Source organism: Oryza sativa, chromosome 1 (genome assembly GCF_034140825.1).
Source record: "Oryza sativa Japonica Group chromosome 1, ASM3414082v1".
Taxonomy (NCBI): Eukaryota; Viridiplantae; Streptophyta; class Magnoliopsida; order Poales; family Poaceae; genus Oryza; species Oryza sativa.
Window position 1 is genome coordinate 41,023,271 of NC_089035.1, and position 69,798 is coordinate 41,093,068.

The 69,798-nt window shown below is 40.1% G+C and overlaps 5 protein-coding genes and 2 long non-coding RNA genes across 12 annotated transcripts; 4 read left to right on the forward strand and 3 right to left on the reverse strand.

Annotated features, from left to right (window-relative positions):
- Positions 1-412: 412 nt before the first annotated feature.
- LOC107280201 (uncharacterized) lies at positions 413-3,385 on the reverse strand. Of its 2 annotated transcripts, XR_010741376.1 has the most exons (3): positions 2,987-3,385; positions 2,625-2,794; positions 413-774 (listed from the first exon to the last, which is right to left on the reverse strand). It is a non-coding gene; the product is annotated as an uncharacterized lncRNA (long non-coding RNA). The 2 variants fall into 2 exon arrangements; XR_010741375.1 differs by lacking the exon at positions 2,625-2,794 and having other exon boundaries at positions 585-774; positions 2,987-3,127.
- A 1,335-nt stretch (positions 3,386-4,720) lies between these two features.
- On the forward strand, positions 4,721-8,608 carry LOC9271250 (CBS domain-containing protein CBSCBSPB1). Its single transcript, XM_015784576.3, has 14 exons — positions 4,721-5,025; positions 5,491-5,659; positions 5,749-5,881; positions 5,964-6,134; positions 6,318-6,396; positions 6,500-6,613; positions 6,687-6,753; positions 6,842-6,947; positions 7,032-7,090; positions 7,281-7,390; positions 7,478-7,611; positions 7,740-7,825; positions 7,953-8,042; positions 8,127-8,608. The coding sequence occupies exons 1-14, from the start codon at positions 4,865-4,867 to the stop codon at positions 8,304-8,306; spliced, it is 1,659 nt and encodes a 552-aa protein (XP_015640062.1). The 5' UTR covers positions 4,721-4,864; the 3' UTR covers positions 8,307-8,608.
- Positions 8,609-10,165: 1,557 nt separating this feature from the next.
- Positions 10,166-12,483, forward strand: LOC9267008 (uncharacterized). 2 transcript variants are annotated; one of them, XR_010741381.1, is made up of 4 exons: positions 10,166-10,315; positions 10,408-10,523; positions 11,181-11,253; positions 12,016-12,483. It is a non-coding gene; the product is annotated as an uncharacterized lncRNA (long non-coding RNA). The 2 variants fall into 2 exon arrangements; XR_001548038.3 differs by lacking the exon at positions 10,166-10,315 and having other exon boundaries at positions 10,360-10,523.
- Positions 12,484-16,696: 4,213 nt separating this feature from the next.
- Positions 16,697-22,632, forward strand: LOC4327253 (calmodulin-binding transcription activator 4). Of its 4 annotated transcripts, none has more exons than XR_010738979.1 (12): positions 16,699-16,919; positions 17,484-17,609; positions 17,716-17,831; positions 18,130-18,218; positions 18,882-18,927; positions 19,271-19,739; positions 19,848-19,975; positions 20,205-20,908; positions 21,028-21,422; positions 21,500-21,568; positions 21,676-21,975; positions 22,143-22,632. XR_010738979.1 is itself a non-coding variant. In NM_001424578.1 (11 exons), the coding sequence occupies exons 1-11, from the start codon at positions 16,904-16,906 to the stop codon at positions 22,289-22,291; spliced, it is 2,637 nt and encodes an 878-aa protein (NP_001411507.1). In that variant the 5' UTR covers positions 16,697-16,903; the 3' UTR covers positions 22,292-22,631. The 4 variants fall into 4 exon arrangements, 2 of the variants coding, with proteins under 2 accessions (NP_001411507.1, NP_001411508.1); XR_010738978.1 differs by having other exon boundaries at positions 22,190-22,632; NM_001424578.1 differs by having other exon boundaries at positions 16,697-16,919; positions 21,028-21,568; positions 22,190-22,631.
- A 464-nt stretch (positions 22,633-23,096) lies between these two features.
- Positions 23,097-28,993, reverse strand: LOC9271913 (probable histidine kinase 3). The gene is made up of 11 exons (NM_001424580.1): positions 28,189-28,993; positions 27,827-28,117; positions 27,306-27,472; positions 27,010-27,216; positions 26,702-26,888; positions 26,557-26,608; positions 26,066-26,295; positions 25,857-25,955; positions 24,660-25,768; positions 24,202-24,557; positions 23,097-23,671 (listed from the first exon to the last, which is right to left on the reverse strand). Exons 1-10 carry the CDS (start codon positions 28,657-28,659, stop codon positions 24,299-24,301), a joined length of 3,072 nt encoding a protein of 1,023 aa, NP_001411509.1. The 5' UTR covers positions 28,660-28,993; the 3' UTR covers positions 23,097-23,671; positions 24,202-24,298.
- Positions 28,994-57,934: 28,941 nt separating this feature from the next.
- On the forward strand, positions 57,935-62,026 carry LOC4327255 (uncharacterized). The gene is made up of 2 exons (XM_015778420.3): positions 57,935-58,134; positions 59,493-62,026. Exon 2 carries the CDS (start codon positions 59,495-59,497, stop codon positions 61,727-61,729), a length of 2,235 nt encoding a protein of 744 aa, XP_015633906.1. The 5' UTR covers positions 57,935-58,134; positions 59,493-59,494; the 3' UTR covers positions 61,730-62,026.
- Positions 62,027-62,624: 598 nt separating this feature from the next.
- Positions 62,625-66,278, reverse strand: LOC4327256 (F-box only protein 6). The gene is made up of 2 exons (XM_015766754.3): positions 65,879-66,278; positions 62,625-64,326 (listed from the first exon to the last, which is right to left on the reverse strand). Exons 1-2 carry the CDS (start codon positions 65,965-65,967, stop codon positions 63,084-63,086), a joined length of 1,332 nt encoding a protein of 443 aa, XP_015622240.1. The 5' UTR covers positions 65,968-66,278; the 3' UTR covers positions 62,625-63,083.
- Between the last annotated feature and the right edge of the window lie 3,520 nt (positions 66,279-69,798).

The window sequence follows — 69,798 nt, forward strand, 5'->3', positions numbered from 1 at the left end:
AAAAAAATGCTTTGTCTAAGAACATATTTTCGCAAGTAGGCAACTAATTCACACCCACCGTCTGGAGAGTCTGGTCATTTCATTTGAACCTTGATTTTTAAAATAATTTTCTAACGTAATTTATAAAATATGTTTGAATGCTTAAAATCCTTAAGGATAGAGGACTTTGATGCTTCTCATTAAATGAGGGCTGTTTAAGGATAAGATGGGGAAAAAAATAAATGAGAGGTGGGGCTTGTGGTTCTCTAGGAATTATTATATTTATCCACAAACTTTAAATGCTTCGAATGCTTATATTTGCAGATTATGGAAGTGATAACGGATTCTCGAGTGTGTATTCTTGATACATGTTCAACACAGAGACCAGAAATTAGTCCACGTAACATCATTGTTTCATGTTGAAGCATAAATATGGATGTATTATTCCAACATTTTAAATTTTGATTAGCACACTTGTGCATGATTCCACAACCGCAATAAATACGTTTCCGTGACAATTTACACTTAATAGCCTAACAACCTACAGTATGCAGGGCCGGTCCTGACTTTTCAGGGTCCCGGTGCAGAGCCCTTAACATACTATATAATAATAATCAATACAAACGTATGCTTTATATATACGAGTAATTTTCATAGAAAATTTAGAAATAATATTTAGGTAGAAAACATTGTACATATTACCTTAAAACTTTCTTCTGCCATTTCTAGATGCGAAGTCATTGATAATAGTATTAATATCAATTTCATCCAACAATTTCTTCTCCACGAAATGGCCTGATAATTGAAAAAATAAAAGGTTTAACTTATGAATTTCACTACAATATTACAAATTTAAATTTAAATTCTTACCAATTAGTTGATCACAAGCATCTAGATGCGTACGGTTGAAGCATCTAGACCCCCGTTGTTAATTTTGGTAATTAAAAAGCGCTAATTGTGGACTAACCGTTGCTATTGAGATAATATTCTAAGTTAGGTCCACGTCATGTGTGCGCATGAATGATTATCGATGGATTAAAATTTGATGGCACGAAGCGAAGAAAAGAAAACGGTAAAACTAGTGTTTTAATTTTAAAATTGATCGAGGTAAAGGGCGATCAAATTTGCTAGTTTATTTGTTAGTTTCGCCGTACTATCAAGGGGGGTAATGACCTAGTAATAGCAAAGAGATGATTAAATTGCCACATTAGGTCATTGCATTTTCACTTGTGCTCACTTTTTCATCACACACACACACAAAATCATTTTGCCTTTCACTGGGCTTGGCCTGACCAGGGGCGGTCAGACCGGTGCCACAGTAGCGGTCTGACCGGCGTGCCCTGGCCGGTCTGACCGGCACCACAACGGTGGTCTGACCGGCGGCACATGCACGGTCAGACCGACCCCCTAGAGGCCGGGATGGTGCTGCTCGGGGTGGCCAATACAGAGCCGACGGAGCCGTATTCGGTCAGACCGAGCTGATGGCGGTCTGACCAAGCCGATGCCAGTCTGACCGCCCACTCAACTCCGGTCTGACCGGCCAGGCCGATGGGGCCCTCTGATAGCACTACAACGGCTAGTTTTCTAGCCGTTGCAGAGTAGCACGGTTTGACCGGCCACAAACCTCCGGTCAGACCGGCAGAGCACAGAGTTGGGGGATTTCGCCCCCAACGGCTAGTTTTGGTTGGTGGGAGTATAAATACTCCCCCTCCAGCAGCAAGGGGGCTCTCTTGGCACCCAATTCAATTGCATACACCCCTTGCACCTCTCTCACACCCACTTGAGTTTTGTGTTCATCCATCTAGTGTGTTAGAGGGTTGATTAGCCAAGAGTCAAGTGCATTGCTTCCATTTGTAGAGCTAGTGTGGCACTTGATTGATCATCTCCACGCCGGGTCATTGCTTGTTACTCTTGGAGGTTGCCGCCTCCTAGACGGCTTGTGGAGGAGTTGCCCGGTGACCTCTCCGAGAAGATTGTGGAGGAGGCCCGGCGCCGGTTTGTGAGTGGTTTGGAGTTTACCACCTTCAGAGTGAAGGAAGAACTACCCTAGTGATCGAGGCTTGGGTAGTCCTCTCCGTGGGCCGGCTCCCACCTTGCCCACCCCTTGACGAAGGGGGCGTGCGGTGGCTTCGTGGTTGAGCGGTGGAGTTGGGCTCGCCTCAACGAGGAGTAGGAAATCGGCGAGTTTCCGAACCTCGGTGAAAAATCTCTTGTCTCCTTGTCTCATTTGATTGTCGCATTTACATTTGTGCAATTTACATTTCTAGAGACAAACTTGAGATCATATCACCCTAGGATTGCTAAATATTGACATAGGAGTGTGATTTACTTTCCTAGAGATATAATGGAGCCACTATCACCCTAGGTTTGCAAAACATAACTTAGTTGCTTAGTTAGAGTTGCCCCTCACCAAGTCTAGCAATTTAGGTTAGTTTTGATTATGTGTCATTTAGTTTTAAATCGCCTATTCACCCCCCTCTAGTCGACATCTCGATCCTACAACGGTAACTGAGTCGAAAACACGTACTAATGCGGCTTCGTCGAAAGCCAACCTATGAGATTACATATGGAGACATACTGTTACAAATTTTCATCTTTTCAAGCAAATTAGCAATGGTGTTGGCATGTTGCACTCACGGACTCACCTGAACGGTGGCAAGCAGAAGCAAGAAGAAAGCAGCGGCTGCAGCCTGCACCTCGTGTGGTCCTGCGGAACAGCGGTTGGCGCCGGAATTGCGTTGACGATGGCATGGCGGCTTGCCGCCAACCAGTGGCGGAACCAGGATCTTCGGACGCCTAGGGCCTAAATTAAAGGCTAAAACTTGCCATGTTTTTGAACCATGCTTTTTGAATGATTTTCTTCGGACGCATAGAATGATTTTTTTGTCCTACTTCTCTTCGTCTACAAATTCAAACCAAATCTAACCGAGTAATGTGATGTACTAAAGCTAGGTTTGAGATTTGAGAAGTGAGAAAGGAAGAAGAAAGACAACAAAAAAATACTGACCTTCCACTCCCTGACTCCCGCACAACCGCAAGCCGACGCCGCACGCCGTTCATCGCCGCCGCACGGCCCGCACGCCTGCCTGCCGCCGCCGCCTCGCGCAGCCGTACCCCTGTGACCCCGCCGCTGCGCTGCACACCCGCAAGCCGTCGCCACCGCCTCGCGCCGCCGCACCGCACGCCGCCTCGCGTAGCCCCGCCGCTGCCGCCTCGCGCCGCTGCGCCCCACCGCCGTACCGCACGCCGCCTCGCGTAGCCCCGCCGCCGCCGCCTCGCGCAGCTGTGCCCCTGCCGCCGCACGCCGCCTCGCGCCGCCCTGCCCCGCGGCCGCCGCCCTATCGAGCGCCCAGCGCCGCCGCGCCCGTGCCGCTTGCAGGGAGTCAGGGAGAGTCGGAGAGAGTCTGAGAGACCGAGAAACGATTCAATGGCTAGGGTTTTCACTGGTTAGTGGGCTAATTGGCTTCGTGGGCTGTTCGGTGGAGAAGAAGAGTGGAGGCACGTCGGCCTTTTTTGGAAGGCCGAGTGTAGGGCCGGCCTACATACGAGTGGGGCTGGGCCAAGAATGTATGGAAAAATCATAAGGTATAGGTACTAATTTTTTTCCACGAGTAGGGCCCGGGCCCAAGTTGCCCTAGGCCCAGTTCCGCCCCTGCTGCCAACGATTCGCCGATGCAGGCTGCCCTAGAATTGCCTATTGATCACGCCCGTGTGAGGAGAGGTTAGAGGAGACGTGGGCGGCGGCGTAATCTCTCTGGCTAGCGACGCGGCGGTTTCTATTTTGTGATCTGTTCACGCTAGACACAGGCCTGCAGGGCAGGGGGCGGGGTGGGGCCCCTCCGAGTTGGGGGCCAGAGCGGCCGCACCGCTCGCCCCCCCCCCCCCCCCTCTCAAGGCCGGCCCTGACTGTACGCAACAAAAGTCTAATTACACGGCACGGTGCCAATATCTTTTGGTAAACATCTATATTTCAAGTGCAACAAATTAAAGCTAGACAAATTTATTCCATATTATGTACTCCGTAGAATTTATTGTCGTCTTATGTTTGAGTTAGACCGGCACCACCTCGAGCATTATACATAGAATAATACATCCTCCATCGATTTCTAAGTTCAAAATTTATTCCAAAATAAATTGATTGTAACCCTCTTACTTATCTGAATAGAGAGGTCGAGTCTCATTAGGCATACGAGAAAAATCGGAAGAATTCTTCAAAAAATTCTAGTACAAAATAAAAACAAAACTCTTGCTTTTTTAACATGTACTATTGCACAATAAATTAACGAGAACTTTGAAAAATTTAGTAAAATTCGTCTAAAAATTTCCAAGGGCTAAAAAACAATCCTAATAAATCTTGCTAAACTGCACGTAAGGGAATATTCTTGCTCAGAGCAATAAAGCAACGGCAACCGCCAAAAGATTCCGACACAAGCAAAGGAACCCAACAGTGTACTAGCAGAGGGGGATACCGTCCAAAACTACCCATCTGCCACGTGGCACCCGCCCATTGCTCGTCCACCTCACATCTCCATCGGGGCCCACCGGCAGAACCCCACGTGTACGTTTCCTCGGGTGCACGTAGCGGATGCCTCCGAATCCGATTCTTTTTTGCGCGCATCGAAACGGAAGCTCCAAATTAATTCATCTTTTTTCATCCAAAAAAGCGAGCTGAAAAAAAAAGAAAAGAAAAAGGGAAATTCCCCATTGGCTAAAAGGAAAAAAAAAATTCAGCCGCGAGCCCGCAGCCTCCGGTCGCCTCCTCCGCCATCTACTCGGAGCTCCCGGATCGAGGGGAGCGCTCGCCGCCGCCGCAGCGACCTCGCCGGATCACGGCGGCGGGGGCCGATCGATCGGAGGTCGGTCGATTGCCTTCGGCGGGTGGGAGATGGATGGCGGCGTGGGAGGCGCGCACAGCTCGCGGAGGAGCGTGTCCTCGTCGACCGGATCCAGGAGGAGGGCCGGGCCCACGGAGAACGGCCACCACGACGCCGCCGCTGCCGCCGCCGGCAGGAGGTCCTCCGCTTCCATCTCCCGCGCCTCGCAGCAGTACGGACTCCCCGCCTCGCCCTTTCTGTTTTTCTTTTTTTTTTTTGGTAGTATTACTTCTCTTGGATTGGGAGATGCTGTAGGTGGCGGAGAAGCGTGGGATTCAGGCGTTGCCTTGGGGTTGATAGTTAGGCCTTTTAGGGGGGATACTTTTATTTGGTGTCGCTTTGTTTGCAACCTAGGCTAGATTTGATCTGATGGAATAACAAAAAAGATTACGACACAGTAGCACTACGAACTAGAAAACTGAAGAATACAAATCCAATTAATCTGTTATAATGATGTATGAATGCTACTAGTAGTTTGTTGAATTTTAATTCGGTAACGCAGATAACTTCATTTACAATTTACAAGCAAGCTTGTCTTCAATATGACATGCATAACCGGTTAATAGTGCATTGATGCGAAGTGAGTAAAACCGAAATGCTAGCGGGCAGCATTGCAACTGAAGAGTATTTGCCTCAGGTCGATGACCGGGGAGAGGACCGTGAAGAGGTTAAGATTGTCCAAGGCACTGACGATTCCGGATCACACAACCGTCTACGAGGCTTGTCGGAGGATGGCTGCACGCAGGGTGGACGCTGTGTTGCTGACCGACTCCAATGCTTTGCTGTGCGGGATCCTTACTGACAAGGTGATGAGGATTTTCTTTGATGTATGTCCTCAATAGGTGTTGAATTGGAAAATTATTCATTTCTCACTCTTTTGCTAACCTCCAATCAGGACATAACCACAAGAGTAATTGCTCGCGAATTGAAGCTAGAAGAGACACCTGTTTCAAAGGTCATGACAAGAAATCCTCTCTTTGTTCTGTCTGACACACTCGCGGTCGAGGCATTGCAGAAGATGGTGCAAGGTGGGTGAAGTCCCAAACACTATCTCTGGTCCCTTGTTTGCACTTCTCTTGATTTTCCTGAGAATGTATCACTTCATTCCAGGTAAGTTCAGACATTTACCTGTCGTGGAGAACGGTGAAGTCATTGCACTGCTCGACATAGCCAAGTGCCTGTATGATGCTATTGCGCGAATGGAAAGGGCAGCCGAGAAAGGAAAAGCCATTGCTGCTGCTGTTGAGGGTGTAGAGAAGCACTGGGGAGCTTCTGTGTCTGGTCTGTACTTGATCACATTGTCCTTTTCCTCCTGATTCTGCCTGTTTTAAAAAGACATTCTGTTATGTTCCACCTGCTTCTTATATTGTCATGTATTGGTTACTTCTATGATAAACTTTACTGCCTGAAGTTTTAGGCTTTTTCTAGCATGCATTATTAACACTTTCTCCATTTACTTTGCAGGTCCTAATACTTTTATTGAGACTCTTCGAGAGCGGATGTTTAGGCCATCACTATCTACCATTATTTCTGAGAATTCAAAGTAGGTAATATCCATTCCTTTTTCAAGTTTTAGGCTTTTCCAGCATTTCAGGAATTTAAGTGCCATTGTTGAACAACTGACTTATTGCTGACAAACTTCTTAGAGTGGTGACTGTTGCACCAACTGACACAGTGTTGACGGCATCAAAAAAGATGCTTGAAGTTAAAGTAAGTTCAGCGGTTGTAGCAATTGAAAACAAGCCTGGGGGGATTCTGACGTGAGTATCTCTTCTCAGTTTAATTATACCATTTTGACTGTTGAACTAACATCTGCTATCTTTCTTACATCAGCTCTAGAGATATTTTGATGCGTGTTATAGCCCAGAATCTCCCACCTGAATCTACTACTGTTGAGAAGGTAAGGAAGTCTTAACATGGAATGTCTGCTATGTTTTTCTTAATCTCTTTAACTATCATGGCATCATGCTTGAAACTCCTTTCTACAGGTCATGACCCAGACTCCTGAATGTGCCACGGTTGACACTCCAATCCTTGATGCCCTCCATACAATGCACGACGGAAAGTTTTTACATTTGCCTGTCTTAGACAAGGGTATGTCCATGTAGTGCAATGGATTATATCTAATTTATTTATTGGAGGTCTACTAAGTTGTTGACATGTGTTGTCTATATCCAGATGGAAATGTTGTAACTGTAGTTGATGTCCTTCACATAACCCATGCTGCAATTGCAACTGTAAGTGAAAAGTTCCAGCTGCTTGATATATTTTCTCTGTGTCCTTGTGCATACAGTCTTACACAATACTCACTTTGTCAGCATGCATTGTAAAATGCTGAGAGAATGCATCACGATGTGGAACCTGTCATTATTACATGTCTTTTGCTTTCATTCTATTAAGATGGATTGAGTATCATGCTGTATGCAGGTTGGAAACAGCGCGGGATCTGGATCTGAGGCGACATCAGCTATGATGCAGAGATTTTGGGATTCAGCAATGTCCATTGGACCTCTTGATGATGATGATGACTCCAGAAGGTTAGTATCTTTGCTTATATCTTATCATTTTGATAATCTGATGGCATGGTTCTGTCATGATTTATAATTCACTTGGCATATTATCAGTGAAGGATCAACTAAAGTGGCGTCTGAGGCAACAGATGTAGGAAGATCAGCTTTTTATCCGGCTTCTGGTTTGTCCAACACATTCGGGTTCAAGATTCAAGACAAACAAGGCAGGATGCACAGATTTAACTGCGGTATGCATCTTAGTTTCATGCCAACAGGGAATTGTGTTATCAATGTTCTTTCTGCCCTTCCTTTTGTTGTATTTCTAATTATTTATATTGTATCCTTGGTTTCATGTGTGATATGCTTCAAACTTCAGAAACGAGCAGCTTGACAGAGTTGATAACCAGCATTCTACAGAGGCTTGGCGATGACATCGATAGAAAAAACCTACCACAAATTTTGGTAAGGACTCAGCTCCCTCCTCAACATGTACCCACACAGGCAGTACCAGTATGATAACTCCCTTCCTCGAAAAGAAAGTATGATAATTCTCTAAGGCTTCCTTTTCTTTCGTTACACCATGTGGCAGTATGAAGATGAGGATCATGATAAGGTCATACTTTCATCGGACAGTGACCTTGTAGCTGCTGTGGACCATGCAAGGCAAATCGGTTGGAAGGTAATTCTCTTTCAGTTTAAGATAGTAGTTCTTTTCCCCTCCCCTGCCAGCCAAACGGTGCTCATCTCTGACCCCATCTTGCAGAGCTTGAAGTTGCACTTGGATTACGCCGGTGTTGGTCGCCGGAAGAGAGGCGGTGGTGGCACTTCAGACTTCGAGTACGCTGGAAAGGATGCGTGGGCTTCAGCCTACAGCGCTGTGGCTGCAGGAGCAGCTCTTGTTGCAGGCCTTGGCGTGATGGCTTACCTGAAGAGAGCAGGCTAGGCTTGCAGCTTTGCAGTTGCAGATGCAGATGCAGATGAGGCTTTCATCTTGTGATGATGATGATACGAAATGTTACAGAATCAAATTTGAGCAGATTGGTGTGTAAATTAATTCTTGTGGGGAAAAAAATCTGTAATAATCTCACGGCAGCGGATGGCTGCCTACATATAATGACGAAATTTTCCGGTGGCTAAAAAAATGTCTGGTATTCAGCTTGTATCGCCACTGTACAATGAAGCAAATGCTCTGTACTATGTGTTGGGACAGTGTGAATTCTTTTGCCGTTTGCTCGTTTGACAACACACCATGTGTCCGTCTGCAAATTCAAAGCCCTTCTGGCAAAAACAATGGAACGAGGCCTATAATAACTGGTGTTGGTAGTAACAATTTGCAGCAGCTATTCAAGTACAGATGTTTCATGTAAATGCACAGAAATGTATATGGTTGATCTGATCGATTCGTTGGAAAGGCGTTATGTCGTGTGACCGGCGCCATTGCCGCCGGTGGCATTCATGATTCATTCATTCATTGGGCGCATCATGCATACGCAGACTGGCTGGTCGTCGTCGTCCGGCGAGTTCGACGCCGGCGCGGCCATGGATCTCGTCGAATAATTGTCGACATGGCAGGATGGAGAGTTTAATGCCGTGCGTAATTAAGGCCTGGTTTACTTCTCTAAATTTTTTTTCCCCAAAAACATCACATCGAATCTTTAAACATATGCATAGAGCATTAAATATAGATTAAAAAAACTAATTGCACAATTAGAGGGAAATTGCGAGACGAATCTTTTAAGCCTAATTAGTCTATGATTAGCCATATGTGCTAATGATAGATTAATTAGGCTTAAAAGATTTGTCTCGCGGTTTACAGGCGAGTTATGAAATTAGTTTTTTATTCGTGTTCGAAAAACTCTTTCGACATCCAGTCAAACATTCAATGTGACACCAAATTTTCTTTTCACAAACGCCCTAAATGCGGGGTCCGATCGAGATCGACCAATCCGAGGTCGTCTCCAGACACACTCTGTACGTGAGTTCTGAATGATGCATTAAGCGTGTGTGCATGGGTGGGTATCGGAGAGATTAAAGAGGATCGCAGAATGCTCGCACCACAGCGATTCTGCGGTTTTTTGGCTGGCGTGTTCGCTTCCTATGATGTCCACGTCGCCCGGCGCTGGAAGTGGCGTTTTTGCAAAAAAGTCCTCCATCGGAGAGATTAAAGTGGACCGCAGAATGCTCGCACCACAGCGATTCTGCGGTTTTTTGGCTGGCGTGTTCGCTTCCTGTGATGTCCACGTCGCCCGGCGCTGGAAGTGGCGTTTTTGCAAAAAAGTCCTCCATTTATTTGGTAATAGCTGTTAGGTCCTCATCGTATGGGCTGTGTGTTGTGTATTTTTATGTAAAGGCCCTCTACGTCCTGCTATATTTATGTGAAGGAGGTGAAATTCTAAATATAGGATCGTGCTTTGAAAAAGAGAAAGTAAGGGGGTTTTATGCAAAAGAAACCACTCCTATCCCCTCCCTTCCCAGAAACCCTAGCCGCCACTGTTCCCCACCGTTCTCTCGCTTTCTCCCCTCCCTTGCGCGACGGCGCCGCATCGTCTTCCCTCCCCCTACTTCTCCTCGCCGCCGACGGCTTCCCCTCGCGCTCTCCCCGTCGTCCCCCATCTCCTGCCCACCCCTATCCCCTTCACCCTCTTCCGAGTCAAGCAGAGGAGAGAGAACCCACGCCTCCTAGACTCACGAACCAGTCGCCGCCTCCGTTCTTATTGTTTTCTCTTTTTCCCCTATTTCTCTCTACCTGGGGAGGTGACTCTACCATTGCGCCGCCGTAGTTGGTGGTGGTAGCCTAGCTGGGGTGGCGATGGAGGCGGGAGACGGTTCATGGACTTGCGGCGGCGACGCCTACGACCGTCGAGCTCGGGTACCCATGGACCGCCGGCGCTTCCATTGGAAGGGCATGAGCCATCAGTGCTAAGCTCCAATGCTGATTAGGAAGAATCCCATGTAAGCCATCAGTTCTTGAGCCCAAGCTGCTAGATCTCCTTTTCCCCTGTATTCCTACACTGTCACGCATGTTCTGCTTGCAATGCGAGGAGGCTTGGGATGACCGCCACAGCGGCTGCGAAGGAGCCACTTCCCGAGCAGTCGTGCCATGATCGATAAGAGTGATCGATGGATGCGAGCATATGGTGTCCATTGTGCAGTCGTGCAGGTATTTACCCTTCCTTCTCTTCGATTTGGTTTTCCCTACTCATATATCTGTCTGTTAATCTTCAAACTTTTCTGACGCAATTTTGGAATAGAAAATTTTACCGCTTATCTAAGCCCATTTTCTGGATGAACCTTTCTAGAATAAATTTTCTTGAATTGATTTGACTAACCTGATAATTCATTCTAATTTGACCAAAGACTGCACCACGGCTGTGCCGCGGGAGGTACACAACTGAATTTATTTTTTGGTACCGACCATTTTCTGATAGGCAACATTTGAAGTTGCAGTATCTGCATTATTAAAGCGATCAACTATGTTTCAGAACTCATTATCTAAAAGCTATCTTTCAGAACTGTTATTAGGACTTCTTGGACCTTACTGGACTGTAAGGTGCTTTGGATTAATCGCCACTTCATTTAGTGGATCATTTCATCCCTGATTTTTGGACACTACTGAACTGCTATCTTGCTAAGTGCTTTGGAATTATGCTGGTCATTTCATTCAATCTCATGAATAAATGGCTGCATTGAGTACTAGGTTGTGCTTTAAAACCCACCTCGCAAGGTGCTAGCCTGGTTGAGCAGCTTTGAGAGTTAGACACTGGTTGTGGCGTGCTAAGTTCTGCATAAGGGAAATTTTGCAACTCTGTTTGTGCAGAGAACAGGAGATATTGGATTTTGGGTTGACGAATTCACTTCGTTGTCCAAGCAACACTATTTGATCTCTTCAGGTTTTCTGTCCTCAATCATTCTACCATTTATTCCTTGCTATTTTGTTTGGTTATCTAGCTAGCAATTAAAATTTGTGCCCTTCTATAATTTTGTCAAATGATGGAAACTCCTATTCTAATTTTCTAGCACTGTTGGATCTGGGTTTGGCAAAGTTCCATTTTCCACTGTTTGTTGGTGATTACTCCAATACTATCTAATCATGTTCTTATTTAGTGAAAAAATGATGCTGCCATCACACCACCTGCAAACTAAATCAGGGTAGCGATTCAGTCTATATAAATATAGGTGTATGTTTCCCAGATTCAAATCTTTGTGACCTAGATAATGGTGAAGTATGCTTATCCAATTGAATCAACCTAAAATGAGATTATGTTTTATGTGTGATGGTTGAAAGAAACTTACTCCTTTCTCCATCTAACTTATTGATATGAAGTGCAATCCTAACAAACACGTCTACAGTAACCTAGCAGAAATTATATGTGATTTTCATATGAACTATTCTAGCAAGAAGGAGAGCATGTAGTTGGTTGATATGAAGTAATGCTTTAGTGTTGTGCGTTGACAAGTGAGGTTAATCAATCTTTGGAAATGTGAGAATTGCCAGTTAGCTTTAAGCTTTCTTTGAATTCCTTGACAAATGCATGTTTTTAAATATAGTGCGGGTATCGCTACATAGTTGCCAACACAATAACAAATCAACTGACATAAGAATTTGGTGCACGAATTAGATTATCTCATCCTTTTATTTTGTTTATTGTCAGGCTTTCCCTATAAATTAATTGACAGGAGGAAGAAATCACAGGTGGTTTACCAATTTCAATGACATTTTATAGTTCATTAAAGAATTGAACTTCTATATGGTAGCCGGGCAAATGGCAGGGATGTTTCTTTCTCTACACCTGTATCTTGGCTGATCATTTAGTTTACTAGGATCATTTAGTTTCTTTCTGTATATATATGCTGTTAAGTGCTCTATGAAGCATAATAAGTTCTCATGGCTTCTGGATTTACACTTAGCTGATTTTATCTCGCAGAATTCAACAATTTTTTTTTATCGTCGCATAGATGTAAGATTTCAGGTTCTGTGATGGTCACAAACTTCAGAATTCAAGTTGTATTAGCCTATGTTGGAACGAAGACCTTCAGAAGAACTATATGTAATATAAACGGTGTAAATGATGTAAATGTTGTGACACTTAGTCTTTCCAACTATATTCTTTCAATGCTTACCGAATATGTGAACAATTGATTAATGTTTCTCTGCCTGTTATAGCTCCAATATGCATTTTATTGTCAACCTGTCTTCTAAAACAAACCCTGCACTATCAGCTCAACTAAAATATGCTCCCACAATTCTCCTTAGTTATTTTCTTCTTTCAAAGCGAACGCTAGGGCGCCACGAGGCGCGCCATAAGTTCTAGTATCATGAATGGATCGAACAGACATGCTTGCTGCCTGTCAGAGATCTAGTGTCCGTAGCGATGGCTGTACTGCCAAGTGTACATATGACTCAGGAGCTGGAGCAGTAGCGGAGCCAGAAAGATTTTTAAGCCCGGAGAAAACTCAACAGCTAAAATTTCTATGGTCAACCTTTCAACAACTACAGGTACAGTGAGAACGTTTGACAATGAGCCCGGGCAGCTGACCGTGGTAGTTGGCGGTGGCTTTATCGCTGTAGGCTTTGCCTCTAAAATCATGTTTAAATTTTGTTAAAACACCATGTAATTTTTATGGAAAACCAACACTCTACTATTTTAACCGTGGGCTTTAGTAATTTTTGGCTCCGACATTGTATATATATACTGATACACTTTACAGGTAGGAGTACTAGGTTTTTAATCTGTCCTCCTACCAACCGTACTACCATTACTATACATATGTGTATCTTGTGGTCTCTCACTGTTTGATTATATATGCATGATTGATCCTAGTCAAGTGTACCAACTTATAGCTGCTGACCTGTAATTGTAAGCAGCGCAGAGGCATGCAAAGTTAATCGGCTTCAGAGGCATGCAAAGTTAATCTGCTTTAGGCCATTCCCAACCCAAGACACTAGAGTAATAGACATAATTTCTATAAACTTCACATCATCAAGAAACTAGTACTAGACAATACTCTTTCAATACAAACACCATTATTCCATACTTAAATTTAATACTACTTATCTCACATGATATCTTGGATATTGTGTAGAAACCATGTCTCATGTAAGACATGGTTTCCTTCTCATTCCTCATTTATTCACTTGCCACATCGTTTTTTATTCTAGGTGGCAGCAGTTTATTTAATGCTATAGACATCATCCTAGTTATTGGGTTGGGAATGGCCTCAGAGGCATGCAAAGTTAATCTGCAAAACGAAGACAAAACAAAGTTAATACCGTACCATACTGGAAGACAAAAACGAAGCTGGTAATTAACAGTAAAATTAATCTGCTTCAGACTTCAGAGGCATGCAAAGTTAATTAGTACTAGGAGTAATGTAACCTGCTTGGTAATTCAGCACCGAGATGGCTGCCTTCTGAAGTTCTGAAAACCAATCGATCGGAGTATTTTTACAGTCCTGAGCGAGCACTGATCATATAAGAACCGTTTGAATTGGAATAGCTCGTGTTCTACTCCGTAGTACGATTCACGGATTCAGACAGAGGCTGTCAAGCATTACTGCTGGTCTGCTTTGAATTTTCATAATTTTTGTTTGTAGCAGAATGAATATGCTGCAAAGCTCCAGTTTTTTTTGGTCATCATGGATTTATTATTGCTGGACCACTGCAACTCTGAAGTTCAGACACTGTGACAACGACAACAACGAGGACGATGATGCATGGTCATTAACTGCCTGATACCAATATTCGCTAGAGACAGATAGAGAGAGAGAGAGAGAGAGATGCCAGTAAAAGCTTATGAAGATTCATTAGCCAGTTTGTTCGAAGAAAAAAAACGCGCGTAGTTGTATAACCAATTGTTTTTCTCGTGGAACATAATCAACATATGTTTTAGTTTCTTAAGAAGTTCTAGAAAATATATCAGTATAAGAAACACGAAAATCCTCTTCTTTTTTTTACGAAGCTTATATGGATAGAGCATAAAAAAAAGATTACAACCCTATGACACTATAACCAGGAAAATGAAAAAAAGTATACCATCACTCACACACCGACAGCGTCAAACAGCACCAAATACAAGTTCAAATTAGATTGTCCCAAAAATATTATGTTTTTTTTGAATGGATATGATTCTAGTGCCCCCTCTTTTTGTCCAAATGAATCCAAAGGATGTGGTAGGTTACACTTAATATACGTAACAAATTAAAGGAGGCAAAAACAAAAGGCTAGTCCTTTTCAAGGGCTAAATTATTGAAAAGAGTGAGTACGGCTAGAAATTCTTCCGATGATGCCTTGTCAGGGAGGGCGCTCACACGTGCATGTGGAACCACAACATCATGACATGTGTGAACTTGTGCTTGCTCGACTATGTTTTCAGGCCTTGTTTAGTTCCCAAAATAAAAACTTTTAACCCATCATATCGAATGTTTAGACATATGTATGGAGTATTAAATATGGAAAAAAAACCAACTACACAGTTTGCGTATAAATTGCGAGACGAATCTTTTAAGCCTAATTGTACCATGATTTGACAATATGGTGCTACAGTAAATATTTGCTAATGACGGATTAATTAGGCTTAATAAATCTGTCTCGCAGTTTTCTGGTGGAATATGTAATTTGTTTTGTTATTAGACTACGTTTAATACTCCCTCCATCCACAAAAGTTACACCTATTTCACATTTGAGTTTTTCCAAATAAGTTGTTCCTATTTGTAGTCTTTATACGTTCAAGACTTGAATGAAGAGATAAATTAAATGTTTTATTAGAATCCAAGAAGTCATCTAAATACTCATTGGTTGCATGCTTGCATTTACTCCTTGATTTTGTAACATCCAAGGTGATTTAATTTCTTTTTAGTCTTGGTGTCAAAAGTAATATGTGTAACTTTTGTGGATGGAGGGAGTATACTTTTAATGTGTGTCCGTATATCTGATGTGACGACTGTAACGTCCCCCGCCTTCCCCCAGGCCGGGCCGGGCCCACTTACATCTGATAGCTTTCATAGGTCATAGACTGCCCTCACAGACCAACACATGTCTTTTCTGCACACTTTGTCCTCACTCGTGTGCTCCCGGGAAGAATTTCCCGGTCGGTCATCCATCCCAAATTGCTCCAGGCCAAGCACGCTTAACCCTGGAGTTCTTTGGAGATTGGCTTCCGGAAAAGAAGTTGCAACTTGATATGAGTATTCTATTAATTCTATTAAGCCCTAGGCCGGGACGTTACAACGACCAAACCTAAAATTTTTTCCCAATTAAACAAGACCTCAGTACCTGAATCAAAATTGTTTATATAAAAATGTAAGGCATATAGGTATTACTAACATACCAATAATTAATGTTTCAATGCTCGCATATATTTGTAACCTATAAAAAGTAGGGGTATTGAATGTTTGTTGGCAAATGAGTTTGAGGAAAGATATCCTAACTACATAAGGGCAAGATTTAATGCTAGCCATATATTCATTTCACCTCATTTAATCCTAACCATCTATTCGTTTCTATTATTTTCTAATCCTACCTCTCGTAATCCATTTGTCAAACAAGCCATAAAATAGTAATTAAAAAAAACATACGCATCACAGGTAGCCTTAAAAATAAGCCTTACATTTTTATACGAGAACTCTTATAAGTATATATTACAATTAAGAGATGGTATACACTATCATGGTTTATATAAACTGCATTTCATTACTTGGCTCAAAAGAACTGCAACAATTTTGCAAAGTTTGAGATATACCATCGGTATCTCAATAATATGTAGGACCCACATAAGTCAATGACATGTGGGTCAGGATGGTATATCTTAAATTTTGTAAAATTATAATGGTATGGTTCAAATTTTCCCAATAATATAATTAATTTATAGCAGGAGGAGTGCAGGAAACACACATGCTCTTCCTCCCTTCTCAGATAGAGAATGGTCGTATCCTAATCGAGTACACACTTAGAAGTTTATTGAGAAATAATTAACTATTTACCACTCTTATAAGTGATGATAAATTATTTACCACTGGACCTATGTATTATAGACACGTGAGGTCCTATGTGTTATAGACAGTGAGTGACAAATAATTAATTGTACATATTAGAAGTAGTATAAAGTTAATGTCCCGTTTATTAAAGCATCTGCTTTACCATCAACACTGCCCTTTTTGGCTTGGAGCACTCTGCATCCGCTATACATTATTGTTCTGCTTTACTCCACTATTTTATTGTTATGAGAGGAACATGTGTGAGTATTTTCTACTAATGATGTCGGCTTAAATTAGTACTAAAAAATTGTGTGTATTTAGTACTAGTACTAAAAAAGAAGTTCAACTAACTGCTCTCTACTGTGTCGCTGTGGTTCTCTGACGAAAATGCCACTCACTTTCCCCACACGCGTTCGTCACTCCAAGCTCGATGTCTCTCCCCCGCCGCTTTGGATCAATCGTCAGCGACTCACCATTCGGCGACTCGGCCATTGACAGCGATAGTCGCACGGGTTCTTGCTTATTTGGATCCGTTCTTCCGGGGAGCGAGCTAACCGGGCGAGCGAGATGCAGCACCAGCAAGGTAAGGGCTGGTTCTTGGGTGCCTCGATCCATACTTGCAATCTTTCGTTGCTTATATGTGATTCTTGCAGCTAAGTTTGGTTCTGAGTAACCGGGCTGGTGGGTTAGGGTTTGGGGGAAATCAAGAAGGCGCAAGTGGTCCATATTTTCTTGGTAAATTGTTAGGACTATTAGTTTGGAATGTACTGCTGCTTTCGTAGTTCATGTTCTTACAAGTTAGTGCGATTACTGTTGAATGAACGATTTGATTCAAGGGGAGACTTGGAAAGGGGGAGGACAGGGGGTTTAAGGTCGATGAAATTCGTCAAATTGCTTGATTTCTATTGCGGGAGATGACCGTGAATTTCTTGTTAGGTACTCAGTCGCTGTAGAGTAGTTGTAGGTGCATCAATTTATTGGTGCTGCATAGGCAATCAGTTCATATTTAATGTTTGTTTTTTTTTGGGTATGGTCGATGATTCAGTGAATGCTTTATATTATGATCCTTGAGTCATTGTCATATGCTGTGAATGCCTTCGATATCTCCGAGTAGTAAAGATTGTTGCTCTTTGTTTTACCTTCTCAGGATTTGATACACACAGGCTACACCAGGAAGTAAAATCGCGGTGGTTAAAGCCTAAAGAGGTTCTGCAGATATTGCAGAATCATGATCGGTTCATCATCACACATAAGACTCCTCATAAGCCACCGAGTAATAAAGTTCTTTGGGTTTAGCTTCTGAGATACTTGTTTCAAGCTTGCACTTACTTCGTTTTAGCCCTGAATACCCCTTTACCGAGTCGATTCTGGAACTGCAGGTGGTGCTTGGTTTCTTTTCAACCGTAGAGTTCTTCGGTACTTCAGAAATGATGGGTATGAATGGCGAAAAAAGAAGAATGGGAAGACTATTGCTGAAGCCCATGAGCGCCTTAAGGTTTGCTTTGCACACTCATGTTTTGTTGAACAGTCAGTCATGTTATGATGTAGGTAAAAGATTTTTCTGAAGTAATCAAATTGGTATTTAAGCCAACAAGTAGTCAAAAGAAAAAAAAATGTTTCTAATTCATAGTATGCTCAAAGTCAAAGGGATCGTCTCTGTGGCAAGACAATAGGTCAATGTCTATTATGACTGTTGCTGTTAGGACTGAACCAGATAAAGTGGATAGCAACCGGCAATCAGCATTATGGCATATAATTAATATGTTTTTCTCATTTAACACTGGAAATTTCAGGTTGATAATGTTGATGCACTGAATTGCTACTATGCACACGCAGACAAAAACTCTACATTTCAGAGGCGTATATATTGGATGCTTGATCCGTAAGAACTATTTTTACTTGCGCAAGAAAGTATTTTATACATACTATGCCATCCTTTTACAATTTTCAAAGGTTTTACATGGAATTCTGTCATGTTCCATACTTTTTGTAAAATATAGCTGTTTTTTTCTTAGAGCACAACCAATAACAAAAATTTGTTGGCCATGCGCATGTTACTCATGGAGGAACTTATATCACGCTACGCATAGCGCTTTTTTTTTTTTGGAGCAAGTCTTGTTTACAAGCTATCTATGTTGAGATCTCCATGTATTTGTGTTACTTGAATCACATTCTTGAGAGACTGCACCCTTTCCTATGGATTCTCTAAAAAAACATTTTCTTCTAGATATATTATAATTTGTACTATTCAGTATTCTGCAAGGATTGTAGACATTTTCTGATGTTGCAAAATGCTGTAAGAAATCATCTTTGCGTTCCATTCCTGGCGCTGCATTTCCTAAACTAATGAATTTGATACACTGTTGGTCTTGTTCCTTGTCCTAAACGATGAGTTCTAACAAAAATGAAAAAATATTTCTGCTGTTCGTTATGTTCTATGACATTTTTGTTTTATTAAATACTGTTGGATAATACTTAAACCAACTTACACCATAATTTTTCGCCAGGCTGAACTTACACCATAATGAGCAATTTGTCTTTGCAGGGCTTATGATCACATAGTTTTTGTCCACTACAGAGATGTTCAAGAGGTCAGCCTCCTTGTTTTGCATTCCTTTTATTAATGTGCATCTGCAATTCATGGTGGATCACCAATTACTTCGCTTTACTAGGCACAGATATGTATCCACTTCAGCTGTCAGCAATTTGACAGGCCAAAACTGGACTTGGATATATCTTTGAACATATCAGATTATTTAATCACCAGCACCAAGCACCTATGATTTGAATTTGACAGTGTGTACTCTCTCACCAATTAACTCAATTAGTCGCATACCAGGCTAGCACATGTAATGTTGTTGTTGTGATTGGAGGCACCCCAATTAAATTTTGGCATCTCATGGGCCACACCTTTATTTGTTGATTGCTTATCAGGGCAGCATTTCAGTATCAGCACTGAATGATTCATCAACATCCAATCAGAATGGCAGTGGTAGCAGAGCTGAGGCTCAAAGTTCACCCGGATTGACTAGCGAGCTATTTGCCCCATGTCTTAATTCATGCAGTCCAGGATCTGCGGAAGAAGTTAGTTCCCAGATTATGGCCATAAACAACGAAACAAATAGCGTTAGTCAACCTGATTGGGTTCAACATTGTAATCAGGCAGCGCTGCGAAAACTTAAGGTGCAGCTGAGTCTGGAAGATAGGGAAGATCATGATGTCGATGCCAAAGATATTCCATCAAACAGTGAACCTATCACTGTGTATGGGATTCAGAATGAAGAACCAGGCACTTGTAGAAATCTTGCAGATGTTTTTAGTGGACTGGAGTTCAGCAAAGAAAATCATCCTGAAGAAACCGGACTCCCTTTTTCCAGCACTATTGATGTGCTGAAAAATTCAGGTGCAATAATGCCGCTCATTCCAATTCTTCCATTGACAATTACTATTTTAGATACAGTGGTCATCTATCTAAATATGTAATTTTTTGCATGAATGTCTTCTTGCTTAGACACTTGGTTGGAGGAGGATCAGATTGAAGCAATTCTGCATTCAGCATCTATGATAGTGACTGAAAACCAATGGTTCAATATTCGTGAGGTTTCCCCAGAATGGTCCTATTGTTCTGAAAGTACAAAGGTACCATATGATGGTAGACATTAACATTCTAGATTAAGCTATGCATCTTACCTTCTTCATGTGGCATTTAAGACTATATATACATTATGAGCATTCATGAAATTCGAGTTCATATATTGCCACAATGACAGAAGTCTTGTCCATTTGGTTAATCTTGTTTTGAGACAATCTGCCAGTGGTATTGCAGGCTACAGAAATTAATTGGAGATCTATAAAAAATGTAATGCAGGTTATCATTGCAGGAGACTTCCTTCGTGATCCCTCTCATGGTTCATGGGCAATAGTATTTGGCGATGTTAAGGTACATGCAGAAATTGTTCAGCAAGGTGTCATTCGTTGCCATACTCCATGCCTTGATGCTAGAAAAGTGACAATGTACTTGATTGATGAAAATGAGAAAGCCTGCAGTGAAGCACGACAATTCGAATTCCATAATAAGCCTACCAAAAGTGTGGTTTGTGAGAACAGGAAACCCTGCAGAGAAGTACATGAATCTGAACTCCATCAGAGGCCTACTGAAAGCAACAATGAGCTATTGTTGCTTTTTAACTATGCTCAGTTGCTTTTCGATGGTCATGTTTCTGAGCAATTTTTAAAGTTTGGCTTGCCATTCCCAAATCTTGAATGCGGACTCCAAGTTAGCCCATCTGAAATTATGAAGGGGGCATCTGAGCGGCTGAACCGTGACACCGCAGTAAATTGTGTCATGGAAGTACTGCTTAACAACAAGTTTGAAGAGTGGCTGTTTTCTAAATATGAACAAAATAGTGAAGGGAATCATTTTCTCCCTAGGCAATACCATGGTGTTATACATACAATTGCTGCCTTGGGGTACAACTGGGCTTTGAAACTTCTGCTTAATTCAGGTGTACTTGTAAACTACCGTGATGCAAATGGATGGACTGCTTTACATTGGGCTGCACGATTTGGCAGGTATTTGAAGCTTTGTATGCTAAATGTAAACCCTAGCATAATTTGGAGAAGTTGACTCCTTGTGCCAACTTCTGCTAATCTGATTTTCTCCTGTCTTGTTCATGATAAAAAACCAACAGGGAAGAGACGGTAGTGCTCCTTCTTGATGCAGGTGCCGCAGCTGGTGCACTGTCAGACCCAACAGCACAAGATCCTGCTGCCAAAACACCTGCTTCAGTAGCTTCTGCATATGGTTTCAAGGGCCTTTCTGCGTATCTTTCAGAAGCAGAACTAATAGCTCATCTTCATTCTCTCGAATCAAAAGAAAACGGGTCTTCTGGAGATCAAATATCAAGAGTTGTGGGCAGAATATCAGACACATCTGCCCATGCACAAAGTGGTAGCGATGATCAGCTTGCACTGAAGGAATCCCTAGGAGCTATGCGATATGCTGTTCAAGCTGCCGGGCGCATACAAACTGCCTTCCGTATTTTTTCCTTCAGGAAGAAACAACAAGCAGGTCTTCAGAATAGAGGTAACCACATTATATCCATTCGTGAGGTAGGTGCTGCTTCACACGGTATGCTTGAGAAAGCCGCGTTATCTATCCAGAAGAACTTCAGGTGCTGGAAGAAACGCAAAGAATTTCTGAAAATACGCAAAAATGTCATCAAGATACAGGTGAGTAACATTTGCAGAAATAGCTAGAATGTATTCTGTTGCATTATTTGTTTGAAGTCTTTTGAAGGTTTTGTACAGCTGATATAGTACTCCCTCTTTTATGATAGGCGCGTGTCAGAGCTCATCAACAACATAACAAGTACAAGGAGTTACTTCGAAGTGTGGGCATCCTTGAGAAGGTCATGCTTAGATGGTACCGAAAGGGTGTTGGTTTACGAGGATTCCACCCTGGGGCAATAGCAATGCCAATCGATGAAGAGGACGAAGATGACGTAGCCAAGGTTTTCCGGAAGCAAAGAGTGGAAACAGCTCTCAACAAAGCTGTTTCAAGGGTATCATCGATCATCGACAGTCCTGTCGCGAGACAGCAATACCGAAGGATGCTCAAAATGCACAAACAAAACAAGGTGAGATTACAAACCTTGCAAACCATTCAATATGATTCAATTAAAGTTTGAATTAACATACTTGGTTCTATAGCAAAACCTCGCTCTACGGAAAACATTTCGTGCAAGTAAAATGTACACAAAATTTCAACGTTGGCTCACTGAAATGTTCCTTATTCCAATCACAGGATGATGATGAAAAGTAGGACTGAAATGTTCCTTTTTCCAATCACAGGATGATGATGAAAAAGTAGAAGTTTCTCCAGCATCTCATGTTTATGGCAGTGGCAGTCATCACATGTGTTGGCTAAGCCACAACAACAAAGCAATGCACTAGCTGGCCAGTATTGCCATGTCCGACCTTGTTAAATGATCTGACGAGCAGTTGGCCTTATGAAGAACAGTAAATCCTTGGCGATTCACTGTGCAGCGAATCCTGAAAAACCAGAGGAATTTATCGATGATCCAGTACCATCACTGGTTCTTCTTGCCCTTGCTCTGAAAAAATGTGTTTTACCTTTTGTACATAAGAAAAATCATGTGCAAAGCTGACTCTTGGCCAATATTCAGAAAAGGTGTACCCTCTTTGCATTTGTTACCCTTGTGTATATGGTAATGAATGTGTGGTGAATCTTTAAAGTGAAGCTTATTGCGAATGAGAGTACCCGATCTTTTGCACATGGAAGGATGAACTCCTTTAATGTTTGATCCAGTATGCAGACCAATCAAAGCACAAGAGAATATGATGCTGATGTAGTCCTGTAGCCTCATTAATTAAAGCAGTACCAATCCAGCAGCTTATTTCAGCCTCTGATGATCCATTTGGTTCTTCCAATTGCATTGGATACAACAAAATGGATGCCATAAGTAATTGTCCATAGGATCATAAACAAATTAGGCAGGTGTGAACCAATGGTGTAAGCACTGGACAAGCACAAAACGACTGAAATGCCAAGGCAGAAACAAAGATTAGACCATTGCAACCACTAGCATTAGTTTAGCCCCAAGAAAGTGCGTCACTTTTGGACAATTTGGAGATGATAAAACATAATGCAGCAGTTAGGTACCAACGCAATGCTCCGGGCCACATATTAAAACAAATCCACTACATCATCAAGAACCATTTCATCAGACAAAGACATCACAAAAAACCAGAACATCAGGCAGCATTCAGTGGAATAATGATAGGTGTTACATAAGAGATTAGGAGAAAGTTAATTAGAAACTTCAGGGCGATAAGGACATGCAAAAGAACAGCCGAGAGCCGACGGCATCAATATTCTTGTCAAAAATGTCAATGGAAGAAACCAAAGGCTTCACCTTTGAATTGTGTCATTTACAGCTTCCACAAACCTTGCAGAAAAAAAAAACACATCCAAATATACCAAGGAATTGCCTGCACATATCACCAACACCTAATATGTACACCGTAAAATTCCCGAGGAAAAAAAAAGAAGACAGGAAAAATTTTCTCTCCCTACGTTTATATTACAAAGGCAGAGGGCATCTACGAGAACGACTTCTGCTTCTTCTGCAGTTAGTGAATATGCAGCTGCCATTTTCACACGCCTTGACTTCAAGAAATTGTTTGAGTACCTTTGCTGCACATGTATCTTGTTCTCATGTAATTGCGCAGTTAATTTTGCCTCTAGGTCAGATGGTGTACTACAGATCAGAACATGGGCGGTTCCATCTCGACACCTTTTGTGCTTCATTCCTGAATAATAAGGAAAAATCATAGAATTAGTCCTGGACGATCCCATTAAGTTATAATAATGATCTTAAAGATCTCAACATCAGAGTTTGCTTTAAGAAAGCATCATACTTCTTTAGAACCACTACCAACAAACTTCAGCAAAAAGAGGGTGGCTAAGATAAATTTAAGCTTTCTAGGCCTTAGCAATGGTCTAGCAGCACTATTGTCCCTTCTTTAATTGGCGAGGAGAATTGTTGTGTGCCTTAAATGAATAGCATCGAATTGTGTCCTAATGATGCACCTAAAGACAGTTTTATATCTCAAATAAATCCAACTTGGACAGATTTTCGTATTTCATGCCCTCCTATCTAGCAGATGCCTAGAAACTGAATGAACAGAGTATACAAGATATGGACCAACAGTTGTTGCCACCTTATTTTTATTTTACCGCCAAGTGAACCAAGCAAAATCAGATATTAGAGACAAATTTAGTATTTCCATGAAGAGAACAGATAGATGTGGTAAACATAAGTAATCAGAGAAGAGCTTACTCTTGGGAACACAGCATCTTGGACAAAATTCTGTGCCATGGCATGTGATCGGTGCGTGGCAACATCCTCCACCAATTTACATTCCATATAAACCTTCCTATTCAACTTGGTCATGATTTTGGAAAAACCGCGCTACTTCGCTGTACAGCTGCTCCCCTTCAAATGGCTTGGAGACATAGCCATCCATTTCGCTTTTCAGGCACTCCTCGTGTGTTGCCTGTATAACATCTGCCGTCATCGCCAATATAGGAGTTCGCCACCTCTGAATACTAGCACATTCTGGTGGCGCCTCTCCGCGTTCTATTCGCTCATTTAGATCTCTTTCCATCACTCTAATCCTTCTAGTGGCTTCAAACCTGAAAAAAGGTAACCATTAGATGATACATACGTGCACAAGAGAAATGCCAAATTAGTATAAACAATACTGCAAAACACAAGCAGTGTCAGAAAAGACTTACCCATCCATTTCTGGCATCTGTATGTCCATGAAACAAGCATCAAAATTGTGCGGGGGTTTTAGCAATGTGATTGCTTTTTTCCCGCTGTCTGCACAAGTAACTTCGGCACCATACTTCTTAAGAGCACCAGCAGCCACCTTCAGGTTAACGATATTGTCGTCGACAACAATGATTTGCTTCTTGTGAAGAAGGCTGCCCAATGTTGAATTGCCAACTACTCCATTCCTGCAGTGCACCTTATCGACCCCACCTAGTGCTCGTCGTAGTGAGACCTGAAGCATGCTTGCACGAAGCGGCTTCATTATTACATTCAAGTTATGTTCCCTGGATGTATCTGAACCGCCCTTGGGAGAACTTGCAGAGCTCCCCAAAAGAAATAACTTAGGAGAGTCTGGCTTGTCATTATTCCTCAATTTGTTAACCAGAAGAGGCGTGCAATGGGATTCCTTAAGCCAGGTTTCCTTGTCTATTAGCACTAGCTTTGCAGTCAGTGATCCAGAGTTTAATTTAGAAATGAACTGATTTAGCTCAGCTGTCAGTTCGGTCTTAACTCCAAGTCTTTGCAAGTGATACTTGGTAACCTTTGCACGGACTGGCCTATGATCAACAACCAATGCATTGATCCCTTTAAATTCTGATGATTTGATGTCATTTCCTTTGCAGTGTGCCCTCATAAGCACCGCGGTGAAGGTGAAAGTAGAACCAACATGGGGCTTACTTGCAAAACCGATTTCTCCCTTCATGAGACCAACCAAGCACTTGCTGATGCTTAATCCAATGCCAGTGCCCCCATGGATGCGGGCAATGGATGGACCTACCTGCATGAAAGGGGTGAACACACGGGATTGGGCTTCAAATGGGATGCCGACGCCAGTATCTTCAACAGATATAACCAAGCTTATTGAATCAGATGCGATGGGCGCAAAAGACTTCTCAGATGAGTGTAATTCTCTGTTGAAAAGCCGAATGCTCTCCCAGCTACATCTTCTGTTGGCTACTGGATAGCCACTTAAAGTGTTTGTGTTCTGAATTCCTGTCTCTACCTCCAAACAACTCATGACCTCTTCAACTACATGAACTGTCAGGTATATATGCCCTCTCTCTGTGAACTGTTTTAAAGAAAGAAAATGCTGTCAGACAACAAACAAATGCATAGAAGAGATCCATTTGTGCTGTCCATTGTACCGATTTTCTTACCTTTATGGAGTTCCCGACAAGATTCGTAATGATTTGTCTTATCCTGCCAGGATCGCCAATAAGTATCTGTGGAACTTGATCCGAGACATACACTGCTAACTGCTCCAGTAGAGCATCACAGTGGAAAAACAAACAATAGCAGAGACAAAGTTAGTGAGTTGTAAAAAAAAATCAACCAAACTGCACTGCATAACTATACTCTTAATTACCTCCAGTCCTTTCTCCTGAGCTTTCCCACAAAACAGAGATAAAATGTCGTCACAAACTGTTCTAAGATCAAAGGGCACCGTCTCGAGCTCAAGTTTACCAGACTCAATCTTTGCCTGATCAAGAACCTCATTGATGAGAGAGACCAAAGCTTTTCCACTAGCTTGGGCAGTTCTAACATAGTCCTGCTGCGTCGTGTCCAAATCAGTATCCATGAGCATTTGGAGCATCCCTGAAAAGGAAGGGAGTCATTCGAATCCATGCACTCAAAATAACAATTAGTAAGATGCTTTAGTACCTCCATTTCAAAATTTAAAAGTATATGTTATTTTAGGATTATTCTGGTAAAAGAAGCCTCGACAATTAATACACATAGAAGTAATTACATCCGTCATCAAGGCGAAACCAAAATATTAATGCTCATAGAAGTAAGTTAGAGTTGATGCCAAAGCCTAAAACAACAATTATTTTGAAACGAAGGCAGTGGACTAACCTAGAACACCATTCATTGGAGTTCTGATCTCATGTGAAACAGTAGCCAAGAACTGCAAGCGGAAAAGAACGTATGAAGTGAGATGTCTATCCTAACTCAGAAGGATGTGTGCAAGCAGAAGGAAGTGAGATGTAAGACTAAAAACCTGTGACTTTGCGACGTCTGCATCTTCTGCACGCTTCTTGAGTTCGCTCATCTTGTGGAAATCATCTTCAACTTTAGCAATCCGATGGACAGTAGCTTGAAATATGTGACCAGTCAGTAAAGCAATCACAAGAGTTCCAAACGATGACGTTATTGCCAGCCATGGCCATGGTGGCTTTTTTTCAAACCTGATAAAAGATAAAACAGATCACATGCACGATGAGTTCAACGCACGTATCACATGAACATTATGTTTGGATACTTTCCGATATTAGGGCGCATAAAAGGGGGGAGCAACAAATCAATCACCTGCAATGCATCTCATGCTTTCTCGACGGATCACCAAAGTTGAGCACGCTGACATGGCACATGCCACTCCCAGTATCATCACCGTACATACTGATCGGGCTCTCGTTGGTCGTATCATACACATTCACCATGATGGATTCCTGGCTCGCGAGTTGTTTGAGCAACTTCTCGACGAGTGCTTGTATGTCAAATATGCCGCCCAAATAGCTGTTTGCACATGAAAGAACAAAAAGGAGGGATCAGTTTATGATTCTCATTGAAATAGCAGCTATCACGGCCTCACTTAAAAACCTTACCCAATCGCGGCTTGGATGCGTTCATGTGGCCTGGCATATGCAGGGAGCTCATACTTATAAACAGTGTACGTCAAGATCACTCCGAGGCGATTATTCAGTAGCTTGAAAGGAGCAGTCAGGACACCCTTGCCAGATTTCCTAGCCCGTAATATGTTATCCCGATCCTCCTGTAATAAAAAAACCAAAATGCACAGAGAGAGAGACGCTCTTCCTTTAGATGATGATAACCCAAAGCAGCAGCACAAGTTACAGAAGAACATCACCGCGATGCGACAGTAATTCCAAATCAAGACTTTTCTGAAGTAAAAGGAAAATAAAAAAAACCACGGTGAGGTGAGAACACCGGCAAGAAACCACATGGAGCACACCAAAGTTTGCAGCTTTTTTACGGGCCTAAGGATAAAAAGATCAAGCGACAGGGGAAAAGAAAGAAGAAGATTTTTTCTTTTTCCGATTTTTTTTTTGGCGATGAGAGAAGAAGAAGAGGGGGAAAAAAGAAAGATGGAGGTGAAAATCCTCACATTCCCGGAGAGCATGTCGAAGGAGATGACGTGCTTGTAGGCGTCCTGGGCGAAGATGACCGGGGCGTACTCCTCGGCGGGCTCCCGGATCTCCGCGACGGCGGCGTCGCCGGGCCCGGGCCCCGGCGACGACTGCTTCTTGTTGGAGGAGGAGTACATCTTCTTGATCGCCCACCCTTGCTGCCGCTCGAACTGCTCCCGCTCGCCGTGCGTCACCCGCACCGCGTACGCCACCCCGCTCGTCAGCGGCCGCTCGAACGCCGTCCTCTCCGCGTACCTCGCGAACGTCATCTGAATTCCCCATCATCAGAAGGTATGGCATGGCATGCAGGCAAGGTGTTTGTGGAAATGAATGACTATACCTGGTCGATGGCGGAGGGGGTCTTGGAGTGGTGGAAGGTGGAGACGAGGATGGCGAGGGCCTGGAGGTGGTTCATGCTGACGTTGAACTGGTCCTGGAGCATGCGGGCGCGCTCGTCGCACATGCTGGCGAGGGAGTCGCGGCGCTTGTCGAGGGACTGGGCGTTCATGAAGAGGAAGAGGTAGAAGGAGCCGAGGGAGCCGGCGAGGATCCACAGCAGCAGCACCCACCACCACGTCTCCCGCACCACCCTCCACCCCCGGAAGTGCGCCACCAGGCTCCCCCTCACCACCCGCGCCCTCGCCGACACCTTCTCCGGCACCGGCAGCATCCGCACCACCATCCCCACCCTCTCCAGCCCCAAGAACGCCGCGCCACCACCTCCTCCCGCCTTCCCCTCGCCCATCCCCGCCACCCGCGCCCTCTTCCACCTCGCTCCACCACCTCCGCCGCCGCAGCTCATCTCATCCATCCGCCGCCGCAAGAAGCTACATCCCCGGAAGCCTTGTCATCCGCCGTTCTTGGAGCAAATCTTTGACTCTGCGGGATTGGAGGAGATCGATCGAGAGGAGGAAAGCGAGCGAGGTGGTGCGGTGGGTGGAAAAGGAGGAGAGAAAAGAAAAACAAGAGAGGAGGGAGCAGTAGATAGCGGAGGAGGAGGAAGAGAGTAGTAGCAGCAGAGCAGCAGCGATGGTGGAGGAGGAGGAGGGATTGGGGGAGAAGAGGAGAGGAGAGAGGCAGAGGAGGAGGAGGTGGCACCAATCACAACAGTGAGAGAGGCCAGCACGCAAGTGGCTCTCTCTCTCTCTCTCCCCTCCTCTTCTCTTCTCTTCTCTTATCTGTCTCTTGCTTGTGGGGCCCACGCTTTTGCCTTGATCATGAGCTCCTCTCTCTCTTGCTAATCTCACTCCACCTCACCTCACCACACCACTTTAGACTCTCGTGGGGGAGTTTTAAGATTATGAGAAACTAAGAAACTTAGTTTAGTTTTTAGCTTCTGGTTTATTTTCTAGATTTTACAATTATAATTACGATTTTTTAAAATCTAAGTGAAAATCTAGACTGTTTAGAAGAGTTTCTGGCAGCTACAGCTTCTAAAAGAATCTCCGGCGGTTAGAAGCTCTTCAAACAGGTTCTTACGAACTGATTAGGGAGCTTAAGATTCTAATAATCGGTAAACTGTTTGTGAGAATATGGGGAAGTTAGGTTTTTTTTTATAATCGATGTTCTAACTTATTTTTTGTATTTAACTTTTAAAAAAAAAAACGGGACTATTTAAGAAAATTTCTAATTTTATGAAAGACTCTAACTGTCTTAAGCTCGTTTCAACCAGACTCTAGTTATTGGTCGCAACAAGGAAATGGAGACAACAAAACCAAACCAAGCCAAGCCAAGAAGGTCTAGTCTCTCTATGTAAATATAAAACATAATACTACTAGGGTGACTAAAGACTAGATTAATACAGTACGTACTACCAATAGTCCTAATATAATACTAGTGTAACACTAATCAATAAATATAGACATTAGTTGTTGGCTTCCTGTACTACTAGAAAATTACTGATTTTAAAAACGGAGGAATTAAGCTTACCCGGATTTTAATACAGGCGTGCGTGTTTGTGTTTGGATTAGTGCACTGTTTGTGTTTTGCTGCGCCTGTGTGTGGTTGTGTCGGAACGAAATTAAAATCGCGGCTACGGCTCGGATCCCATAAAGGGAAGGAAAAAGGTTTGACAAATCCATATGCGTTTGCTAAATTCGGTCATCTCGCAAATCGAACGCCCAAAAAGAAAAAAAAACTTCAAAAACGCGTGTCTTTGTTCGGTTTTAATCACACATGCAATGCACCGGTCTCTCTCGCGATATGTCCCCTTTAAACACGCCAGACAGCCTCGAGGGAAAAAGAAACATGAAAGGAAAAACAAAAATCTGAGTTTGTTACTGTTTGTGACATTTAAAATGGATTACTTGTCTGTTTGCTTATTATTGTCCCCTCTCTGTTCCAAAATAAATAGTTTTAATACGATTTAAATTATATATCATAATGTATAGGTATCTGTGCACTAATTCTTGAATGATTCTTATCATTTTAATGGTTCTAAAGCCATTCCGAACAGAAAATCTAAGATATTCAAACAATATTGGCTAAAGTGACTTGAAAATAATGTTAAACAATCTAAAAATCCTTATATTTTAAAATGGATGCAGCGAATAAACTGCCCAACCTTTAATTAGTTTAGAGGTGGCTGGCTCTATTGGTTGATCCTTTAATTTGTTTTACATTTATATTCTCAGTACTTTAAAAACCAATTTTTAAAAATAAAATATCAAAAAATTAATGAAAACAACTTCCAAAAATAAAAATAAAATTTAGCTTCAATTGATAGGCCAACAAATGCCACTAAGAGCAAGCGCTAGAGAGGGATAAGGTGTTGTGATTTGGGTTAGAAGACGGAGACAGTGACGACGGCCTCATCCGTCCGCTTCAGTCGCTTCCTTTCCGCCGTCAAACGGAAACACTGACCTTAAAGGTCACGTTCGCCAACTGCAGATTGAGAGGAAAACTTACTCATACTCGGTGCACACGCTTCTCGAAGGGTTAAACTGTTTTTTTAAAAAAAATATTTAAAAAGTTACTTAAAATCATATAATCAATTATTCAAATTTAAAATAATTTATAGTATGCTAATGACTTACCTTCATTTTTACGTACTTCTCTGACTATAGATCACTCTCTCTCATACTCACCTGAGGCTGTCACAATGTGAGCATGCATGTTTGGATAGAATAGGTAGGCCTCTGTCGGCCCTGGTTTGAGTTTGTGTTCCTTAAAAATAATAATAATAAACTATTAATACATGATTAATTGAATTTTAATTATTTCAAACTTAAAAGTGCGTTTATATAATTTTTTAAATAACTACTTCCTCCATCCCTAAATAGTTGACGCCGTTTACTTTTTTTTATATGTTTGTCCGTTCGTCTTATTTAAAACATTTTGTGAATATTATTAAAAAAATTTATAATATTATTAAAAACTTAAGTAGTAGTATATTTAACAATGAATCAAATGATATAAAAATAATTAATAATTACTTAATTTTTTTAAATAAAACGAATGATTAAATATGTTTAAAAAATTCAACGGTGTCGTTAAATATTTAGGGATAGAGGGAGTATATAAAAAGTTTTATATAAAATATGTCGTTTAGTAGTTTAAAAGCGTGTTTATAAAAGTCGAGGTAAAATTTGTATGTTAATGGGAAAAAAAACAGCCTCACTCTGACTTCTCTCTCACTCATCCTCTGCTTCCCTTTGTACGGTAGCTAAGCCCACTGCCCTTGGACTCTTGCTAGCACTAGCAACGCACCACGCCACTACCTCATCTCATCTCCCCAATTATATGAGAGAGAATGTAGTTGAATGTTGTGCGTGTCCGTGTCTGCTTCCTTCCTTGTGTGCCGCTGCTGCCTGCATATGCGATTGAGACCAAAGGGTGATGGATGAACTCGTCAAGTTGCTGCAGCTTCCTTCCTAATCTCGCTCACCGGACGGAGCTCGAGATTCTGAGAAATAGCCAATCAATAGTTAGCTGGTGCAAATCTATTAGCTTTTGTTTTAATTCGATTATATAACTAAGATATGAATCTGAACAATCTGATAAAGCTAGAAATTCTGAAAGAAATTGCAACAGCTAAAATTTCCCTTTTACAATTCTCTCTCTATCCACTATTCCACCATCCTCCCCATCCACCAATCATGGGCAGCACGTGTTCTTCTCCTTCCTGTCCTAACGCCGTGTTTAGTTCCGAAATATTTCTTCAAACTTCTAACTTTTGCATCACATCAAAACTTTTCTACACGCATAAACTTCTAATTTTTCTGTCACATCGTTCCAATTTCAACTAAACTTTTAATTTTAACGTGAACCGTGCCCAGCCTAAAAAAGAAACGAAGAACAACAGCGTTCTTTGCTTGCATAATGCATAGTAGAGTATTTATCTTTGCCTCCTAATAGTTATGAATCGCCTGCATATATCTCATGAACACTGTTGCTGCAGCCTGCAAAATGCACTGCAGAAATAACTACCACCACCACTACGGCGACGACTAGCAACATCAGATTAAAGCTGACATTACGCCATTAAGAGAGATGGACGCAGATTTGTCGCCAATCAATGCGGCTGATGATGGTCGCCGCCGGCGTCCGTCCAACCGGCAACCCATCAAACACGCCGGGACAAAAACGACGCCATCTCCGCCGTCCGATCGCCCAACGGACGGCCACGATCGATCTCCGCCTTTTGCAGGCTTAATTAATTACAGCCACTGCACAAGCAAGGACGGGAGCACTGTTGCATTTTAACCAGAAGCAGTAGCAGTGTTTGCTCCAGTGAGACCCGGTAATTAATTAGTAATTAGTAGTAAAAATTACTGCCGCTGTAACTACGGATCCCCGATGCTGCTCTGCTAGAGATCCGGGGTGGTAAAAATTTTGACAGCCCAATGGGAATGAAACTAATCCTGGCATTGCTAATTATTACTGCTGGGGTGAGGTAAAAATAATGGCCATTAATTTTGTTGATCAACACAACAACACTTTGGAAGGGAAGGGAGGCCCGTTTGAATATAAATTCAATGCACATGTGGAATGGGTGACGACCGTCTGTCTTGTTGAGCAAGGACAGGAAGACCAATATTGCAACCTCATGGCAATATTGCCCCACTTAGGTCAAGTTCAGAATTCAACCTGTTTCTGCCCAAAAAAAAATTATGTCAACAATCCTCACACCAAATCATATCAACCATTCATATAACAGAACATATCAACTTGGATCGTTTCAAATCAAGTTTATATATCATGTATTCGAAACAAGCCGATTTTGAGTCTGCTCGGCAAGCTGCGATTGTTGTTGTGGCTGTTGCAGCCTCTCTTATTGGCGTAGCCCCGATAACCGAATAGACCCTTTACTGGCTAGTAAAACGTATTTAGACGTATTTTTCAGAAAACATGAGGCTGAAGAACAAGACAAAGAAAAAGGAGAGATTCAGAGGATGACGACAACGACGACGGAGATTAGCTCGCGGCATAATTATTATTGTGAGAATACCAAAATAAGTTTCCTTAGCAGCCCAAAAGGGCACACGAGGCAAGGGGGAGGGTGGGGGGGAGGAAATGAAAGAGAAGGGATAGATGGATGGATAGGGGAAAGCAATGTGAGTGGAATCATGCGAACTTTTGTGTGTGTGTGTGTTTGTGGTCGCTTTGCTTTGCTTTGCGTTGCCCCTCTCTCTCCGATCCCTCCAATTATGCGCCACCTTAACATTATCCCGTTTGCTCCCTTTCGCTGTTGCTGCTGCTGTTGTTGTTTCTTCTTCTTCTCTGCTTTTAATTCCCTCCTTTGCACAAGTGGTAATGCTCATTTGCACCTCACTTACCAAGATCCATTTGCTTGATAGCTCGGCCTCCTGATGATATATACTCTGCTCTTTTCTCTTAAAGCCTATCTCTTCATATATTTTTTTTTCCTAGCATCATCTAGATAGGTATGTAGATATATAGATAGATGGATAGGTATCTCCCTTTTGGGCAGGAATCACTTGGAATGAGAATAACTGTATTTGTTACTACAACCATCTACTGCTGCTACTGTTCAAGTAGAGTGTATGATTAAGGGAAATGGCACTGTGTGTTGGCAGCTGAGCTGGTTATCTCACTGTACATGTGTCTGCTCTTCCCAAATGAGTCTGGGTCTGTTTGGCACAGCTCCAGCTCCAGCTCCACCTCTTCTGGAGCTGGAGTTCAGCCAAACAGTTTCAACTGAAGTGGGGCTGAGTAGAGCTCTCTCACAAAATGAACTAGAAAGATGGAGCTAGGTTTAGGCAGCTCCACAACTCCACTCCAGACCCAACTCCTAGAGTTAAATTTAGGAGTTGAAGCTCTACCAAACAGGCCCTAAGGTTTCTGCTGGAGTGTCACGCAAGTGGAAAGAAAAAAAAGTGTGTTTTTTTTTGGCTCTCTCTCTCACTATGGGAGTGTGTCCACTCTGACTTTTCATTGAATCTGTGTAATTTAACTCAAATCTGGATCTGTTTAGCGTGTATAGTAGAGTAGTACTACCTCAATGTAGGACATTCATGCTACAAAATTAAATACCAAACGTGCGCGTATGTATTTGAAGCCTTGAGCCCAATTGTCTGGCCTGTGCTCATAATTTTTTTTTAACAAAAATCCCCACACATGCCGTTGTGTTCCCTTTATAAAATTATAAACTCCCATGTCCGGTTGAAATCAAGTTTGTTGGGCACACGTGTAGAGTGTTTCTTGTAACGATTTTTTTTTCAAGAAATAGTTTTATCTGTAGAAACTAATTATCGCATGTTTTAAAAAGACATTAATGCAGAGTTGGAGTAATATGTCCAAATATATACTCTCTCCGTCCAAAAGACCCAACCTTATATTGAATGGGAATATAATCTAGTATAATGAATCTGGACGGAAGTATATCCAGATTCGTTGTACTAGATTATGTCTCATCGAATACTAAGTTAGATTTTTATGGGACATAGGGAGTAGTTATAAATTGCTATATATTTTAGAATGGTGATAGTAGTACTCCCTCCATCCCATAGTATAAGGGATTTGGGAATGATGTGACATATCCTAGTATAATGAATCTGGACAAACCGTCTGTCCAAATTCATTGTCCTAGTATGTGTCACATCTACTCAAAATCCCTTATATTATGGGACGGAAGGGATAGTTAATAGTACAAAGTAGTACTAGTTAATTACTCCCTCCGTCCCCTAATACAAGGGATTTTGATATTTTGCTTGTACTATTTGACCATTCGTCTTATTCAAAAAAATTTGTGCAAATATAAAAAATGACAAGTTGTGCCTAAAGTACTTTGGATAATAAAGTAAGTCACAAATAAAATAAATAATAATTCCAAAATTTTTTGAATAAGATGAATGGTCAAATATTGCAAGCAAAATGTCAAAATCCCTTATATTAGGGGACGGAGGGAGTAGTTTCTCTTGCTTCTTCTAACTCATGTCAAATCACGAAGGACCCATCAAACAGCTCTAGAAGAAACCCAACATCCTAGGACACAAGGTTGTCCAGATTCATCCTTTAAAATACATCCCCATCTCAAAAATATTGATCTAATAATGGGATGTTTTTTAATATAACGAATCTGGACAAACTAAGAAGTCTCATCCAATACTAGATTGGTATTTTAGGGATGAAGGGAGTAGATCACGTACTATTCTGGATTGAGTTTTTTTCTTAATGGGGGAGTATAAGTTCGGTGATGGGCACATTGAATTTAAGAAATTTTGGAGTGAATAAGGGCCTGTTTGGTACAGCTCTAACTCCTAAATTTAGCTCCAAGAGTTGGGTCTGGAGTGGAGTTGTGGAGCTGCCTAAACCCAGCTCCATAACTCTAGTTCATTTTGTGAGAGAGCTCCACCCAGCTCCACTCCCAGTTTTGGTGGAGCTGAAACTGTTTGGCTGAGCTCCAGCTCCAGGAGGGGTAGAGCTGGAGCTGGAGCTGTGCCAAACAGACCCTAAGCAAACAAATAAACAAACAGTATGAAGCCGGCCGGCCGCCAGCGTCATTTTGGTTTAAAATTTAGGATACCCGAGACACCGTTCGTTCAATACCATTGTAACCAATCAAGTCAAATTCTTCCAGTCGTACGGACTGCGTATAGTTTAATTACATGCATGTAGTACATAAGACAGACACTTAATTAAGTTAGCTGCTATCAATTTTTTTTAATCATCGGCTTGGAGCTACTACATTACTACTACTAGAGTACAATTATTTCTATCCTATCCGAGATTAAAAAAAAACGGAGGATATATATTTAATTGATTAAGCAGGAGGGTATGATTATTAATCGGATGAAAAATCACTGTCACCTTATCTAATTTTGACATGTTGTGTTGTGTTGAACAAACCATTGAGGAGTTGAGGTAGAATTGAAAGGTCCCAATCGGAAGAGTTTTATGGCGTGGTGAGGTGATGAACTTGTACATGGATAGATAGATAGGAGTATCATCACTTTGGAGTTGAGTAATGTGAAAAATTCAAAGTCAACGTACGTCCACGTCACCGCACATTAGATCGATAGCTCCAGCGAGATGGACACAGTCAGCTGGACTTGGACATCGATCAGCTCAGGTAACACATGGTACTCTTTCTGTTTATCGTCTTTTCAATTAATTCTGACTCAACATATATAATGTTTTATTGATTTTTAACTAACGTTTAACCGTTCGTCTGTATTATTGAAAAGAATTCAATTATCATTTTGTTTTTTCTTTGAATTGTTTTATTGATAAATAGGAGTAGTATACTTTAAACATGACTTACAATATTTTTACTAATTTTTTTAAAAGATAAACGATTAAACCATCTGCCTAAAAATTAATGGTGCCATATATATTAAAAACAGAGAGAATAACTTGTGTATACCCCACTGAGAAAATGGATGACGTATTTTTTTTCTTCGGCTTTATAACATGCTCGTAGAAATGTTCTAAGTCATTCAGGTATAAAATTGAGATATTAGCGAACTATTGTGGTGCTCACCCGAATTCAATTCATATGTATGTAGTGATTTCGTCAACTTTAAAATATACCAGCACGGTCCTTAGAGATAAGATGTTTACATGTTTTTATATGGCAAGAATATATAGTGCAAACCATATATGTAGCAGAAACAGAAAACTCCAGTCGTTAGATAAAAAAATGGACGACTGAAATTTGTCCTCGTCACCAAAAGTAAAAAAAAATTACTTATACAATGATAAATCTAAGAATAGTTTAAAAGTCTCGGTGACGCAAACAAATCTTAGGTATTTTTTTCCAATATAATTTCCAGATTTTCACTGCAAATGTAGTTGGCACATTTTTTTTTATATGGGATGAGTGCACAGGTGTACAGAGCGACGTCGTCTGTACTATGATTTGAAAAAAAGAAGTTGAGGTACAGTACCACAGTTGTTGTTGTGTCGTTTTAGATAAACCTACGAATTGTATAAATTTGTGTGCATACGAATAAGAGTAGTCACTGTGATGCAAACACAGTAGTAGTAGTCAGCAACTGTTCTTGGTGGGATACAGAGAAAGGCAGAGCTGAGGCAATCGTACATTGTAGTACTGCTCAATGCTCATGCGTGCAACTGTTCTTGGTTAGGAGTATTTTTCTAGACGAGTCCAGCAGCAGCAGGATGATATATACTCCATTGGTCCTAAAATATAATAGTTTTTAGTCTTTAGGATTTGTCCTAAAATATAATAACTTTCGCACTAACATTCTCTTTACAACCAATCACAACCCTGCACTATTCACTTTTTTCATCTACCTCCACTACGCATCAATCACAACCTTTCACCACTTACTTATACCTATTTTCTTAATAATCGTGTTCAGTCCTAAAATTTTTTATATTCTGGGATGGATGGAGTACGTAAGCTAGCTTTTGGAGGGCTCCACCTGACTCACAGAGACGACAGTTAGGTCATTCGTAGTGAAAGATTTTAATTTAAAGTTCTAAAGAATACCACGTAATTAAGGAGAATTTACGACTATTTTTGTACATAAAAACAAGTTACAGGACATCGGTATAAAATAATAGATAGAATTGAATTTTGCTTACCGATGGTACCTTAAAAGATAGATGTTGATTTATTTTTAATATAAATTACAAAGGTTAGAAGTTGATTTATTTTAGAACGGGAAGAAAGTGAGTAGAGATGGGTGTGTCGTGTGTGATGCGACGCGTGCAAAGGCGATGATGGATGGATGGATTCGTACGCGCACGCACACGCACAGAGCATCGGGATATGTACGATGCACACGGTTGGATTCTCGTTTGGGGTCCGTACCGTGTGGATGAGAATAAATGATGAGCTTAGCTTGTTCGGTGAAGTAGTACTCCCTCCATTCCTATTTGTGTTCATTCATTAGGTAAATAGATATTGATGTAATCCATGCACATAAGTATTTATAACTCATATGCAATATCTTGATTTGCTATTGGCCAGAAGATAGTGGGGATGGTGTATGCATCTAGTTTGTTGCTAGAGTAAATATAATATGAGAGAGTTATTAGCTTTTCTTGATCTTAGTGTACATATGAAATATGTAGATCAATTTAGAATGGAGGGAATAATATGATAGGTGATGCACCAATCTTTAAGGATTCCAGGCCCTATTTAATTTCGACACACGAATCCTATTCTTCATCGGGTACGTAATAACTAGGACAAGTAATAACTCTTGGTTTTCCAAACGGAGCCGTTTTTGCCCCGAGATCAAAGGCATGTCACATTTTTTATGCAAATTTTGACATAAATGTCGTTATGTTTCAAAATAAAAAAAGAGTAGGATCGTTGATTTTTCGACGTACATTCAATCACTCATTTTATTTAAAAAATAAAATAAAAAAGAGTAAGTTGTACAGTAAACCAAGTCACAACTTATAATAATTATTACGTATTAATTTAAATAAGACAAATAGCTAAATGTATAAAACAAATCAATGATAACATTTGTTTTAAGAATAGAAGAGAGCATTCCTCAACTATATTTTAATTAAGACGGATTAATTAAGTACCGTATGTCTTCGTTTCAAACAATGCATGAGCTAAGAGATACATACACGAGTTTCAGAGAGGAGAAGAAGAGCAAATTTGTCTATTCCTGTCTATTAATTTGATCCCATCTAATTGGAAAAACCAGAGCTAGCACATGAACATTGATGTGGTCTCCAAGAAAAAGAGATGCTGGTACTAGTAGTACTGTTGCTTAATTTAGGGGGAGAAGACTACGTGGAAATCATCACACGTGTTCCTCGCAAACGCAGGAACATGATGGATCATCACTGTCAACCTTTGCTACCTCTTTGTATGCATAATTCTGCCCCCCTTTCCCCCAAAAAAGCCTCTCTTTTTAGGTTTGATATAAATGTTTGGAGCTCATGGGCCTAGCTCCTTCATGATTAGCTCATCACCAACCGCTCTCCCCATCTTCCTTCTTGCTCTCAACCTCCCAACTTACCTGTATATTGTTTCCTCCGGACAACGACCGGCGTTTACAATACCGTGTGGTTATCGTATGGTTATTATATGCGGTAACTTTCTTGATTTTTTAAAATCACAATATATCACGTGGTTATCACGGACCAACGCGACCGATGTAATATTTTTTTAATATATGACACGGTTAAATTTTTTTAATTCGTTGGATTATTTTTTTTCTTAAGAATTTTATGTGAATAAATAAACATATAAAAAATACCATCCACTGTACTACCTTCTGTTTTAAATATAACAACATAGCACCGAATTTAACATAGTCTATTATTATGAATCTAAACAAACCATTTATACATATTCATAGTATTAAATTATATCAAATCATGTACTATATTACTATATTTTAGGATGAAATAATTAAGTAGCACACTGCCATCATCTAGAATATAAAGATTTTTATGGTTAGACACTATTACTAACAAAGTAGATATAATTAAATGGAGAATGTTGTAATTGGATGAGAAGTAAAGGTAGATAAAGAAGTTGAGTGGTGGATAGTTATGATTAGTTGTGAAAAGAATATTATTAGAGAAGTTATATTTTGGAACATATTCTATAGATTACAAGTCGAGAGAGAGAGAGTGATGGTATATTTATTTTAAAATTATTAAGATAAAATAGTGTGAATATATGGGCGGTGTAGGTGATCATGACACGTGTAGGTAGAAATGTGTGTGTGCGTTTTGTGTCTGTATGCACATGTGAGGCATTGTCAAGCGACACATGTGGCGCCTCCTAGCAAGGTGGATGCATGATCCAAAGTTATCCACCGATCCTATTGCGTCACCAAGCCGTGTGATCCTCCTTGTGGCCTTTTGAGATGGACAAGGACAGGGGCATTTGCTGTGCTTATCTGGTGACCCAAGCGGTGGATGCTTAGTGAATTGGGATATGTACTTTGGTTTCGATTATGTTTTGTTCCTTGGAATGTGAATCAAACAACGACTCTATCTAAGGGCCTCTTTGGTAGTTTCTAGCTGCTACAGCTTCTCTCAGAATCAAAAGCTCTCCCAAACAGTCCAGCTTTTGATTCAGATTCTGAGAAGCTACAGTTGTAAAATCTAGAAAATAAACTATAAGGCAGAAGTTGGAAAACCCAGCTTTTCCACATTTTCAGAAGCTGGCTACCAATCAGATGCTTTTCAGAATTTTAAGCTCTCCCAAATAGACCATAAGAGCGCTTCTAGCGGCTACAGTTTCTTTCGGAATCTCTACCTTTTTTTTTTTCTAAACATCACAGATTCTCACACGGATTCTAAGCAGTTATTGTTATAAAATCTAGAAAATAAATCATAGAAACTAGAAGTTGTTTTCTTTTAGTTTTTTCACATTCTCACCAGTTGATTACTCTTCAGCTGCTTCTCAGAATATCGATATATTCTTAACTGAGCCTATGAATGGATAATAATATGGATGGCATTTCATTGGGGGAGAGCAGAACAAGAGAAAGAAAAGAACCCTAGCTCATGGCCGGCCTTAATGCGCTCAGCATCCAATATATCCATCCATCCATCCATGGTTGCTCTGCTTGCTTTAATTCTTCTTTCTTTATTTATTTCATTCTGGCCAATTGTTGTGATGATTGAGTTCCTTGCAAGGGATTTGATTATGAAAGGCCAATGACGTTAATTGTTCCACATGCTGAAAGAATCCCCCAAATTGCATCTATGCATGCTGATGTTGTTGTGCCTTGTGATGCGAGAGGATAATTTCATTTCCTTCTGTTGTGCACTGATTAGCTTTAATTTTTTTTGCCTCTTTACCACTGATAGTGATGTCCATTGTGTGAGGCATTAGCATCATTTACTTTAAGCTATGTATTGATTGCTTCTAGATGATGGTTAGTAAATACATTGAACTTTTGGTTGTAGCTAGCTAGCTAGCTAGCTAACTAGTGAAGATATTATATGAAAAAAAAGAGAACCATAAATAAATTAAACTATATAAAGGTGGTATATATATTTATATCCGGACACGTATCTCATATTTCCATTAGTATATGTGGAAATTTGAATGACCATTTGTTTATATATATATATATATATATATATATATATATATCAAGGTCTCATTAATGAGAAAGAGAATATAGTTAACGTGTGTTTCTAGGCATAGAGGAAAGTATCATTAATTCTTTTTTATTTTTGCATGTGTATATTATAAATATTATGTGAATATTAATTGTGAAAGAGTAAAGAGCTAGCTAGCTAGCTTTATATGAAATGGAGGGAGAGTAGTATAAAAAATCCTCTAAATTCTACAGCAACTTATAATATGAGAGTACTTATTGACTACACAGTGGTCTTATAGTTTGGAGTATATATGCCTCTTTTAATGTTTTGAACTTTATTCCCCTCTAAACTAGACTAACTGAATTAATTAATGTATCCCCAACAGCACGCATTGATCTCTCTGGTCATTTCTTTTAATTTAATTACATAGTGGAGATGTTTTGGGCCCCTTTTCTTTCTGTAGGGCCCATATTTGTTGGGTGCATGCATATATGTTGGAACCAAGGTTTGAGGAGGAAGAAACAAATTCAATGCATGGCTTGGCTTAACTAGTTTATGTCTTTGCCCAATATGAGGTTCTGCTGTAAATTTTTGTTCCCAATTTACCATCTTTTGAAAACCATCCCATCTTATACCTTGTACTAAGAACCACATAATACTGAAGTACTTTAATTATCTTTGATTGCAGGGAGTGTATTGTACAATTAATTGCTCCAAGCTAGTTGTGGTTTTTACTCTGAAAATCTACTGTATCTAGCTGGATAGATGCAACCTCCTCCTACATGGAGTAGCTAGCAATGCTCACAAAGCAATTGTTTGAAAAAAAATATATTTAACCTAAATGTACTGATCATATATATACACACATGTATTAATATACTAGTACTAGTTTGCAGCTAGAGCATTTGCTTTTGTCTTGATGGTGTTCAATCTGATTTAAAAACATGCTCATATTGGTCGCGTTGATGGAATCCATTCGATTGCCAGCATTAACAAGACGTCAAGAGAGAGGTTGGGTTAAGTACGTGTCTTAATGTCCAAGTGATAGCGATGTGGGAGCATTACTTTTAAGCAGGCCATTCCTCACCAGATATGACACGTGTGCTGCTTAATCATAATTTGCATTGCTCTTCCACTGCAAATTACAATTAAGAATGTTCCCTCGAGTACCTAACTTGCAAATAAACTACTAGTATATAGCTTTGCTAGTGCAAAGAATTCTTGTTTTTTTTCGCCCCCCAAGTTAGGCTAATTGTAATTACTTTCATGGCATGCTTGATGTGATGTCGAAATGATATAATTATATAGTTGTGAAAGTAACATGAGGCGACATTAAAAGGCAAGGAAGAAGTCTAGTTTCAATTAATCCTCTCCCTAGCAAGCTTCCTCGTCCAATTCGTAACTGACAAATCATATCATTTCTACTTTTCATATATATATATATATATATATATATATATATATATATATATATATATATATATATATATATATATATATATATATATATATATATATATATATATATATATATATATATATATATATATATATATATATATATATATATATATATATATATAGCTGGATAAGATTAGAGGAAGTACGTAGTACTCCACACAACTCAACTCATGAACTCAACCTGGTGCTAATCCTAATCCTCGAGGAACACATATAAAATAAAGATGAAATTAGAGACGCAATTAGAGTGACAACATCGAGCACTATTAGGACAGAGAGGAAAAGTGATGGTCATGGCATCTAACAAAGCAAAGTAGCCGGGGTCTGTGGAATTAGTTGCACAACTTGTGTATATAATATTTATGTAATGACCTGTACTTTTGCTGCTACGTTTACTTATTACAGGAGTCATATCCTGTTTACACTTGCTAAATTTTGCCACACAGAAACATAATTTCCCCATGAACAAAATTAATGGATCTCTGATTGGTGAATCAATTAATGGACATATGTACTTGGACCTTTTTAGCTGAAAGCTGTCTAATCAAAAGCAAGCAAAGCATCTCTTATTGGCATGCATAATTAAGATCATAGAGTTTAAATCTATCCCCACCTGAATTTAATCCGGTGGTGGCTACAGTTACTGAAGTCAATTAGCATAGTGCACAAGGAGTAGTTAATTAGTTCCAGAGTAAAATAAATATGATATTATACTCTATCCACCTCTCATTGCTCTCCTGTCTACTAGCTAGCTCCTAAAATGGATGAAATCCAAGAGAAGTCTGAACTGAAGTCAAGCATGCACAGGGTCATGCAGTGGTGATAACAATAATAAGAAAGAGATGGAGATGCAGAGATGGAGATGGAGACAGAGAAAAGTTTGGTTATAGCAGCTGGAGAGAGGAGGGATGAGATGAGGGGGCCCTCCACCCACCTCATTGCATTGCATTGCTAGCTCACCCTTGCAATTGGCCTTTTTATCATGCATGTGTGGTGAACAGAGACAAGCCACCTAAAGATGAGGGAGGATGGTTGGACCATTTAGGTCAGGAAGCATTCAGCATTTCTGAATTTTCACCAGCTATCCTCTCTCTCTCTCTCTCTCTCTCTCTCTCTCTCTCTCTTCCCAGAGAGTGATACAAAAGATAAACATCTAGTAGCTAATAGTACACAAGAACAAAGAGAAAAAAAATTAATCATATGCACAAATGTGTGTGTATATGTGCATATAGATATATGTCTGCACTAGTGTCTCAGCACTGGACTCCAAAGGTTGCAATGATAGGAAAGGACCAAACAAGCTCAACCCTACTCCAAAGATATCTCACTACTGCCTTTCCCCTTGATTGGCCTACATGCTTCTGTTTAGCCTTGGATCAACTCACCCCCCCCCCCTCTCTCTCTCTCTCTCTCACTTTCTATCCTCTTCAACCTTGCAAATGAAATGTGTGGCAAATGGCACTAGCTACCCATGGGGGCCTCCTCAAGCTGATATTTAGGCAGCAGCAGCAGTGTAGTGCACCTACTCAAGCAGATGCATCAGTTTGCATATGCAACTCTTGCTGGTTTGGACCTAAAAGGAGGGAGCTAGCAATGGTTGCTGCTTGACCTGCATTTTTATTTCTGCAGTTCCAACCATATGCAGTGCACCTCATAATTAGCACTGGTTAGAGAAGGAGACCTTTTCCATCTGCCTGCAGTCTCTCTGCATATGCATGACACATATGTCCACCATTTTGATCAAGTGAGTAGGTTATTGAATTTTCAGATGTTACACAAGACAAAAATGTCAGCAGGGTCAGCTAGGTTGGTTGGTTAGGTTATGATGGTGATTAGGCATAGAGTTTGGCAACTGTCATATGGTGACATGCATGCATATGCACCCCTCCTGGTGACTGGTTCAGTTACTTTGGGCTAAAGAACTCTCCTTGGATCAGATAACTACTACTACTACTAATTAAGTAGGCTGTCAACCATAAATCTATTAAGAACAAGCAGCAAATACATGTTTGGTTTTGGTTTGCTCGAGAGAGAGATAGATCATATATATAATAGCTAGACAGATAGATATATTATGCATGGTCAATTTCATGCCTCCCCTAATTCAGGCGTCCGGATAGATTGAATAATATTCCTTATCCACGTCTATCATCTGCAGTTTTCGTACCAAACAATATAAACTAGCCAATCATGCATGTATCCAACAGCATCAGGAAATCAGAAACCATGATCAAACTGAATAAACATCTGTCTCGAGTCCACTGACAAGAATGCTAGCCTAGCCTAGCTAGCTTGTCTGACAATTGGGAACAGCCCAAGCTTACACATATACTACTACTAATGATCTCTTTGCTAATCACAAATAGATCACTGCTCGAATACAATCTTATCTTCATCTTCTAGCTGTGTCAAGTTCCAATTGGTGCTTGATTGCAGCTTAGCTTAGCTAGCAACCTCTGAATCGCAAACGAACCAACGACCAGCTGCGTGTTGCCCTGACAGAAAGCAGAGAAGCTGCAGGTGTGTTCCAGCGCGCGCACACACACACACTGCATGTTGCTTGCTGCAAGAAATTGAGGATAGATCGAGAGTAATTAATTTGTGTTGGAGGAATGATTAAGCAGTAAAAAGAGAGCTGGAGATGGTAATCACTGTACGATTTCCCCCATTGTAACCGGCTTGGCTTCGTACGTACTATGTGTTGGTGGAAGCTGCAGAATGCAGATGCACATGCGAGCATTAGGCTGCATCCATCCACGCTCGAGCTGCAGATTATTTCAGAGAGATAATCAACAGGATTAATATAATTACTGCGTGTGAATCTGTAATAATCCTAGATAAAAGTTGGGTTGCTAACTGCTAAGGGCGTGTGTCCTTTGTGATGAATTTCCGAATAATAGGCATGATTTATGATAATTAATTATTCGAGGATATAAATTAAATGAAGGAATTCACTATTATAATTCTGAAAGATAGATTTTAAACAATATTTTTAAAAGTCATATGGAGGGTTTTTTTTTCAAAATTGAACTGTTTAGAAGCCGGTTAATCCATTCAACACACACAGGGCCGGCCTAAACAATAAATATTGGTAGTACGTAAATACGAGTATGAGATTTTTTTTACGGTGGAGCCCCTTGCTGTTGTCGAATTCTCAACTCTGGTCCCTCCATATCCGAGACAAAACCAGCAGCTAAGCTAGGCAGCTATACTCCTCCAGCTTTGGACTAGCGATCATTAATTACCGTTATTTCGTACGAGCACGCGAGGCAAGAGTATTTCAGGACTACGTGAACATTCTCTCAACTACTATTGTACTACACGGTTAATTACGAGCTATACATGAGTACTGGTAATAACAAGTGTATAGTATATAGTATAGTACTCTCTCCATCTACTTTTGATAGTTATATTTATAAATCTAAAAAATTTATTTTTGATAGGCATATTTCAATCCAACAACCTATCATCTTAATGTCTTTCTCGGATTTAATGCGCGACTCTCCATTCTTTCACACAAGATTGGCTATATGGACATCGAGAAATATAAATATTAATGAATCGTTTATTTACGAGGAATGACTAGTAGCATGCTTAAATGAATGATAAGTAAAATTACTTATCCTTGATCTATATGTCAAGATAAAATATGACTATCAAAAGTAGATGGAGGGAGTACATACTATAAAAACGATTTTTTATGGTGGCCAAAATAAGTTTTCATAAACAGTTAGCGGCACCTTGAGAGACCAAAGGTTGGTGATAATACGGTATTTTTCGCTAGCGGATATAGTCGTTTGATTTTTTTCTTAGTAAAGCTTCTTTAAGTTTGATTAAGTTTTTAGCAAAATATATTAATATCTCTACTATTATAAAAATTGAAGATGTTTTTGCCGGTATTTTGGTACATCATCCATGTATGAGTCGGTTTTCAAGTTCGTTCACTTTTGAAAATACAAATCTGTATTTGAGTCGGGTTTTAAGTTTGTTCGTTTTTAAAAATACAGGAGCAGTCGTATAAGAAATATTTTTTTAAAAAAACTTACATGTTAACTTGAGATGATCAGACTTCTAATTGCAGCTCATAATTTTCTAGAAAAAAAATATATATCCAAGCAAATTCTCATAGTGAATTTCACTTTAACTAAACCATATAAAAATAATAAAATTAAAATAGCCTTCACCCGTTACAACGCACGGACATTCTCTCTAGTTTTCAATACAAAACAAACATCGTATCAAAATATATTCAATGTTAAATTTAATGAAACTAATTTTGAGTCATAAATGTTACTATTTTTTTCTATAAATTTGACCAAACTTAAATAACTTTGACTAACAAAAAAAATCAAATAACTTGTAATATGAAACGGAGAGATTTTTTTTAAGGCAAAAGCTTTGAAGCGGTACATGCACATTATTATTTTCTCAACTACTATCGTATTTGAGAGAGTACTGGAATTGAATACTAAAGCGAGAGCTAGCTAGCTAGCTAACCTGCAGAATGTCGAGCCCAGATCGAATTGATTGAAGGAAGAACGTTGATCGATCATTTGTGGTTTCAAACCAACGATCGATGGGATCGATGGATCGCCATGAATGAAGGAATTGGAGAGGAGGGCAACAGTTGATTAATTAAGCAAGCAGCAGCAGCTACAGTTAATTAAGCTGCCACTGCTACGTACATCTCCAGCCATCTACTGTTGCATTCATGTGCAGATGGATCCATGCGTGTACGCATCGATCCATCGATCGAGCTGCAAACGTGAGGCTGCGTGAAATATTTAATGTGGATCGTGAGTACGTAATTAAGTGCATGTTCATAATTTGTGGTAGAATCAGTTCATCTAAATTTAAAGTCTCAAACTTAAATGTTCGTATTTACGACTAATTATTTTTAAGTGGTAGACGATGTACTCGTCGATAGTGAGATGTCTATAATGACTTCGTCAATCTTAAGATATACTGATATAGTCTATCGGAGGTGCTCATAATTAAGAATAAGGTTAGTGTGTGTGCGTAATTTTAGGAAATTTAATTGTTGGAAATTCAACACAAGTGTATCTAACGGTCCAAACTAAACAACCGATCTGCTTATATATGCATCCAACATGTGTTTGATTATTTTTTTTTCGATTATTACATATATGTACTGATATGATGGATCAATCGTATGCGCGTACATGCACATATAAACTAGTACTAGTGTTGATATTTTAGGAACGTGTATGTACATATATAATTAGCTGGAAATTAAACCGGGTGTGTACCACTGCACTGCGAGCAACTGTTCATGCGAATGTTTAAATATATTATATATACATATGGGCTGGGTCTCACTACATACAGGCACAGCTAGTGGTGTATACAACCTGTCGAATTCGTGCAGAGATGGATGGATCATGGATGGAGCTAGTAAGTTAGTCAGCAGCCGGGGCCTGCACATTTGTTGCACTCCTGGCTGCACTGCCGGCTGCATATGCGTCCAATGCTTACCAATATAATGCTAGTATAATATACTCGCTCTGTCCCAAAATATAAGAATTTAGTATCGGATGAGGCATAACCTATCTAGATTCGTAGTATTAGAAAATATCTTAATCAATTTTAAATTCTTATATTTTGGGACGGACGGAGAAGTACGACGTATGCTATAGCAGATACCTTTACTAGTTGCTGTCAGTACATACATACGTGTACCCCCAGTCTGGCCTGCAAGCATTGAGATCTCAGACGACTCAACGGATCTATGGTCGTGTCTAAGGAGTTCGAGATTTTAAGAAACAATTGGAGAGAAACTGAAAAGGCTAGGTAAGTGTCCTAGCTAGCTTGTAGAATATTTTAATTTGGGGGTAATCTAGATAAGACTTTGGAATATATAGAGAGCCGAAGATTACAGTAGAAACTATGCAACCTAATGTACTTTCTCCGTTTCATATTGTAAGATTTTCTAGCATTACCCACATTTATTTAGATGTTAATGAATCTAGACATATGTATGTGTTTAAATTTATTAATATCTATATGTATGTGAGTAATGGTAGAAAGTCTTACATTGTGAAACGGAGGGAATACGTACTGTCACGTATTTCACGCGCGTATATATATACAAGGCAGCCGGAGCTAGCTGAGCATGGAGATGAGGGCGAATTGATAAATAGGCCGGCCAGCCTTTTTCTACTTTGGGCCCATGCTTGCGGAGAGGCTGGCTAGATGGGCCGAGATGGATCATGATCCACCCAGCCGTGAAGCTAGTGATGGGCCGGGTCTCTCGGTCCATGTTAATCAGATCAGTACGTCATCGATCGATCGTGGCCCTGCAGAGGCAAATGAACGGCCGGGATTTTTTTTTCCAGCAGCTTCTCTCTCCGTGTCAGTGTGCGCCTGTCTTTGCAGTAGTAGCAGACTACTGAGACTAGCAGAGCAGTAGAGTACAAGTATACGGCTAACAGTAGAGTGGTGCAGTAATTAAAGGGAATCAGAGCAGGTAAATACACTGCAAAATGCGACAGCTGCAGAGAGAATGGAATGTAATTAAGGTCATGTAACTAGTACAATACTACGAATTTGTGGCTGCAGTCCTCTGATACTCGGATTTTCTTTTTCTTTTTTTCTTTTCAAGCCAATCCGGCCCGGCACAGATAGCTACTCATATAAAAAGGACATAAATATTATGGAAGAACTTAGTATTAAATAATTAGAAGAGATAAGACTTTAAACTTAGATTGACTGGCTCACCAACTTATGAAGCTAACCAGAAGACCCTAAGTGTTTCTCGATAGCTACTCATATTAACCACGGGACACAGGAAACAATATAATGTGCATATAATTATTATTGGTTGCAGGGCGTGCAGCCAAAACTAGCTGCTGCAGGACAATGGATCCAAATGAAATTAAGCTGTTGATCAGGACCTTGAATAATTAATTCATTACTACTGTATTTACTGTGCACCGTACTTTCCATGGCTGGAGTATATGCTCGATCCATGCATGTGGGTTGAAGCCTTGAAGAAGATGAGAGGCAGTCTGCAGATCTCTGCAAGAAGCCTATCGACCCTGCAAGAGCCACTACTACAACCCATTTAGTTCACATTAAACTTGTCCTAAACTCCTAACTTTTCATCACACCGCATCACATCTAAAATTTTTCTACTCATATAAACTCTTAACTTTTTTTCCAAACACAGCACTAGTACAGAGCATAGATGTAGTAGAGCGGTAATTAACTACTTCTGCTGCTAGCTACTGCAGTAAATATATAAAAGGTGATTAAGGCAAACTTAATCCATCCCTTAATAACAGATTATCTCTTTCATTTATTTAAAATAAGTTTATTTTTGAGTAATCTTGCATTGCAATTTGTGAAAATAGTGGACAAATATATCATGAATATAGATAAAGAGAGAAATAATTATATTAAGATTTGATAAAGTGAGGATAATATAATATTTTTGATCTTGTATTAGCATGTGTGGGATAAACGAAAAATAAACTTATTTTTAAAAGGAGGAAGTTGACATTCTTGAGGCTTACATAATTTGATTATCTTCAGCTAGCAGCACAAGCTACGTACGTACGTGCATTCATGCATCTATATATAGAGAGAGAGAATGCATTTTGATTAAAACTAAAAATCTTGATTGTGCCGGTATATGAACAGATCGATGAGCTGCGGCTGCGCATATATAGATATGTAGGCTACGTACGCACGCCCGTACTATATATAGAACAAATGGAAGAGAGAGAGAGAGAGAGAGCAATTACTACTCAAGTATACCATATATAGATACCACGTAGGTTTAATTGTACCGTGATTGGTTATATATACAGAGAGAGAGATCAGCCTAGGCCGGTCCAGATGGATGAGAGTAGTGACCATCCTATAAAAAATTTATTAGTACCGAATGTGATACATTCTAATACTATATGAATCATATATATATATATGTTCTCTAATACTATACGAATCATATATATATATATATATATATATATATATATATATATATATATATATATATATATATATATATATATATATATATATATATATATATATATATATATATATATATATATATGTGTGTGGATTTATAGTACAAGAATATGTTAGACGGCGGAGGGAGTATGTATATATGGAGCTGATGATCGATATGATGATGTCGACGATAATGTACGTATTCTTCTAATCTTCTTGCATATATATAATAATTAAGTTGATCGCTAGCTAGTGTAATTAACACTAGACATGAGACACATGTCACGTGGTGATGATCGATGATGGATGTACAGTATAATCACTGCAGAGAGTTTGTTTGCATGTGCATGGATTTACGTATTTATATATATATATATGCTCTCGCTCATTCATTCATTGTCGACGATCGATCGTACGTGCAGCTAGCCATACATATATGCATGCATGCAGATGAACATATATATAAGACATATATATTATTTTATATATACACTAATTAAGGTCGTAGTACTAATTAATTAATTAATAACATGCATGGTAACAAAACCTAGCTTAAATACGCTGTCAGCGACGCATGCATGTCGAGTCCATACACGCTGTCGGCCCAACGTTATAGGCAGGCTGCGTAGGTCAGAGTACGTACACATGCTTCAAGTTCAATTCGATCGTACCCTCTGCAATATTGCCTCGTCGATCTATACGTACATTACGGCTACGGGTGTACGTATACGTACGTGAATTCGATCCTAAGTACTCAAGTACGTGTACATGCATGCAGTGGTAGCGTAGCTAGGGTTTAATTTAATTTGCAAGCAGGCAACGACGGGATCAGTGCGTATAAATTAAGTTCAGTATACCTACTTAATATACATAGCATTATATTTCTCCATGTATATATTCATTGATTTTTGAAGTTACTAGTAGTAATTCTTTGAGCGATTTTGTATACATACACCAAGTAGTATGTGTGGCACAAAATAAGCAGACGTACGTACGTACTGACTTCAAGTCTGAACACTGGAGTAAAGTATACTTACTACGGACCACACTTGAATTGGATCGATATATGCATGGATGGATGGATTATCCATGCAGGCCGGCCGGCAGCAGCAAGGCTCTGCACTCTCCAGGCAATCGATGTATATGCCGCAATCACTCGATCGATCCATGCATAGAGATTCATGTTCATCAATACTAATATTTTTTTACTATATATAATACATGCATGCCGGCCACTTCTCTAGCAGAGAAAACGGGCCTATCTGCTTCTCTACCCTGTCAATTTTTTTTTGGTAGATAGAGTTCATATAATATGTGTTTGGCTTGCTACCATTTGCTACCAATATGCTTTTTATAGTAAAGAAAGTTCTAGAGTGCTACCAAATTGACAATGCTTTGGCTCTAATCCAAACCAATCAAACTACTATTTAAATAGCCAAACAATTGGTAGACCACATTTTGGCATCAATTCAAAATGGCCCAACGTATACCAAGCAAAATCAATGATTATTTGTCCTAAATACTCTCTCTGTCCTAAATTATATATATGACATGCCGTTAATTTTCCGTCTTATTAAAAATATATAAATATTATTTATTTTGACTTGTTTTATCATAAAAAAACTACAATCTTAACTTATATTTATACTAATTTTTTAATGAGCTGACGAATGATTAAACCTTATATGTAAAATTTGACAACATCATAGTACATTTGAAGACGTAGATAAGTAATACATACTCCTATATAAACATACAAGTGCACATGTCTGCCTGGTCAGCTGCATTGCATCGTCTATCTATATCTGATCGATCGGTCAGTCTGCAGCGGCTAGCCAGCTCTGCACTGTTGCAGCTTGCAGGTGTGTAACAGTTCTGATCAGAATCAATGGCGTACTGACCGTTGATCTAGCAGCTAGCTCGATCTGAATCTTCCTCTTCCATCGATCGATTCTCTACCTCTTCTCTCAGGATCAGTCTGTCTGGCTGTTGGTAGCGTGACACTACGTACTTCTTTCGTTTCTTACAAGCCACACAGTCACGCTTTGCGTGACTTTTAATCCTGTTTAAGAACTCTCTATATGGTTTATTAGTTTAGCTTAGCTTTTAAGAAGATTTTGGCATAAGTTAATTTGTTTACAAAGTATCGATTACTCTAGATATAACCAATTATAAATATAACTAAATTGTACTGTATGTTTATAATAGGAAGCCTCTTCTTTATTCTCCTTGTTTCCAGTCTCTTTGTACCATGTGTCTAGGAGGAGACCAGAAGGCTCCGGGAACTTTCATATGTTTAGCCATTGTTTATCCGAACTCTTTATTCGACGATTGATATTTTTTTTATGATGTGGCGCATTCTCGTGCAAGAAAGTTTGCTGCTTTCACTATAGAAGATTATAAGTCATTTTGATTTATTTTCTATTTAAATTTCTTTTAAGTATGACTAAATTTATAAAAAAGTTAGCAATATCTATCATACTAAATAAGTTTTGTTAAATGTAATATTGAATATATTTTTATAGTATGTTTGTTTGTGTTGATAATGTTACTACATTTTTCTATAAACTTGATCAAATTTAAAAGGTTTTGACTAGAAAAAGTCTTATGCTCGCTATGATTTATAAAATTCTTTACTACTACGTAATACTATTGACTTTTGATTATGACGTTTAATCATTCGTCTTATTAAAAAAAATAGATAAATATCATTTGTTTTGTACATTGTAATTTATTTTAACATTAAAAGTTCTTTACGAATAACCTAAATTTTGGAATAAGTCGAATGATCGAACGCTCAACTTAAAAGTCAATAATATCGTATATAATATATAAAAAATGTGGTGAGTAGAGTATGTACATACCGGCCATGTGCGAGTATAATTGTACGCTGCATCCACAATTATTTTGTACTACGTATCTACTCCCTCCGTTCCATAAAAAAACCAACCTAGTACCGGATGTGACGCATCCTAATATATATATATATATATATATTTGTTTGGTGCTTCATGGTGCCCGGGCACCATGATTGAAATTTACTATATACCCAATTCAAATGAGTATGAAACTTTTTCAAATATTTAGGTATTAACGTTAACTACTTTAGTAACTAGTTCAAAGCAAGTTTGAACTGAATTCAAACTTGCTTTTGTTAGATTTTGATTCTAGGTATATAGCATCCAAACATATAATTAGTTAGGTATGTAATAATGGATTGTGAAATAAAGTTAAATTTGAGTTGTTTTGTTGCTAGGTATAGGTATGAATCGAATACTTATAAGTAGGTATATACTCACAATTTGAAAATTTTGAAAAATTTGGGCGAATTTGTGTATTTCATACCATGTTGCCCGGGCACCATGGTGCCCCATATGAGTGTCCTATATATGTACATATATGTATATATATATATGTATATATATATATATATATATATATATATATATATATATATATATATATATATATATATATATATATATATATATATATATACATACATATATATATCTAGATTTATCGTACTAGAATATATCATATCCGGTTCTAGATTCGTTTTTTAGGGACGGAGGGAAGAAGGGGAAATGAACAACAACGTGAGGAGAGAGACCCTAACCAGCAGAAAAAAGAAAAGCAATCGATCCGTGTACCGTATATATATATATATATATATATATATATATATATATATATATATATATATATATATATATATATATATATATATATATATATATATATATATATATATATATATATATATATATATATATATATATAGTGTACCGTATTTCTATACGCGTGCAGGTAAGCCACACGTACTTAAAATACGTCATAAATACGGAGAATGATAACGCGCGCGTTCCGTGTCCGTGTGCCGCTGTAGCTGGGCCCACTTATCGCTAGTATACGTACACATGCATGCATATGCACGAGCATCGTATTAATGTACGCATATGTCCACGAATCAGCCAGCAGCAGAACTGTCGGCTTTCTTTCTTCTTCTTCTTTTTTTTTTTTTGAAATTAAAATTCTTCTTCTCTAGTAGTACGTGTTTTAATTCTCTGTCTTTCCCGCGCGCGATCCTCGTCCGGTTCATAAAATAACATCTGTGTTGCGAAAAAAGATAATGAGGGACCAGTACTCGAATGATCGAATCGAGTATCAAAATTAAAGGTTGGTGGATGCATGGCACTAATAATTAACCATATGAAAACTTCCTCCGCGCTAAGATATGATCATTTTTGAAGTTATGATCAGCTAAAATAAAAAAAATAGATTAAGAAGTAGCTATACTTTAAACAAATTTATGCGTGAAAGCTATTATATATTGGCATAGAGGAAGCAGGTGTGGTTGTGTGATTGGTGATGTTATTTTTTACTAGCACACACTTGAGCAGGGCGGAGGGCGGAAGTAAAGCCGAAAACTGCTTGGGCTTGACTTGCCTTCATAATCATGCTTTAAATTCTCCCTAAACCACCATTTAACTTTGTGAGAAAATGAATATCCGTTACCCGATACATATTTAAGACTTTAAGTCCTAAGCTTTTATGATTTTTAGCCCTTCCACTACGCACTTGAGTCGTTGAGAAAAAAAGAATGGAAGGGAGCAAAAAACGAAGCGATAACAGACAGTCAGCTGTGAATGAACGATACCACAGTACCACACGAATTCTCTTAATGAAAAAGATACCCCTCTGATTCTATATTAATTGACGTTTTGGACAAGGTTGAGGTTAAAATTTTATAACTTTAACCATCAATAACTTGAAAAATATTTAATTTAAAGAAACTAGAAAAACATATATAGATTTGTCTTTCAAAACACTATAATAAAAGTAAACATACATTTATTTATTATATATATTATAATAGAAAAATAAGGTCAAAGGTATATCTTATAGAGCGTGTTATTGTCTAAAGCGTCAATTAAAATAAAACCGGAGGGAGTAAGTGATTAGTTTCAAATAAGGCTATAAATTCCACAAGAAAAACTGGTCTATAAGTTTACTTCCAAAAATGTAAATGAACGATAATATGCTTCATGGGCTGACGCGTCAGGATTCGTTTGAATGGGCCTCAATCGCGGTCCATCCACGTGTGTAAGCCCATACTTGTATATGGGCCAAATTTTAGGCCAATCCAAGCGAGGGCCGAGAGACTCTGGAACCGTTTCGCTTTTTTTTTTCTTGCCTTGCTGGACGCAAAGTAGGTTATTGGGCTGGACTCCATCAAAGCCCATCAATTCGATCCATTTGTGGTCTGTTTTTGCATCGCCGGTAAATTAAATGGGCTGGTTTAGTATGAGCGTCCAGTTAACTACTGCTACTGTGTTGTGCTCAAGATGTTTTTATTGAATGAGTCCTTGAGAAATAACCGTTTTACTCTTATGCCCCTATGAGTTTTCAGATAGGATCCCAAATTCACAATCTTTTTTTATGCAATTTTTAAGGCAACAGATGATCCAATTTTTTTCCTACTGAGTTGCACAAATCATCGAATGGTGCCCTTAGAAAAAATCACCCAAGGTGGAGTGGAATATAAGTGTTTTTGATAATCATGGAAGTAAACACAACTCAATTTGACATCAAAAGCTAGTGTAAACCTCTGTTCTATTAGAAAAGAGAGTATTAAAACGAGAAGGATAATCCTTATTGAATGTGCCCGCAACACCATCAATAACTGTACGCAACGAAATCAACTACTCCCTCCGTTTAATAATGTAAGTCATTCTAGCATTTCTCACATTCATATTAATGTTAATGAATCTAGATAGATATATATGTCTAGATTCATTAATATCAATATGAATGTGGAAAATGCTAGAATAACTTACATTGTGAAACGGGGGTAGCATTTACTAGAAATAATAGATAAAAGCTGGAGTAGTTGTGCTTTCCTAATAAATTTTCGAGGGTAGGATATATCATCGTCTTGACATTTTCTATCATCATATTGGCCAAAATATCTTTTCACTCAGGCACACATGTCAGTTACATCTTCTTTGTCTATTCTCTCCTTTTTGTTTCTTTCTTCGTCTTCACCTCGGTCTCTCTCTCTCTCTCTCTCGCTAAAGTAGCATAGGCGGTCAGAGGCTGATAGCGGTGAGGTTGAGGAGGCTTGGCTCAGTGCCCGCAATTCTATGTATGTTGGCGATGCAGGGGGGAAGCAGCTACTACACGTGGCTGGGCAGCCATGGCAAAGACCCGAGACGGGTTGCCAACAATGGCCGGGTTGGAAGAAGAAGGGTTCAAGCGATGGTAGTTCACCAAAGGCATAATCAGCCAAATTTCAAAGGGATTTGGGGACTATGGAACTGAGGAGGGGATTGATGTGGAAGGCGTGATTTGGGGTGAAGAAGGAGGTCAACTTGTCGTTGTCGAGGTGGTGGTCGAGCAGAGCGGCTGCAAAGCTGAGCCATGGCACCGAGGATGGGAATGCTGCCGCGAGCAAGGAGAAGGACTACACACCTGCGATGTAGACCGAAGAAACCTCGTCGTCGCAGTACTCCGGTGCCTTCCATCGGCGATGGGACCGAAAAGCTCGAGGTCTGAAGGAGGAGGAGGAGGAGATCAAGATAGTGGTAGGGCAGGTGGCGGTAGAGCAGCAACCTCGAGTAGGTGGCGGCGTCGGCTCCCTCCTTCCTTCTTGGGCCAGCGGCGAGCTCGAGCAGGCTAGGGCCGGAATGTCCTAGGAGCAACCGCCGCCATCATCATCTTCGACCCCCTCTCATCTGCGCCGGAGCCAGCCTCCTCGGAGCCTGCTAACGAGGAGGAGAAGAAAAGAAAAGGGTCTTGACAGAAAACATGACGATGATAGTATGGTTCCAATAGAAATTTCTAATAGTACCGAACCAATATCATGAATAGTAATAACATTACTGTCATTCGACATATTTATCATGGTATAGATCAAATTAACCCCTTTAATTTTCGTGGGACCCAACGTCTACTAAAACATGAAAGAAAAACGATCTTGCAAGAGAACACTGACAATGTGAACCGGTCCTAGAGTAAGATTCCAAAAAATGATTTTTCTTTTTTCAGCCGTTGGTTAAAAAAAGGGGAGGAGATGAATCCATCTAGGGCTATCACAAACTCGCGGCGTATTTATCCGGGACTCACCTAAAAATCAGATTTATATATAATCAGGACACCTTCTCTTCTCTTCTCTCGTCTCGTCTCCTTCCTCGGCTCGGCATTTTCGCGAAATCCGCAACAAAATCCACGGCGGCAACGAAGCCCGGGGGCGGGGGGACCCTACAGCGCAGCCGCACAGAGAAGGGGAAGGAAGCCTACTACTCTACTAGTCCTACCCCTACCCTACCCTACGGCCTAGGGGGAGGGGGGGAGGAGAGAATCCACCAAGTGAAGGGTGAGCTCCCCCCCCCCCCCCCCCTCCCCCCTCTTCCTAATTTCGCCAAATTCCGGGGGCTAAACCGGAGAAGAGGTCGATCTCGCTCTCTCTTTCGCGCGCGCTAAACCGGGGGGTGCTCTCGCGTTTTGGGGCGGCGGCGGAGGTTTCGCCGCCGGCGGCGGTTGTGTGTAGATGGGGGTGGGTGGATGGGGGTTTCGTTCGTTGATCAGTGGAGAAATAATGTTGGTATATGCAGGTTTAGGAGGGGATCAATCGAGTTTTTCAATCTAAATGCGGTCACTAATATTTTTTTTCTTATATGCATGTAATTACCTGCGTCAGGAGTGTGGGGGATGTGAGCTGCTGTGTGTGATACACACACGGATTACAGTTTTTCTTGTTCCATTTGTGTGATCCATTTAACCAGCCCGCGCATATACTTGATTTTGATGTTGGGTGGGGGGCATTTTTTATCAACTACTGTAGTCTGTGGGGGGTTTAGGTAGATACAAACAGCCTCATGGATGGTAATTGTAATTAATCTAGGGTGTTCTTTCATGTTTCGTAGGGGTTGGATATTATTACTAATGATAAATGTAATCTAGGGTGTTCTTTCATGTTTCCTAGTAGTTGGATGTTATTACTGTCTACTTATGGATTGTGACATAGTGGTACTAGGGGCCATTTATGTATGAAAATGAAAATGAGTACTAGGGGGTGCATTTATATGTTCGGATTATGTGTTAGCCCCACAAAGAGTACACAATCACTAAACAAACTCATTGCCACCTTTGGTGCGATAGCTACTTCTTTCGGAATGTGTGTTGAGCATTTTGGTGGAAAGTGTGGTAGCCATAAACACGGAGTAAATGTGTTGAGTATTAAAATTTGCGCTATAGAGAAGATTGTGCTACCAAATGTTTCATACAATCCATAAATGGGCATAGTGTTTGGCTGTTTTCCTTGCAAAGCATAATGTTTCAAAAATAACCTCATGGATGGTAATTGGAGACTATCGTGTTTGTTCATGTTTTCATAACTTTCATTTGATATTATTAAATGAGTTTTGTGTGAATAGAGGATTTGGCGCTATCAATAATATCTCATGCGTGGGATCAATAACCATAATATTTCATTGTTTTCCATAGAAGTGTATTAGCTTGTAATTGTAGTCGAAAGACTTCTAGTATATTCCTGAAATGTAGTTTCACTAAGAATATTAAATGTGGCATCATAGAGACAAGTGCACACAAAGTGTGCCGAACATTTTGTGTACTGTATCAACAAAGTGTTTGAAAATGTCATAGCTGAGTGTTTTCTTTTGAGTTATAAGTTATGATTTCTTTATGAAATGAGACTAATATATTTTTCTACAGATATGGAGTGCAACAGAGATGATGCAATTCGATCAAAGGAGATTGCTGAAAGGAAGTTCAATGAGAATGATATCGCTGGTGCGAAGAGGTTTGCCTTGAAAGCAAAGACTCTTTTCGACTCGCTTGAAGGTATTGATAATATGATTTCTGCCTTGGATATCCACATAAGGGCACAGACGAAGATTGAAGGGGAGAATGATTTGTATGGAATATTAGATATATCGGCCTCTGATGACGATGAAAAGATCAAGAAGCAGTACAGGAAGTTGGCCTTACAAACTCATCCTGACAAGAATAAATTTTCTGGTGCTGAAAGTGCCTTCAAGCTCATCCAAGATGCTTGGGATGTTCTGTCTGATAAGGACAAGAAGAGATCATATGATCAGAAGAGGTTTGGTGGTTCCTCAAGAGTATATCAGAATGGCTTTGCGGAAAATGCTAATGCCACTCCTGGTTCCACTATGTCAAGTATGAATGGTTTCTTCTGGCAAAATTCTGGTAGGCACCCTTCTTATGCAACAGACACATTTTGGACATACTGTGATTCTTGTCAAATGAGTTTTCAGTACTCCAGGGAATACGTCAACCGAAATCTGGCGTGTAGTTTCTGCCAAACAGAATTTGTTGCTGTTGAAACTCCACCCCCAACTGCTCCAGTTTACTATAATGTGACCAATTTAATGGACACTAGCAGTAATATGGATGACCCACAAGGAACAGGAGTACCTTATAGCAGCAACAAGATTTTTGATCCTGTGCTGCAGCCAGTTTTCGGTTCTGTAGGCGGTGCACACGCCTCTAGATATCCAGTTCAACAGACATGCAAGCCTGCTAGAAAGGAGGAGGTAGCTGAAGTTAATGTAGCCAGAAGAGAAGAGGCAACTAAAAGGAAACATGAACAAGCAAGTTCTTCCCTTGGATCATCAAGTTCAGCTGCAAAAGTCATCCACAGAAGAAAAGCAGTGACAAAGGAAATGGAAGCTGAAAAGAGGAGATGCATCAACAACAAAAGTAAAGTTTCTGGTCAAAAGAACAACACAAATAAAGTTGTTGGGAAGTCAACAAGTTCTGCCGCTGATGGTGATTCAGGTCCACAGATGCATCCAGCAAAAAGAAAATCTGCTTCTTCCATTGGAACATCAGGAACAAAGAGGCGTAAAATGCCTTCTGATCATAATTCTGGTAATGCTAGGACTAGCTTTGGAAAAGTGTTCCTGCAGTTGGAGACAGAGATCCCAGGCTTAAAAATGGAGAAGATGAAACTTCAAATTCGGGACAAACTAGAAGAATTCAAAAGTAGAAGGGCCAACGTAGAAAATAAAGGAAACGTGCATGTGAGTTTAGAAAAAAAGAAGACATGGAAGTGGAAGAAACCTGCAACACTCTTTGTATACACAAGGAGAAACCGTAAGGAACACAGGAAAGAGCCTGGAGTGGATGCCATTGGTGCTGGTTCTTCTCACAAGCATTTGGATGGCAAATATAGTTGCTTGGATCAAGTGCCATCTTCTGATGAAGGATCTTGTGTAATGCCGGTCCCCGAAGCAGATTTCTACACTTTTGGTGATCATCCTGAAACTTCTTTTCAAAATGGCCAAATATGGGCTGCATATGATGAAGAAGATGGTATGCCACGCTACTATGCTTTGATTCAGAAGGTGCTCTCGAGACATCCTTTTAAAGTTAGACTGGCTTTCCTCAAAGCAAAGGACTGCAGTGAATTTGTAACTTCAAATTGGATCTCATATGGTTACTCCAAGACCTGTGGTGATTTCATAGTTGGTACGCCAAAAAATACTGACCAACTGAATACATTTTCTCATGTTGTCACATGGGAGAAAGGCCCAGGTGGTATCATCAGAATTTTTCCCAGGAAAGGTGATATCTGGGCCCTATATCAGAACTGGTCTCCTGAATGGAATACATGTACACCTGATGATACCATATACAAGTATGACTTGGTCCAGGTTCTTGATAGCTACAACCCAAGTGCAGGCATTTCTGTCATGCCTATAGTGAAGGTTCCGGGGTTCGTTTCAGTGTTTACGCCCCTTCTTGACCCAACGAAAAGCAGGACAATTCCGAAGGAGGAGATGCTGCGATTTTCTCACCAGGTGCCATTCCATGTCCTTACTGGAGAAGAAGCTAAGAATTCTCCCAAGGGATGCTATGAATTGGATCCTGGTTCTACTCCGAAGGAACTTCTTCAAGTTGTTCCACAATCTGACGGCGTATAAAATAAGTCCCGTAGCTGATGCTGATGCTAGCTCTAGCTTGTACTTAGTGGCTGAACTATTTTTTCGCTTTTTTATATCCTGGAATCATTGGGGTAATACCGGTTTCTTTAGTATTGTACAATACTACAATACATACCCAATGCTGTGTATGTTTTGACCTGTAAGCTCCCCATGTTGTTTTGATGTATTAGTAAACATGGCTATCTGTAAGTTCCTAGATATTTCTGGCCAGTTAGCCATATTATTATTTCTTGATGTTTCTCATCAAGAGCAGTAGAAACTTTAGAATATTGCTGACCTGTTGTTGTGCATGGAGTTGGTGATGGTCGTCACAGTTGGCCGAGATATTTAACTATTTGGAGGTCAAATATCTCGTTCAGGAAAAAAGGGTGAGATGTGGAAGTATATCTCGTTCACAAAATGCATTGCTTTCTTAATAGATTAATCTTTTCATGAAATGGAAGTATATCAGTTCTGGAGCTTGTCTGAGTCTGACCGTCTGGAAGCCATGAATTTTTGGCACTTTTAATGCGAAATTCTTGTTGCACCTTGAATTAGTTTCTGCTATGTTTAATGTCTAGGGATAAAATTTCCTTTTGTAGATAATCAGCAGCCAGCAGTATTTTCATTTGTGAAAATGCATAAAATGGGTGTGCTTTTCGGAGTTCAGGCACATGTAAATAGGTCATACAGAAATGCTCCTGAATTTCCATTGCAGTTTGGAGGAATACAGCTCCACTTGGCATGGGAGCTGCTACTAGATTCAGAAGTCCTAACTTGAACCTACATGAAGTCATACTAAATGATATCTGGTAGTTTCAGTATCAGGCAACCTGGCACATGCCATCATTTCATGGTTGCTAGCAACAGGAATTAACATATCTGCCGAGAACAATTGAAGCAACTAGTGATTGATAAAGAAGTATCATCAAGACCCAGGAGCATCAGTTCAGCCCCAGTTATTACTATAGAGAGTACATACTCAGTTTTTGGGCAGATGACTGCAGATTCAGAAATAAGTAATACACACTGAAGACGAGACGATATCATGATAATGAAAACAAGCAAAAAACCAAGACTAAACAGATGTCTTCTGTCCAGCCTTCTGGCAAGGACCTTAATATCTCTAAGAAGACTTAAACCAGTTGGTGTAGTGCCGACCCCAAATTCCTCTAGATGATAGACCAAACGATATCGATTGCTTCAGCGAGATACAAAAACAACCACAGGTTACATGATTTTGTACATGACAGATAACCTTCTCACGGTAAGACGGAAATATCTAAGGATAGGCCAATGATCCGGAATGTGTGAAATCTCAACCACCTTTGGTGAAGAAAGTGAAAAAAAACTGTCAGGCCAAGGCAGAGGGGCATGGACCAAATGCTGTGCCACATGCTATCCACTGCTTTTTGCGGCTGCATGGGAGCATGCAATCAGGAACCTTCTGCCACTCCTTGTTCAAAAGGTTGTATGTCACGAGGCGGTTCATCCGCTTCGCCTTCAAGGAGAGCATGAGCAAACCACTGTTGCCCAGGCATGTCATCTTCATGTGCTTACCGTAGAATTCTAAGCACCAGATATTTGGCATTCTGTCCACCTCCTTCCAGAGGAGAGTCATCTTCTGCAACTCCCAAATGCAGACACATGTCGCTGCATTTTTGCAGAGCAGACCCACCAGCATAACCCTTCCCTGGAACTCGGCAAGTGTGTGGTCAGTCAGATGAAGTGGCAGTGGGATGACGAATTGTCTCCATATCCCAGTGCTTACATCATACGACAAAACACCCTCTGGTTCTGCACACATGAAGTATAGCATGCTGCCAACCGCCACAGGCTGTGACCTAAAATTTAGAGCAAGCGGAAGTTTGATGCTTGGAGGAAAAGTGCCTGGACAAGACCACATATTCTTCATAGAATCATAGACTTCATAATTCCCATCATTTCCTAACCACATTACTTTGTAACCTTCATTAGAGGTTCCTCCGTTCATCACCATCCCTACTGCCACTCTTGACCATGCCTGGACTGACCTGCGCGGAATTTCCTTGAGTGATTGTGTTAGCGGATTGCATATGTAGAAGTTCCTGTGGCTAAGATCCAATAAACAGACAAGGCCACCTGCAGATGCCACTGGAATTACTATCTTTGCAGGAGCCAGGGGAACTGATGGGTGGTGCCATTTTTTCAGCGAAGGGTCATACATCGCTACATTGTTGCTGGCATTCTCATGGGTGATTGTATAGAACCATGGCAGCCTCTGTGGAACTTCTGAGTACTGCTGAGAGAAACTTTCTGAGCCCAACATAGAATACCAATTCCGGCAAACAGTGCGAAATCGGAAAATTGCAGCAACTGGAAGTCTTGCAACAACGGTTTCAAAAAGGTCTCCAGGGAACTCACTCCAAATCTCCTGTTGCATTTCTTCAGTTGAGTTTGAGTTGGGTGCTTTCTCACGGTTTTTGTCCCTCCGTGAGCGCTTGCGAGGAGGAGATTGGTTAGCTTCCATGATCTTTAGTAATTCTGAGTTGTATCCAGTCCTTGCTCTACAATGATCATCTTTGATTGAACCATGCTCAAAGTCCAGTAAATACCACCTGCAAGATATCACTAAAACCAATTAGTCCATCTTATTTACTAGCAAAGAAGTTCTGGAGAGTAGGCACAACTGCACAAGAACTTTTAAAGTGAAGAGAGATAAGATGATCCACAGCTTTGTACAGCAGGAAATGCATGATTCTATCTACAGACGCTGGAATGATCAATATGATGAACTAGTCTACTCAAAGTCTCCAAAAGTGTTGATGAACTAGAGCACCTGACTTATGGGGGGAGGGGGGGTATCAGTCACGCAAATGACCTTTTCACGCAATAGTAGCGTCAAATGGAGTCTAGGGACTATCACTCCATGTGTGGATGGAAAGTTTGATGACAAAGATGGAAAACACGTGCGCTGCAGGTTTTCACATTTCGAAACTAGATTACTCATACATAACCCTTGAGTGCAAGTGTATCCACCATAAACACATGCTCTATCTCTCTGACCGATATAACTGAACAGGAGAGCACTGCACTAATAACATCATGCTGTTTGAGGTATGTAGTTATGCCCCTCAGCTTCCAATGGCGCGCAAATTCCTAATATGCCCAAAACGGATTGCAAGCAGATTAAGCGATCCGATACTGCTGAGATTATGAGACCAACTGTAGCCAATAGAATTGCATTATTTTATCACAGAAGATATGCGCAAATCAACAGAAAACTGTATACTTTGTTTTCTAAAATGTCCAACTAAAAATATAGCATCAATATTATAATCATCGTGTGCGGAGTGCCTGATAATGCACCGAAACAAGCACCACTCTGTCGTTCATATACATAAGATAGATTGCAGTTGCTCAACAAATTACATTAGTTTTGTATGGCAACCACACTTTAGCCTTGGTAATCGAGTAATCGTGTATTTCCTTTGGATTTCGAGTTAAAAAAACGTTGCAACTGGTATATTTCTTTTCATCGAAACCGGCGTCAAAATAATCGGTGTTTTCATTTTTGTCTTGATCCCTTGCTTACATAGCAGTAGAAACAGTGCAACACCCGAAGTCAACTTAATTAGGATATCTTAAGATGAGCAGAGAGCCTCGCATGGTGCAAAAACAACCCCCAAGTGGTGGACTTTGTTGCGCTTAATACCATGGATATACGTAAAGAATCTTGTCCTATCGCTTCGGGCAATGTCAAGGCTTGAAACTTGGAGACGGGTAATTATAATCAATTTAATTAACAAACAACAACAAGCATATGCACGAAATTCTCCCATTTCTGTCACGCACGCCACCGTTTCCTCGAATTGATCCTTCCTACCCTACCAAATCCACCAGCACAAGGAAGCCAAAAAAATAAAAGATTTTTTGCAACGGAAATACAGTAATAATAATAACCAATCAAGAAGGGGAGCCAAAATCGCATGAGCGTGTTAGTGAAAGATCTAAAAAAAATTTCTTTACACATAGGGGACGCCAGATGATGAAGAAGAACCCCAGAGAGAGGCGAATCGAATCGAATCGGGGGGAGAATCGCAGGCACAGATCCGGGCGGAGGAATCGATTGGAGGAGCAAGAAGTGATAGAGGGAGAAGAGTTGCTTGCCTTGGGAGGGGGTGGGAGTTGGCGCCGTAGAGGTCCCAGAGCTCCTGCACCTCGCCGACCAGCTGCCGCAGCGCCGCCACCTCCCCCATCCTCCCTCCTCCCGCCGCCGCCGCAGCGGCGCCCCTCTCCTCCTCCTCCTCTTCCCCCAGAACAACAACAAAAAATATTTTCTTTTCTTTTCTTTTCTTTTCTCTTCTTCTTCTGCTGCTGCTGCTGCTGCTGCTGCTGCGAGAAGTGGTGGGTTTGCTGCTGCTGCGTGCTGCGGCCGCGTGCGATATATGGTACGCGACGACGCGTGCGTCGATGGATGGATGGATGGGTGTGGTGCGGTTTAAGTAAGCATAATTGTTTTTTTGGGTGAATTTGGCTGCTGTTTGTTTGTTTCGTGCGTTTGCAGTTCAGCGGTTGGGGTTGGGTTGAGGGGCGTTATTAGATACATACTCCACTACACTACACTACACTACACTTGTGCGGCTAATAGGTTTATTACTTACACCAATCAACTCTTTGGTACCACCATCATCATCACCACTATATACTAGATGGTTGCATTTATTTAACTACTAATACCCGTTTAATAAGTTCACTAAGATAAAAAAAAATTAAACAGTAAAACAATAAATCTATTAGTGCACTTAAAAGATGAATTTATATGATATTTTAAATAAATTCTATTTAGAAAGTTTTCACACGAAATAGACCGTTTAGCGGTTCAAAGAACATGCTAACATAAAACCGAGGTAAAATTTGAATCTAAATAAGAAAAGGGCGGGTCCTTAAATAACTTTCCTCGAAAAAAAATACTAACCCCATTTTATAACATTTAAAATACATGCGGTTAAAGACTATTTAATTTTATGAGCTGGCGTAGAAGAATTTGGCTTAATTTTCCAATACTAACCCCATTTTATAACATTTAAAATACATGCGGTTAAAGATTATTTAATTTTATGAGCTGACGTAGAAGAATTTGGCTTAATTTTCCCACGCAAATTGCATGATGCTATTTGGAGAAAGTCCTCAAAACTCAAGGCATCTAATCCTAGGAGCACCTATCTTACATGTCAGTTGACACGAATGGAGACAGTCATGCATCTAGACGATTTCCGACCCCATTATTTAGCTTATTCATGGAATAAGCCAAACATTATGTTTACAAATGACAAGTAATTTGTGAATAGAAAATTTATATATGTGTTCTTAGCGATTTAAAAGCAAATACTGGAAAATAAACTTCGATGAAAAAAACGTCAAAATCAACTTCAAATTTAATATTGAAAATTCAAAATTTGGCTGATAAGCATAAATACAAACGAAAAGATAAGGCCCGAATTCAATACATTTAGAGATAGTACTATTGCACCCGTCTCTAAAATATTATCTTGTTAGAAAAAACGCTCTCTTTAAAGACAGAGGTAGTATATTAGATTTAAGATTACATCAATATAAATGAATGGGAACCTAAACAACATAAAAAGAGTAGTTTCACTCGGTACTACTAAACTTAAAAGCATTTACAATCCATGTTGCTGCCTCTATATTTTAGGACAGCATATACATTTCTATAGTCAATGTGTTGGTTTCGCACAGAATGATTGGCTCTTCCCTAAAAGCAAAAAAAAATCTTCTGAAAAACAAAGAGCTTGCATTTGAATAAGCAGTCGAGGTTGTTTAATTTGGCTGGAATGGATAGACACAATTATGAAAAATGGCCTCTAGCCTCTATAATTTTTGGTTGCGTAGCTTTGAATGCTTTTAATGAGCATCGATTAGATTCGAGTGGCAACATGTCTCCATCGAGGTGGATTCTTCGCCTAATTTCGCTCAAAGATTAGTGCCTCCTGCAACCACATTTCATGCGACGCAACCACTGGCTGGATGTATCCATCGATATATCCTGCAGTGTGGTCTCTCACATCACTGAATCAACCAACTTCCTTTTGCCCCCAAAAGAAATCTCAGAAAAATTCAGGCATGTTTCAGTTCGACTACTACTAACTAAATCCTGATCAATGGATGATTAACAGAAACAGGATGTCAGTTTCAGTTTCTGGTGGGAAATAGATTCATAGCAGTAACAACAATAATGGTGTATGGATAGATGCATATGCAGCTGGTGGTTGCAACTTCTGAATTTTCTGATGGCTTCCAAGGGAGCTTTGCATGATGATGAAAGCGGTGTGCAGGTAAAGCTGTAGCTTCGCTCGATGGATCGATTTATTCGCCATCAATGGCGGATCGATCAAAGAAGCAGCCATGGTAACTTCCTTCCTCGACAAAGCCACCATCGATCGGAGCAATCGATCGATCGACGACGACGACGACGACGAACAATCGGTTGGGTTTCAGAGTTAGCTTCAGAGTAGACAGAACGCAACCAAAATCAAATATGAATATGTATTTTTATACCTGCAAGTTGCAGCAACGAGGTATAATTGTACGTAGCAATGATGATGCGATCGCGAATACGTATATCTGCAGCTATGGCTATGATGATCGTTGAGGTCGATCATGATCAGGCCCATTTATTCAGAAGAACTATCGTGTCATGCATAGCCAAACACAATTAATATAACAACCTTGCACTGTAGGCAGTAGGCCTATATTTCATAATCAACTGGTAGAATACATACTCTCTCCGTTTCAGGTTATAAAACATTTTGATTTTGATCAAAATCAAACTGCTTTAAGTTTGACCAAGTTTGTAGAAAAAAGTAGTAACATTTTCAACCTAAGACAAATTTATTATGAAAATATATTCAATTATTGGTTTGGTGAAACTAATTTAGTATTATAAATATTACTATATTTGTCTACAAATTTAGTCAAACTTAAAACAGTTTGACTTTGATTAAAATCAAAATGTCTTATAAGCTGAAACGGATGGAGTATTTAATAATCTTAGTTGTATAGGCTGAGAGTGTTCTCAGTATGATCACCTTGATGAATTGGCTAAGTTTAATAAATCTTCTTTTATTTCTTTTTAAAAAAAGATATTTGTTGGAATGTCTAAGGTCCCCATCGGTTGGTCTAGTCTTATTATAAGCCAAAATGGCTTATTAGTGATTAAAAAAATGATATGTGAGTAAAACTTTTGTATATATGTTCTTAGTGATTGAAAAGTCAAAGTTGAAAAAAAAAACTATGTTGAAAAAGAATCAAAATAAAATTCAAAATCAAGTTTTAAAATTTAAAATTTGGCTTTGGCTTATAAGCCATAGGGCAAACGATGAGGCGCTAAACAATTCAGTACATATCGAAGCAAGAATTATATTTGATGTTTCCTGGAAAATTAATTTCTGGATATCGAAATTGTAAGCTCCAAGCTGGTTAATTAAAATTTGACACTTTCTTTTTGCAGCTGGATTATTTGATGAGGGCGTGCAGATGTGCAATCGTGCAAAGAAGCACGGAATAAAGCAAAAGTGATAAATATATTCGTGCGATGATATGAGCCTCGCACGTGTGGAAGCTAGCTGTGAGCAGTACACACGCTTCACTTTTCCCGTTGCTTTTGTGTGTTCTTCTCACACACTGTACTGTATACACACACACATCACACAAACACACCATGGTTTAACATTGACTAAACTCTGCCTACTTAACCATGGGTTAAATTACCAGAGGGAGAGAGGGTTGCATGATCCAAAGATTACTTTCCTAGAGACTTTTCCTTTTTTCCCCTCCTCTCTGCAAGCTGGGTCTAACAGCTTTGGATGGAAGGGATCATTGCAGTGTTGAATCTTCCTACCATGGCTAGCCATCATTCTCTCCTGTATTTCCTGTAAATGTCATCTTTTTTTTCCCCTCCCCTCTGATCTCTGCCATCTCTTCTTTAATTGGATGCCCTGGATCATTGCATCTTTGAAGGTTTGCCCTCCCCCCCTGGTGGTGAATGGTGATAATTAGAGTAATTAGCA

Coding starts and splice junctions, on each gene's coding strand:
- LOC9271250 (XM_015784576.3), top strand. CDS start 4,865: ATGGATGGCGGCGTGGGAGGCGCGCACAGCTCGCGGAGGAGCGTGTCC. Junction 6,754..6,841: donor AATCTACTACTGTTGAGAAG/GTAAGGAAGTCT, acceptor TCCTTTCTACAG/GTCATGACCCAGACTCCTGA. Junction 7,826..7,952: donor AAAACCTACCACAAATTTTG/GTAAGGACTCAG, acceptor ACCATGTGGCAG/TATGAAGATGAGGATCATGA.
- LOC4327253 (NM_001424578.1), top strand. Junction 20,909..21,027: donor TGGGCTGCACGATTTGGCAG/GTATTTGAAGCT, acceptor AAAAACCAACAG/GGAAGAGACGGTAGTGCTCC. Junction 21,569..21,675: donor AAAATGTCATCAAGATACAG/GTGAGTAACATT, acceptor CTTTTATGATAG/GCGCGTGTCAGAGCTCATCA.
- LOC9271913 (NM_001424580.1), bottom strand. CDS start 28,659: ATGGATGAGATGAGCTGCGGCGGCGGAGGTGGTGGAGCGAGGTGGAAG. Junction 25,769..25,856: donor TTGTCGGGAACTCCATAAAG/GTAAGAAAATCG, acceptor TCTTTAAAACAG/TTCACAGAGAGAGGGCATAT. Junction 24,558..24,659: donor CAGATGCCAGAAATGGATGG/GTAAGTCTTTTC, acceptor ACCTTTTTTCAG/GTTTGAAGCCACTAGAAGGA.
- LOC4327255 (XM_015778420.3), top strand. CDS start 59,495: ATGGAGTGCAACAGAGATGATGCAATTCGATCAAAGGAGATTGCTGAA.
- LOC4327256 (XM_015766754.3), bottom strand. CDS start 65,967: ATGGGGGAGGTGGCGGCGCTGCGGCAGCTGGTCGGCGAGGTGCAGGAG. Junction 64,327..65,878: donor AACTCCCACCCCCTCCCAAG/GCAAGCAACTCT, acceptor GATATCTTGCAG/GTGGTATTTACTGGACTTTG.